Here is a 72089-nt window from a genome sequence, read left to right as displayed (position 1 = left end):
GTTCCCTTGGTATCTCTAATTTTCTTGAAGAGATATCTAGAGATCTTTCCCATTCTGTTTTTTCCTCTATTTCTTTGCATTGATCACTGCAGAAAGCTTTCTTATATCTCCTTGCTATTCTTTGGAACTCTGCATTCAAATGGGTAAAGCTTTCCTTTTCTCCTTTGCCTTTTGTGTCTTTTCTTTTCTCAGCTATTTGTAAGGCTGACTCGGTCAATCATTTTGTCTTTTTGCTTTTCTTTTTCTTGGGGATGGTCTTGATCACTGCTTCATGTACAATGTCATGGCCTCCATCCATAGTTCATCAGGCACTCTTTCTGTCAGATCTAATCCCTTGAATCTATTTGTCTTTCCACTGTATAATCATAAGGTATTGATTAGGTCATACCTGAATGGTCTAATGGTTTTCTCCACTTTCTTCAATTTCAGTCTGAATTTGGCAGTAAGGAGTTCATGTTCTGAGCCACAGTCAGCTCCCAGTCTTGTTTTTGATGACTGTATAGAGCTTCTCCATTTTTGGCTGTAAAGAATATAATCAATCTGATTTTGGTATTGACCATCTGGTGATGTCCATGTGTAGAGTCTTCTCTTGCGTTATTGGAAGAGGGTGTCTGCTATGACCAGTTCATTCTCTTGGCACAATTCTGTTAGCTTTTGACCTGCCTCATTTTGTACTCCAAGGCCAAATTTGCCTGTTACTCCAGGTATCTCTTGACTTCCTACTTTTGCCTTCCAATCACCTATAATGAAAAGGACATTTTTTTTTTGGATGTTAGTTCTAGAAGGTCTTGTAGGTCTTCATAGAAATGTTCAACTTCAGCTTCTTCAGCATTATTCATTGGGGCATAGATTTAATTACTGTGATACTGAGTGGTTTAACTTGGAAATAAATACAGATCATTCTGTCGTTTTTGAGACTGCATCCAAGTACTGCATTTCAGACTCTTTTGTTGACTATGATGGCTACTCCATTTCTTCTAAGGGATTCTTAGATATTATGATCATCTGATTTAAATTCACCCATTCCAGTTCATTTTAGTTCACTGATTCCTAAAATGACAACGTTCAGTCTTGCCATCTCCTGTTTGACCACTTCGAATTTGCCATGATTCATGGACCTAACACACCAGGTTCCAATTCAATATTGCTCTTTACAGCATTGGAGCTTGCTTCCGTCACCAATCACATCCACAACTGGGTGTTGTTTTTGCTTTGGCTCTGTCTCTTCATTCTTTCTGGAGTTGTTTCCCCACTGATCTCCAGTAGCTTATTGGGCACTTACTGACCTGGGGAGTTCATCTTTCAGTGTCCTATCTTTTTCCCTTTTCATCCTGTTCATGGGGTTCTCAAGGCAAGAATCCTGAACTTGTTTGCCATTCCCTTCTCCAGTGGACCACGTTTTGTCTGAAATCTCCACTATGAACCCGTCCATCTTGGGTTGCCCTACACAGCATGGGTCATAGTTTAATTGAGTTAGACAAGGCTGTGTTCCATGTGATCAGATTGGTTAGATTCCTGTGACTGTGATTTTCATATCTCTGCTCGCTGATGAGGATAAGAGGCTTATGGAAGTTTCCTGATGGGCGAGACTGACTGATGGGGAAACTGGGTCTTGTTCTGATGGGCAGAGCCATGCTCAGTAAAACTTTAATCCTATACATAGATAGATAGGTAGGTACGTAGGTAGGTAGATATACATGCACATACATATAAATACATTTTAAAATATTCTTTAAGTTTTATCATAGGATACTAAATATAGTTCTATACTCTGCAGCAGGATCTTATTGTTTATCCATTTCATGATAATAGCTTACATCTGCTAACCTCAACCTCCCACTCTATCCCTCCCTCAAGGCCCTTTCTCCTTGGCAAATATAAGTGTGTTTCTTTGTCTATGAGTCTATTTATTCTTCATAGATAGGTTCATTTATGCCATTATTTAGGTTCCACAAATGATATCATATAATATTTGTCTTTCTCTTTCTAACTTACTTCACTTAGTATGATAATCTCCAGTTGTATCTATTTTGCCACAAATGGAATTATTTTATTCTTTTTTTTTTTTTTTAGCTAAGTAATATTGTATCAAATACATGTAACATCTTCTTTATTCATCCAACTGTCGATGGACATTTAGGTTTTTTCCATAATTCATGTTTCATATTGTGAATAGTGCTGCTATCAAACTGGGAGCACGTGCATTTTTAGAGTAGAGTTTTGTCTGGATATGTTTAGTAGTGGGATTAATGAATCATATAGTAATTCTTTGGACTGCAAGGAGATCCAACCAGTCCATCCTAAAGGAGATCAGTCCTGGGTGTTCACTGGAAAAACTTATATTGAAGCTGAAATTCCAATACTTTGGCCACCTGATGTGAAGAGCTGACTTATTTGAAAAGACCCTGATGCTGGGAAAGATTGAGGGCAGGAGGAGAAGGGGACGACAGAGGATGAAATGGTTGGATGGCATCACTGACTCAATGGACATGGGTTTGGGTGGACTCCAGGAGTTGGCAATGGACAGGGTAGCCTGGCGTGCTGTGGTTCATGGGGTTGCAAAGAGTCTGACAAGACTGAGAGATTGAACTGAACTGATAGTAATAAGGAACCTCCATACTGTTTTTCATAGTGGCTTTAGCTTACATTTCTATCAACAGTGGAAGAAGTATTCCCATTTCTCAGCATCCTCTCCAACATTTACTTGTTTTTAAGGATTACCATTATGACTGGTGTGAGGTGCTACCTCAGTGTAGTTTTGATTTGCATTTCTCTAAAAATTAGCAATGCTGAACATCTTTTCAAGTGCCTAATGTCCATCTTAGGTATTCTTTGGAGAAATGGCTCTTTAAGTCTTTTGCTCACTTTTTGATTGGGTTGTTTGCTTTCTTAATTGTTGAGTTGTATAAGCTGTTTGTGTATTTTGCAAATTAATTCTTTGTTGGTCACATCATTTGCCAATATTCTCACCATTAACCAAAATAAAAACTAAAAACTGTTTTAAGTTCAATAAAGTGGCACAACCCAAGCAAATTTTACTCTGTTTCCACGTTTATTTTCCAGACTGTGAGATTAGAGTAGTTATATCACATTTCCATGATGATCTTAGCATGGGTGCTTTATAAATCTTTCATGGCAGTCTTATGGACAAACAGACTATGCATATTTATATACATAGTACTTAATTTATAATTAAGTAAATATATAACATTATTAACATATTTTCTTAGAGAACATTTAGTTACTGATTAGTGTCAATTTGAAGGATATTTCAGGCATGCTTTCAATTGATATGTTTGTGTGCTCAGTTGCTTCGGTCATGTCCGACTCTTTGCAATCCTGTGGACTATAGACTGCCAGACTCCCCTGCCCATGGGATTTCCTGGGCAAGAATACTGGAAAGGGCCCTTTCCTCCTCTGGGGTATCTTCCCAATCTAGGGATCAAACTCACATCTCCTGCATTGCAAGTGAATTCTTCTCTGACTGAGCCACCTGTCACCCTTTCAATTGGTAATAATCAGCATTTATACCAATCACACTAATAAATATTTATTGAATTATTGGTTTTTCCAGAGCTGGCAGAAGTATAGAATTCATTGAATTAAAAAGCTATGATTGGCCTTTATTTTACTAGGCTAGGGAAATGATTTAATTACAACTAAATAATTTAATAGATATTGTTAGATCCTCAGAAAATTCTTCAATGATCATTAGACTAGATTAGATGGCTTTCTTATATGTTTCATTGTATGCCTTATAATGCTTAAGTATTGGGTTTTTTTAAATATCTTTTCTCTTAAGGATATCTTAAGGATAAAAGATAAAAGACAAGATAACTCTTAAGGATATCTTAAAATAAGAATATTTAAGAACAAGAAGTATTTTATTTTTGTTAAAATCTGAATCTGTCTCCCTAACCCACCAATCCTCACATAGTATGTATTTAATGTGTGTTTACTGATTAATTAACTTGATATAATTCTAGACATAAAGCCTTTATATCTTATTATGCCTACTCTAATATTAATCACCTTTCTTTATTAGAACTGATGACTAGGTTTGTCATATTAAAAATACATGAATTTATGTTTGTTTTTAAGGCTTTACTTACTTGCACTGATCATACAGAGATCTTCCTGAAAACCATGTCTCAATCCAAAAATATACAAAATATTCACATTTCAGTGATTCTTCTTGATTCCATTCTTAGTGACAGAAATACTAGGTACACATAGTCTCATAGATTATACAAATGAAAATAAAATGTATTAACTAGCAATATTTTATAGCCATTGATTACATATTTGAGACCAAGTAAATTAGAGGCATTATTTTCTCTCAAAATTAGGGCAAACAATCTACTGTAAAATTGGCCTGATATTTTAATCTTTTTCTTGTTATGAGAACTTTTAAAATCTACTCTATTTCAGCTTTCAAATATACACTGCACTATTATTAATGTGGTCGCCATGCTGTATACTACATTCTTATGGCATGTTCATGGATCAGAAGAATCAATATAATGAAAATGAGCATACTAACCAAAGCAATCTATAGATTCAATGTAATCCCTATCAAGCTAACAATGGTATTTTTCACAGAGCTAGAACAAATAATTTCACAATTTGTATGGAAATACAAAAAGCCTTGAATGACCAAAGCAACCTTGAAAAAGAAAAATGGAACTGGAGGAATCACCTACCTGACTTCAGGTTCTACTACAAAGTCGCAGCCATCAGGACAGTATGGTACTGGCACAAACACAGAAATACAGATCAATGGACCAAAATAGAAATCCCAGAGATAAATCCACACACCTATGGACACCTTATTTTTGGATGTTAGTTCTAAAAGATCTTGTGGGTCTTCATAAAACCATTCAACTTCAGTATCTTCAGCATTACTCGTTGGGGCATTGGGGCATAGACTTGGATAACTGTGATATTGAATGGTTTGCCTTGGAGATGAACAGAGGTAATTCTGTCGTTTTTGAGATTGCATCCAAGTACTGCATTTCAGACTCTTTTGTTGACCATGATGGCTACTCCATTTCTTCTGAAGGATTCCTGCCCGCAGTAGTAGATGTAATGGTCATCTGAGTTAAATTCACCCATTGCTGTCCATTTTAGTTCGCTGATTCCTAGAATGTCGATGTTCACCTTTGCCATTTCTTGTTTGACCACTTCCAATTTGCCTTGATTCATGGACCTGACATTCCAGGTTCTTATGCAATATTACTCTTTACAGCATCGGATCTTGCTTCTATCACCAGTCACATCCACAACTGGGCATTGTTTTTGCTTTGGCTCCATCCCTTCATTATTTCTGGAGTTATTTCTCCACTGATCTCCAGTAGCATATTGGGCACCTAATGACCTGTTGAGTTCCTCCTTTGTCATCCTATCATTTTGCCTTTTCCTACTGTTCATGGGGTTCTCAAGGCAAGAATACTGAAGTGGCTTGCCATTCCCTTCTCCAGTGGACCACATTCTGTCAAGCCTCTCCACCACGACCCGCCCATCTTGGGTTGCCCCGCAGGCATGGCTTGGTTTCATTGAGTTAGACAAGGCTGTGGTCCTAGTGTGATTAGACTGACTAGTTTCCTGTGACTATGGTTTCAGTGTGTCTGCCCTCTGATGCCCTCTTGCAACACTTACCATCTTGGGTTTCTCTTACCTTGGCATGGGGTATCTCTTCACGGCTGCTCCAGCAAAGCACAGCCACTGTTCTTTACCTTGGACGATGTGTATCTCCTTACCACCACCGTTCCTGACCCTAAACGTGGGATAGCTCCTCTAGGCCCTCCTGGGCCTGCACAGCCACCACTCCTTGGGTTGCTCCTCCCAGCCGCCAGCCCTGGCCTTGGGTGTGGGTGGCTCCTCCCAGCTGCCACCCTGGCCTCGGGCTCCGGGTGGCTCCTCAAGGTCACCTCCCCTGGCCTCAGGCACAATGTGGCTTCTACTGGCCGCCCCTGACCTCAGACGCGGGGTGTCTCCTGACAGCCGCTGCCCCTGACCTCGGACGCAGGGTAGCTCCTCTCAGCGGTTCCTGCGCCATCGCAGCCTGGCACTATAGGCCACTGCCCCTGACCTCGGATGTGGGGTATCTCCTCTTTGCCATGCTCAGTGAGCCGGCTCGCAGCCACCCGCGCTTAGTGTTCTTTTCATTATAGGGGACTGAAATGCAAAAGTAGGAAGTCAAGAAACACCTGTAGTAACAGGCAAACTTGGCCTTGGAATGTGGAATGAAGCAGGGCAAAGACTAATAGAGTTTTGCCAAGAAAATGCACTGGTCATAGCAAACATCCTTTTCCAACAACACAAGAGAAGTCTCTACACATGGACATCACCAGATAGTCAAAACTGAAATCAGATTCATTATATTCTTTGCAACCAAATATGGAAAAGCTCTATACAGTCAACAAAAACAAGACAAGGAGCTGACTGTGGCTCAGATCATGAACTCCTTAATACCAAATTCAGACTCAAATTGAAGAAAGTAGGGAAAACCGCTAGACCATTCAGGTATGACCTAAATCAAATCCTTTATGATTATACAGTGGAAGTAAGAACTATATTTAAGGGTCTATATCTGATAGATAGAGTGCCTGATGAAATATGGAATGAGGTTCGTGACATTGTATAGGAGACAGGGATCAAGACCATCCCCATGGAAAAGAAATGCAAAAAAGCAAATGGCTGTCTGGGGAAGCTTTAGAAATAGTTGTGAAAAGGAGAGAGGTGAAAAGCAAAGGGGAAAAGGAAAGATATAAACATCTGAATGCAAAGTTCCAAAGAATAGCAAGAAGAGATAAGAAAGACTTCTTCAGTGATCAGTGCAAAGAAAGAGAGGAAAACAACAGAATGGGAAAGCCTACAGATCTTTACAAGAAAATGAGAGATACCAAGGGAACATTTCATGCAAAGATGGGCTCGATAAAGGACAGAAATGGTCTGGACCTAAAAGAAGCAGAAGATATTAAGAAAAGGTGGCAAGAATACACGGAAGAACTGTATGAAAAAGATCTTCACAACCCAGATAATCATGATGATGTGATCACTCATCTATAGCCAGACATCTTGGAATGTGAAGTCAAGTGGGCCTGAGAAAGCATCAGTACGAACAAAGCTAGTGGAAATGATGGAATTCCAGTTGAGCTGTTTCAAATCCTGAGAGATGATGATGTGAAAGTGCTGCACTCAACATGCCAGCAAGTTTGGAAAACTCAGCAGTGGCCACAGGACTGGGAAAGGTCAGTTTTCATTCCAATCCCAAAGAAAGGCAATGCCAAAGAATGCTCAAACTACCACACAATTGCACTCATCTCACATGCTAGTAAAGTAATGCTCAAAATTCTCCAAGCCAGGCTTCAGCAATACGTGAACCGTGAACTCCCTGATGTTCAAGCTGATTTTAGAAAAGACAGATGAACCAGAGATCAAATTGCCAACATCCACTGGATCATGGAAAAAGCAAGAGAGTTCCAGAGAAACATCCTTTTCTGCTTCATTGACTATGCCAAAGCCTTTGACTGTGTGGATCACAATAAACTGTGGACAATTCTGAAAAAGATGGGAATACCAGACCACCTAACTTGCCTCCTGAGAAATCTGTATGCAGGTCAGGAAGCAACAGTTCGAAATGGACATGGAACAATGGACTGGTTCCAAATAGGAAAAGGAGTATGTCAAGGCTGTATATTGTCACCCTGCTTTTTTAACTTCTACGCAGAGTACATCATGAGAAATGCTGGACTGGAAAAAACACAAGCTGGAATCAAGATTGCTGGGAGAAATCTCAATAACCTCAGATATGCAGATGACATCACCCTTATGGCAGAAAGTGAAGAGGAACGAAAAAGTCTCTTGATGAAAGTGAAAGTGGAGAGTGAAAAAGTTGGCTTAAAGCTCAACATTCAGAAAACGAAGATCATGGCATCTGGTCCCATCACTTCATGGGAAATAGATGGGGAAACATTAGAAACAGTGACAGACTTTATTTTTTTGGGCTCCAAAATCACTGCAGATGGTGACTGCAGCCATGAAATTAAAAGACACTTACTGCTTGGACGAAAAGTTATGAGCAACCTAGATAGCATATTCAAAACCAGAGATATTAGTGTGCTGATTAAGGTCCATCTAGTCAAGCCTATGGTTTTTCCTGTGGTCATGTATGGATGTGAGAGTTGGACTGTGAAGAAGGCTGAGTGCTGAACAATTGATGTTTTGGAAATGTGGTGTTGGAGAAGACTCTTGAGGGTCCATTGGACTGCAAGGAGATCCAACCAGTTCATTCTGAAGGAGATCAACCCTGGGATTTCTTTGGAAGGAATGATGCTAAAGCTGAAGCTCCAGTACTTTGGACACCTCATGTGAAAAGTTGACTCATTGGCAAAGACTCTGATGCTGGGAGAGATTGGGGGCAGGAGGACAAGGGGATGACCGAGGATGAGATGGCTTGATTGCATCATGGACTCGATGGATGTGAGTCTGAGTGAACTCCGTGAGATGGTGATGAACAGGGAGGCCTGGCGTGCTGCGATTCATGGGGTCGCAAAGAGTTGGACACGACTGAGCGACTGAAATGAACTGAACTGAACTGATGTACACCTTATCTTTGACAAAGGAGGCAAGAATATACAATGGATTATAGACAATCTCTTTAACAAGTGGTACTTGGAATACTGGTCAACCACTTGTAAAAGAATGAAACTAGAACAATTTCTAACACCATTTATAAAAATAAACTCAAAATGGATTAAAGATCTAAATGTAAGGCCAGAAACTATAAAACCCCTAGAGGAGAACATAGACAAAACACTCACTGACATACATCACAGCAGATCCTCTATTTCCCACCTCCCAGAATACTGGAAATAAAAGCAAAAATAAACAAATGGGACCTAATTAAAATTAAAAGCTTCTGTACAACAAATGAAACTATAAGCAAGTTGAAAAGACAACCTTCACGATGGAGAAAGTAATAGCAAAGGAAGCAACGGACAAACAACTAATCGAAAAAATATACAAGCAACTTATGCAACTCAATTCCAGAAAAATAAATGACCCAATCATAAAATGGGCCAATGAACTAAATAGACATTTCCCCAGAGAAGGCATATGGATGTCTAACAAACACATGAAAAGGTACTCAACATCACTCATTGTCAGAGAAATGCAAATCAAAACCAAAATGAGATACCATTTCACACTATTCAGAATGGCTGCAATCCAAAAGCCTACAAGCAATAATTGCTGGAGAGGGTGTGGAGAAAAGGAAACACTCTTACACTGTAGGAGGGAATGGAAACTAGTACAGCCACTATGGAGAACAGTGTGGAGATTCCTTAGAAAACTGGAAATACATTTGAATCAGTTCTAATGAGATGGATGGAACTGGAGCCGACTATACAGAGTGAAGTAACCGGAAAGAAAAACACCAATACAATATACTAACATGTATATATGGAATTTAGAAAGATGGTAATGATAAACCTGTATGCAACACAGCAAAAGAGATGTATAGAACACAGATGTATAGAACAGTCTTTTGGACTCTGTGGGAGAGGGAGAGGATGAGGTGATTTGGGAGAATGACATTGAAACATGTATAATATCATATATGAAACAAATCGCCAGTCCAGGTTTGATGCATGACACTGGATGCTTGGGGCTGGTGCACTGGAAAGACCCAGAGGAATGGTATGGGGAGGGACGAGGGAGAGGGGTTCTGATGAGGAACATGTGTATACCTGTGGTGGATTCATGGTGATGTATGGCAATACCAATACAAAATTGTAAAGTAATTAGCTTCCAATTAAAACAAATAAATTTATATTAAAAAATAAATAAATAAAACTGAAAATTTGAACTTTTTATCACCTTCATCCATTTGTCCTGCCTCTTCCCCCAACCCCCACTTCTGGCACTACCAATCTATTCTCTGTATCCATGAACTCAATTTTTTTTTTTTTTAAGTTTCCAAATATAAGTGAAATTTTACAGTGCTTGTCTATCTGACTTATTTCATGTAGCATAATGTATCCAAGGTCTGTCCATATTATTACAAATGGAGACTTTCTTCCTTTCTCTTCATTGAATAATATTCCACTGTGTAAATATACACAGGGTGTATATTTGGTTGCTTAGATGGTAAAGAATCTGCCTGCAATGCAGGAAACCTGGGTTTAATCCCTGAATTGGGAAGATCCCTTGGAGAAGGAAATGGCAACAAATTCTAGTAATCTTGCCCAGAAAATTCCATGGACAGAGGAGTCTAAGGGCTACAGTCCATGGGGTCACAAAGAGTTGGACACAACTGAGCAAATAACAATTTAGTGTATATATACAATATTTTCTTTATCCATTCTTCTATCAAAGTATTCTTATTTCCATGTCTCATGTGTTGCAAATAATGCTACAATGAACATATGGACACGTATCTTTTCAAATTAGTGTTTTTTTTCTTCAGATAAATACTCAGAAATGAAATTGCTGAATCATACAGTAGTTCTATACTTAATATTCTGAGGATCCTCCACTATGTTTTCCATGATGGACACACCAATATATATTCCCACTATCAGTGGACAAGTATTATCATTTCTCCATATCATTGCTGACTCCTTTTATATCTTGTCTTTTTGATAACAACTATTCTAACAGGTGCAAGGCAATATACTATTATGGTTGTGATTTGCAGTTCCCTGATTAATAATTCTGAGTATATTTTTCTCTTGGCTGTGTATCTTTATAAAAAATATCTGTTTAGGTCCTCTGTTATTTTTTAATCAAATAACTAGTTTTTTTACCTAGCTTTATTCTTTTGATGTTTTGCAGTTTTCCCCAGTATAATTTATTGAAAAAAAAAAAAAAGTGCAATTTACTCCTTGAATAGTCTCAGCTCCTAATTTATGTTAATTGACATGCATTTATTCATGCGCTTTTTGTACCATTTATCTGTGTATTTTTTTTTTTTTAACCAATACCATACAGTTTGGATCATTATAGTGTTGTCATATGGTTTGAAATCAGGAAAGCCTCCAGTTGTGTACTTTTTTCTCAAGGTTGCTTTGATTAGTCAGGTTCTTTTGTGATTTCATAAAAAAATTTAGCTTGTTCTATTACTATGAAAAATACTCTTGGAATGTTGATAAAGATTGCTTTGAATATTACAGAAATTTAAAAAATATTGATTCTTCCAATCCATGAACCAGAATACCTTTGCATCAATGTTTGCCTTTTACAGTCTCAACTGTGTTCTGTACTTATATCCTGTTGGTTATTTTTTTCCTAGGTGCTTTATTTTACTTTTTTGATGAAATTGTAACTGGAATTATTTTCTCAATTTCTCTTTGTTAATTTTTTATTAGTGTATGAAAATATAACATACTTTTGTCTGCTGAGCTAGTACTGTGCAAATGTACTTAATTCATTATTTAGGGTTTTCTGTATGTAATACTAGAGAAGGGAATGGAAAGCCACTTCAGTATTCTTGCCTTGAGGACCCCATGAAAGGTATGAAAAGGCAAAATGATAGGATACCGAAAGAGGAACTCCACAGGTCATTAGGTGCCCAATATGCTACTGGAGATCAGTGGAGAGATAACTCCAGAAAGAATGAAGGGATGGAGTCAAAGCAAAAACAATACCCAGTTGTGGATGTGACTGGTGATAGAAGCAAGATCCCATGCTGTAAAGAGCAATATTGCATAGGAACCTGAAATGTCAAGTCCATGAATCAAGGCAAATTGGAAGTAGTCAAACAAGAGATGGCAAGAGTGAACGTCAACATTCTAGGAATCAGCAAAATAAAATGGACTGGAATGAGTGAATTTAACTCAGATGACCATTACATCTACTACTCCAGGCAGGAATCCCTCAGAAGAAATGGAGTAGCCATCATGGTCAACAAAAGAGTCTGAAATGCAGTACTTGGATTCAAACTCAAAAACGACAGAATGATCTCTGTTCATCTCCAAGGCAAACCATTCAATATCACAGTTATACAAGTCTATGCCCCAATGCCCCAATGAGTAATGCTTAAGAAACTGAATTTGAATGGTTTTATGAAGACCTACAAGACCTTTTAGAACTAACACACAAAAAAGATGTCCTTTTCATTACAGGGAACTGGAATGCAAAAGTAGGAAGTCAAGAAACACCTGGAGTAACAGGCAAATTTGGCCTTGGAATGCGGAACGAAGCAGGGCAAAGAATAATAGAGTTTTGCCAAGAAAATGCACTGGTCATAGCAAACACCCTCTTCCAACAACACAAGAGAAGACTCTACACATGGACATCACCAGATGGTCAACACCAAAATCAGATTCATTATATTCTTTGCAACCAATATGGAAAAGCTCTATACAGTCAACAAAAACAAGACAAGGAGCTGACTGTGGCTCAGATCATGAACTCCTTATTACCAAATTCAGACTCAAATTGAAGAAAGTAGGGAAAACCGCTAGACCATTCAGGTATGACCTAAATCAAATCCTTTATGATTATACAGTGGAAGTAAGAACTATATTTAAGGGCTTAGATCTGATAGATAGAGTGCCTGATGAAATATGGAATGAGGTTCGTGACATTGTATAGGAGACAGGGATCAAGACCATCCCCATGGAAAAGAAATGCAAAAAAGCAAATGGCTATCTGGGGAGGCCTTACAAATAGCTGTGAAAAGAAGAGAGGTAAAAAGCAAGGTAGAAAAGGAAAGATATAAACATCTGAATGCAAAGTTCCAAAGAATAGCAAGAAGAGACAAGAAAGCCTTCTTCAGTGATCAATGAAAAGAAATAGAGGAAAACAACAGAATGGGAAAGACTAGAGATCTCTTCAAGAAAATGAGAGATACCAAGGGAACATTTCATGCAAAGATGGGCTCGATAAAGGACAGAAATGGTATGGACCTAACAGAAGCAGAAGATATTAAGAAGAGGTGGCAAGAATATATGGAAGAACTATACAAAAAGGATCTTCATGACCCAGATAAATCATGATGATGTGATCACTCATCTATAGCCAGACATCTTGGAATGTGAAGTCAAGTGGGCCTGAGAAAGCATCAGTACGAACAAAGCTAGTGGAAATGATGGAATTCCAGTTGAGCTGTTTCAAATCCTGAGAGATGATGATGTGAAAGTGCTGCACTCAACATGCCAGCAAGTTTGGAAAACTCAGCAGTGGCCACAGGACTGGGAAAGGTCAGTTTTCATTCCAATCCCAAAGAAAGGCAATGCCAAAGAATGCTCAAACTACTGCACAGTTGCACTCATCTCACATGCTAGCAAAGTAATGCTCAAAATTCTCCAAGCCAGGCTTCAGCAATATGTGAACCGTGAACTCCCTGATGTTCAAGCTGGTTTTAGAAAAGGCAGAGGAACCAGAGATCAAATTGCCAGCATCTGCTGGATCATGGAAAAAGCAAGAGAGTTCCAGAAAAACATCTATTTCTGATCCATTGACTATGCCAAAGCCTTTGACTGTGTGGATCACAATAAACTGTGGAAAAGTCTGAAAGAGATGGGAATACCAGACCACCTGACCTGCCTCTTGAAAACTGTGTATGCAGGTCAGGAAGCAACAGTTCGAAATGGACATTTAACAATGGACTGGTTCCAAATAGGAAAAGGAGTATGTCAAGGCTGTATATTGTCAACCTGCTTATTTAACTTCTATGCAGAGTACATCATGAGTAACGTTGAACTGGAAGAAGCACAAGCTGGAATCAAGATTGCTGGGAGAAATATCAATCACCTCAGATATGCAAATGACACCACCCTTATAGCAGAAAGTGAAGAGGAGCTAATAAGCCTCTTGATGAAAGTGAAAGAGGAGAGTGAAAAAGTTGGCTTAAAGCTCAACATTCAGAAAAAGAAGATCATGGCATCAGTCCCATCACTTCATGGGATATAGATGGGAAAACAAGAGAAATAGTGTCAGACTTTATTTTTTTGGGCTCCAAAATCACTGCAGATGGTGACTGCAGCCATGAAATTAAAAGATGCTTACTCCTTGGAAGAAAAGTTATGACCGTCCTAGATAGTATATTCAAAAGCAGTGACATTACTTTGCCGACTAAGGTCCATCTAGTCAAGGCTATGATTTTTCCTGTGGTCATGTATGGATGTGAGAGTTGGACTGTGAATAAGGCTGAGTGCCGAAAAACTGATTCTTTTGAATAGTGGTGTTGGAGAAGACTCTTGTGAGTCCCTGGGACTGCAAGGAGATCCAACCAGTTCATTCTGAAGATCAACCCTGGGATTTCTTTGGAAGGAATGATGCTAAAGCTGAAGCTCCAGTACTTTGGCCACCTCATGCAAAGAATTGACTCATTGAAAAAGACTGATGCTGGGAGAGATTGGGGGCAGGAGGAGAAGGGGACGACAGAGGATGAGATGGCTGGATGTGATCACAGACTCGATGGACTTAGTCTGAGTGAACTCTGGGAGATGGTGATGGACAGGGAGGCCTGGCGTGCTGCAATTCATGGGGTCGCAAAGAGTTGGACATGACTGAGTGACTAAACTGAACTGAACTGCAAAAATGACAGTTTTAATTCTTCAATTTATATATTTGTTTTTGCATTTCTTGCCAAATTTCTCTGGCAAAGACTTCCAATACTATATTGAATAAGCATGACAAGAGTGGGCATCCTTATCTTATTCCTGACCTTAGAGAGACAGCTTTTTGCTTTCCACTATTGAGTGTGATGTTAGCTGTGAGCTTGTCATACATTTTATCACACCCAACTTCTTTCAAGCTTTTGAATGGATGTTGAATTTTTTTAGTGGTTTCTCTATCTGCTGATGATTTCAAATAATATTTAAAATTTTTATTTTATATTGGAATATAGCTGATTAACAACATTGTATTAATTTCGGGGGTCCAGAAAAGTCATTCAGATATATGCGAATTTGTTCTTTTTAAAATTGTTTTTCCATTTAGGCTACTATAAACAATTGCAGAAGCAACAAGTAGAACTGGACATGGAACAACAGACTGGTTCCAAATAGGAAAAGGAGTACGTCAAGGCTGTATATTGTCACCCTGCTTATTTAACTTCTATGCAGAGTACATCATGAGAAATGCTGGACTGGAAGAAACACAAGCTGGAATCAAGATTGCAGGGAGAAATCTCAATAACCTCAGATATGCAGATGACACCACCCTTATGGCAGAAAGTGAAGAGGAGCTAAAAACCTCTTGATGAAAGTGAAAGAGGAGAGCGAAAAAGTTGGCTTAAAGCTCAACATTCAGAAAACGAAGATCATGGCATCAGGTCCCATCACTTCATGGGAAATAGATGGGGAAACAGTAGAAACAGTGTCAGACTTAATTTTTGGGGGGGCTCCAAAATCACTGCAGATGATGACTGCAGCCATGAAATTAAAAGACGCTTACTGCTTGGAAGAAAAGTTACTATACTTTTTAGTATATTCAAAACCAGAGACAATACTTTGCCAACTAAGTTCCATCTAGTCAAGTCTATGGTTTTTCCAGTAATCATGAATGGATGTGAGAGTTGGACTATGAAGAAGGCTGAGTGCCGAGGAATCGATGCCTTTGAACTGTGGTGTTGGAGAGGACTCTTGAGAGTCCCTTGGACTGCAAGGAGATCCAAACAGTTCATTCTGAAGGAGATCAACCCTGGGATTTCTTTGGAAGGAATGATGCTAAAACTGAAGCTCCAGTGCTTTGGACACCTCATGCGAAGAGTTAACTCATTGGAAAAGACTCTGATGCTGGGAGGAATTGGGGGCAGGAGGAGAAGGGGACGACTGAGGATCAGATGGCTGGATGGCATCACGAACTCGATGGACATGAGTCTGAGTGAACTCCGGGATTTGGTGATGGACAGGGAGGCCTGGCGTGCTGCGATTCATGGGGTCGCAAAGAGTCGGACACGACTGAGCGACTGAACTGAACTGAAACGATTGTTCAGAATTATCTATGCTATACAATAGGTCATTGTTGGTTACCTATTTTCAATATAGCAGTGTATACATGTCCATCCCAAATTCCCAATCTATCCCTCCCCCACTGTTAACCATGAATTCTATCTCCAAGTCTGTTTTTCTTTTGTAAATAAGTTCATTTGTATCCTTTCTTTTAGATTCTGCATATAAGGGATATCATGTAACTCTGACTTCATTCAGTATGACAATTTCTAGGTCCATTCATGTCTCTGAAATTGGCAATATTTCACTCTTTTTATGGTTAATATTTCATTATATAAAATTAAATATTTCATTATATATATGTAAAACACTTTCTTTATCAATTCGTCTGTTAGTGGATACTTAGGTTGTTTGCATGTCCTAGCTGTTGTAAATATTCCTTCAGTGAGCATAGAGATGCATGTATTGTGGAGTTACGGTTTTTTCTGGGCATAAGCCCAGGAGTGGGATTGCTGTGTCATATGGTAATTCTATTTTTAGTTTTTAAAGGAACCCCCATATTTTTCTCCATAGTGGCTGTTCCAATTTACATTTCTGACAAAAAATGTAAGAGGATTTCCTTTTCCCCATACCCTCTCCAGCATTTATTGCTTGTAGATTTTTTAATAATGACCATTCTGAACAGTGTGAGGTGATGATACTTTGTTGTAGCTTTGATTTGCATTACTCTAATAAGTCTCTCTGGTGAATCAGGGGTGAAAAATCTGCCTGGATTGCAGTAGACATGGGTCATCCCTGAATCATGAAGATCCCCTGGAGAAGGAAATGGGAGTCCTTCAGTATTTTTGCCTGGAAAATATGGAGAGGAGCCTGGCGGGCAACAGTCTATGGTGTTACAAAGAATCAGACACGACTTAATAACAGCAATACTTAGTGATGATGAGCATCTATTCATGTGCCTCTTGGCCACCTGTATGTCTTCTCTGGAGAAAAATCTACTTAGGTCTTCTACCAATTTTTGCTTGGATTGTTTGCTTTGATATTAAGCCTCATGAGCGGTTTGTATATTATGGAGATCAGCCGGTTGTCAGTTGCTCTATTTACAAATATTTTCTTCCATTTTTGGGTCACTTTTCATTTTGTTGATGATTTCCTTTGGTGTGAAAAAGGTTTTAAGTTTAATTAAGTCTCATTCTTTTAGTTTTTTTTTTTTTTTAATGTAGATCAGAAAATCTCTTGTTATTTATGTTGTAGAGGGTTTGCCTATTTTTCCTCTAAGAGTTTTACAGTGTCTACCCTTACGCTTAAGTCTTTAATCTATTTTGAGTTTTGTTTGTGTATGGTGTTAGGGAGTGTTCTAATTTCATGCTTTTAAATGTAGCTGTATTATTTTGCATGTACCACTTATTGAATAGATAATCTTTTCTCATTGTAAATTCTTACCTCCTTTGTCATAGGTTAAATATATAATCAAGATATAACCCATAGTTAAATATATAACCAAATAGAGAAAGGAGTATGTCAAGGATGTATATTGTCACACTGCTTATTTAACTTATATGAAGACTGTATCATGAGGAATACTGGACTGGATGAAGCACAAGCTGGAATCAAGATTGCCATGAGAAATATAAATAACCTCAAATATGAAGATAACACCACTCTTATGGCAGAAAGTGAAGAACTTAAGAGCCCCTTGATGAAAGTGAAAGAGGAGGGTGAAAAAATTGGCTTAAAAATCAACATTCAGAAAACTAAGATCATGGCATCCGGTCCCATCACTTCATGGCAAATGAAAGGGAAAACAATGGAAACAATGACAACAATGACAGACTTTATTTTTTGGGCTCCAAAAACACTGCTGATGATAACTGCAGCCATGGAATTAAAAGATACTTGCTCTTGGAAGAAAAGTTTTGACCAACCTAGACAGCATATTAAAAAGCAGAGACATTACTTTGGTAATAAATGTCTATCTAGTCAAACTATGGTTTTACCAGTAGTCATGTATGGGTGTGAGAGTTGGACCATATAGAAATCTGAGCACCAAAGAATTGATGCTTTTGAACTGTGATGTTGGAGAAGACTCCTGAGAGTCCCTTGGACAGCAAGGAGATCCAACCAGTCCATCCTAAAGGAAATCAATCCTGAATATTCATTGGAAGGACTGATGCTGAGGCTGAAACTCCAATACTTCGGCCACCTGATGCAAAGAACTGACTCATTGGAAAATACCTTGAAGCTGGGAAAGATTGAAAGTGGGAGGAGAAGGGGACGACAGAGGATGCGATGGTTGGATAGCATTACCAACTCAATGGACATGAGTTAACTCCTGGAGTTGGCAATGGGCAGGAGGCCTGGTGTGCTGTGGTTCATATGGTCACAAAGAATTGGACACAACTGAGCGATGGAACTGAACTGAAATATATAACCTATCAGATCATGAACTCCTTATTGCCAAATTCAGACTGAAATTGAAGAAAGTGGAGAAAACCACTACAACATTCAGGTATAACCTAAATCAAATCCTTTATGGCTATACAGTGTAAGTAAGCAATAGATTTAAAGGGCTAGATCTGATAGAGTGCCTGATGAACTATGGACAGACGTTTGTGACATTGTTTAGGAGATAGTAATCAAGACCATCCCTCAAAAAAAGAAATACAAAAAAGCAAAATGGCTGTCTGAGGAGGGCTTACAAATAGCTGTGAAAATAAGAGAAGTGAAAATCAAAAGAGAAAAGGAAGGATATACTCATTTGAATGCAGAGTTCCAAAGAATAGCACGGAGAGATAAGAAAGCCTTCCTCAGGGATCAATGTAAAGAAATAGAGGAAATCAATAGAATGGAAAGACTAGAGATCTCTTCAAGAAAATGAGAGATACCAAGGGAATATTTCATGCAAAGATGGGCTCAATAAAGGACAGAAATGGTAGGGACCTAATAGAAGATATTAAGACGATGTGACAAGAATACACAGAAGAACTGTACAAAAAAGATCTTCATGACCCAGATAATCACGATGGTGTGATCAATCACCTAGAACCAGACATCCTAGAATGTGAAGTCAAGTGGGCCTTAGAAAGCATCAGTACAAAGCTGGTGGAGGTGATGGAATTCCAGTTGAGCTATTTCAAATCCTGAAAGATGATGCTGTGAAAGTGCTGTACTCAACATGCCAGCAAATTTGGAAAACTCAGCAGTGGCCACAGGACTGGAAAAGGTCAGTTTTCATTCCAATCCCAAAGAAAGGCAATGCCAAAGAATGCTCAAACTACTGAACAAATGCACTCATTTCACACCCTAGTAAAGTAATGCTTAAATTCCTCAAGCCAGGCTTCAGCAATACGTGAACCATGAACTCCCTGATGTTCAAGCTGGTTTTAGAAAAGGCAGAGGAACCAGAGATTAAATTGCCAACATCTGCTGGATCAGAGGAAAAGCAAGAGAGTTCCAGAAAAACATCTATTTCTGATCCATTGACTATGCCAAAGCCTTTGACTGTGTGGATCACAATAAACTGTGGACAATTCTGAAAGAGATGGGAATACCAGACCACCTGACCTGCCTCTTGATTAACCTGTATGCAGGTCAGGAAGCAACAGTTAGAACTGGACATGGAACAACGACTGGTTCCAAATGAAAAAAGGAGTATGTCAAGGCTGTGTATTGTCACTCTGCTTATTTGACTTCTATGCAGAGTACATGATGAGAAACGCTGGGCTGGAAGAAATACAAGCTGGAAACAAGATTTCCAGGAGAAATATCAATAACCTCAGATATGCAGATGACACCACCCGTATGGTAGAAATTGAAGAAGAACTAAAGAGCCTCTTGAAGAAAGTGAAAGAGGAGAGTGAAAAAGTTGGCTTAAAGCTCAACATTCAGAAAACTAATATCATGGCATCCAGTCCCATCACTTCATGGCAATAGATGGGGAAAGAGTGGAAACAGTGCCTGACTTTATTTTGGGGGGCTCCAAAATCACTGCAGATGGTGATTGCAGCAATTAAATGAAAAAAAATAAAAAAGAAAAACACTTGCTCCTTTGAAGGAAAGTTATGACCAACCTAGACAGCATATTAAAAAGCAGAGACATTAACTTTGCCAGCAAAGGTCGGTCTAGTCAAGACTACAGTTTTTCCAGTGGTCATGTATGGACTGTGAAGAAAGCTGAGTGCAGAAGAATTGATGCTTTTGAACTGTGGTGTTGAAGAAGGCTCTTGAGGTCCCTTGGACTTCAAGGAGATCCAACAAGTCCATCCTAAAGGAGATCAGTCCTGGGTGTTCATTGGAAGGACTGATGTTGAAGCTGAAACTCCAATACTTGGCCACCTGATGCGAATAGCTGACTCTTTGGAAAAGACCCTGATGCTGGGAAAGATTGACGGCAGGAAGTGAAGGGAACGACAGAGGATGAGATGATTGGATGGCATCACCGACTCAATGGACATCAGTTTGAGTGGACTCCGGGTATTGATTGTAGACAGGTAGGCCTGGCATGCTTCAGTTCATGGGGTCACAAAAGATCAGACACGACTGAGTGACTGAACTAAGCTGATTTCTTACCTGTTTATATATATTTGCTAAGTTTTCCCCTCAATCACATGGAATGGTAAAGATGGAATGCCCGTTTATGTTATCATAATCCTTCATGCATGCTGAGTTGCTGCAATTTTGTCTGACTCTTTGTGACCCTATGGACTGCATCCAACTTGTTACTTTCCTCTGTCCATGGGATTCTCCTGGCAAGGTTACCAGACTGGGTTGCCATGCCCTCCTCCAGGGGATCTTCCTGACCAGGGATCAAACCTGTTTCTCTTATGTCTCCTGCATTGGCAGGCTGGTTCTTTATGAGTAGCACCACCTGGGAAATGCATAATCCTATTTAACTCCAGCTGATTCATTGGCTATCAAAATCTAGAAATTTATGAAATAAAAAGTTGTTTGGTAAAATGATAATATTAATATAAATGTTTAAAAAGATATATTTGGGTTTTTTTTATATCCTAAATTGCCACAAAAATCTTAATTTACAATTGCTTTGACTAAACGTTAAATCCCCTAGTAGTTATTTTATTGTTCAGTCACTTCAGTTGTGTCTCTTTGCGAACCCAAGAACTGCAGCCTGGCAGACTTCTCTGTCTATGGGATCTTTCTGACCCAGGGGTCAAACTGACGTCTCCAGAACTTCAGTCAGATTCTTTTACACCTGAGCCACCAGGGAAGCCCCCTAGTAAATATTTTTAAATAAATTCACTAAAAGCTCTTAGGGTTCTTTCTTTTTTCCCCCTATTTATCAGCAACAAATATAAAAAGAAAAAACATTTAAATCCATTTACTTCAGTTCAGTTCAGTTCAGTCTCTCAGTCATGGCTGACTCTTTGCGACCCCATGAATCACAGCACGCCAGGCCTCCTTGTGCATCACCATCTCCCGGAGTTCACTCAGACTCACCTCCATCGAGTCAGTGATGCCATCCAGCCATATCATCATCGCTCGTCCCCTTCTCCTGCCTCCAATCCCTCCCAGCATCAAAGTCTTTTCCAATGAGTCAACTCTTCACATGAGGTGGCTTCAGCTTTAGCATCATTCCTTCCAAAGATATCCCAGGGTTGATCTCCTTCACAATGGACTGGTTGGATCTCCTCGCAGTCCAATGGACTCTCAAGAGTCTTCTCCAACACCACAGTTCAAAAGCATCAATTCTTCGGCACTCAGCCTTCTTCACAGTCCAATTCTCACATCTATACATGACTACTGGAAAAACCATAGCCTTGACTACACCGACCTTAGTCAGCAAAGTAATGTCTCTGCTTTTGAATATGCTATCTAGGTTGGTCAAAACTTTTCTTCCAAGAAGTAAGCGGCTTTTAATTTCATGGCTGCAGTCATCATCTGCAGTGATTTTGGAGCCCAAAAAAAATAAAGTCTGACACTGTTTCCACTGTTTCCCCATCTATTTCCCATGGAATGATGGGACTGGATGCCATGATTTTCATTTTTTGAATATTGAGCTTTAAGCCAACTTTTTCACTCCTCTCTTTTACTTTCATCAAGAGGCTTTTTAGTTCCTCTTCACTTTCTGTCAGAAGGGTGGTGTCATTTGCATATCTGAGGTTATTGATATTTCTCCTGGCAATCTTGATTCCAGCTTGTGTTTCTTCCAGTCTTACACAGTCTCATTTTCCAGAAGTATGGTATATGGCTAAAGTCCACATTCTAGGACTAGTCTATTTGTGTATAAATCCTTCTTTCATTAATTTCCAGCTGGGCATATGCCATTGGCACATGCCATTGAAGCATGTTACTTAGTTTTATATACTGGTTTTCTCTTAGGAAAAAGATAATAATAGTTCCTCACTTACTGGTTCTTTTGAAAATTTATTTAATATATTTAAAAGTATAAGTTCAGTGATTAACACATCACTATATGATTATCTATTGTTCATTTGCCTTCTTAGAAACTTATTTCTATAATAAATTGTTAGTTCCTGAAATGACAGTAGGATAAATTTCCATAATTATCAAATTTCACATTTAATTATGATGACTATAATGAATCTGATCCCACTTTTTTACTTCTCATTCTTCCTTCTTCCCCACATCTAGGAATCAAAGAAAATGTGTGTATGCTACCGTCCTTAGTGGGGGCAGGAGATTAAAACCATGCAGTTCCCTGGTTGTGTACAAAATCTCTAATTCTAAAAACATGCCCTGTTTTAGTCAGTCATGTCCAATTCTTTGTGACCCCATGAACTGTAGCCCAAGCCCACCAGGCTTCTCTGTCCATAGTATTCTCCAGGCAAGAATACTGAAGTGGTGTGCCATTCCCTTCTCAGGGAATCTTCTCAACCCAAGGATTGAGCCCAGGTCTCCTGCATTGCAGGTAGATATTTTACCATCTGAACCACCAGAAACATGCCCTAAGCACAATAAAAACCCAAAGACACATGGCATATTCACTCCAACTTTAGCCCCCTGCTCTACCACTGCCCCAGAAAAGCTTCATTATGTATTAATAAGTATACATTTTGATATCTTCTTGCTGCATATGTATGTGCATGGCACTCTGAGTCTCAAGATTTGGTCCAAAGTTTTGGAGGGCCTCCATCCTGCCCCTTCAGGTGGCTAAAGCACATATGTGTAAGCTAGAGAATATTATCTTTATTCTGTAAATTTACAGAACTACCCAGGAACTTTCAACATATACACACAATAATAAATCTGTTATAAACCAAATGTATTTATCAGCAGAACTTTTTCCAGAATATTAATTTTTCTACATCCTTTTGGCTCAGAGTTATCTTGCTGACATTCTTTTTTGAAAAAGAAAATCTAAATTTTCTGATCAACATCTATTTTTTTTTTTCCCTTGAGTGATTCTTATATACCTCTTCAAGAGACCTCTTTCTCTCTCAACATAAGAGATTTATGCCTCCTTGCAAGCAGTTATAGTACTCCACAGAGTTGAGCATTAAAGAAACATGTTTTCTTGCTTTCTATGACACACTTACACTATTTTTAATTTATGTAATTTTTAATTGAGGGATAATTGATTTACAGAATTTTGTTGCTTTCTGTCAAACCTCAACATGAATCAGCCATAGGTATACATATATCCCCTACCTTTTGAACCTCATCTCCCTACCCATCCAACCTCTCCATGTTGATACAGAGCCCTTATTTAAGTTTCCTGAGCCATATAGGAAATTCCCGTTGGCTAACTATTTTGCATATGGTAATGTAAGTTTCCACGTTGCTATCTCCTTACATCTCACCCTCTCCTTTCCTCTCCCCATGTCCATAAGTCTATTCTCTACATCTGTTTCTCCATTGCTGCCCTGTAAATAAATTATTCAGTACCATTTTTCTAGATTCCATATATATGTGTTAGAAAATGATATTTATCTTTCTCTTTCTGACTTACTTCACTCTGTATAATAGGCTCTAGGTTTATCCACCTCACTAGAACTGACTCAAATATGTTCCTTTTTTATGATGGAGTAATATTCCATTGTGTATATGTAGCACAAATTCTTTATCCATTTATCTGTCAGTGGACATCTAGGTTGCTTCCATGTTCTAGGTATTTTAAATAGTGATGCAGTGAACAATGGGATACGTGTATCTTTTTCAATTTTGGTTTCCTTAGGGTGTATGCCTAGGACTAGGATTGCTGGGTCATATGGTGGTTTTCTTCCTAGTTTTTTAAGGAATCTCCATACAGTCTTCCATAGTGGCTGTATCAAATTACATTCCCAGCAATAGTGCAAGAGTATTCCCTGTTCTCCACACCCTCTCCAGCATTTATTGTTTGTAGAAATTTTGATGATGGCCATTCTGACTGGTGTGAGGTGATATCTCATTGTAGTTTTTATTTGTATTTCTCTAATAATGAGAGATGTTAAGCATCTTTTCATATGTTTTTTAGCCATCTGTATGTTTTCTTTGGAGAAATGTCTGTTTAGTCTATTCCCCACTTTTTGATTGGGTTGTTTTTTTCTCTGGCATTGAGTTGTATGAGCTGGTTGTATATTTTATAAATTAATCCTTTGTCCGTTGTTTCATTTGCTATTATTTTCTCCCACTCTGAGGGTTGTCTTTTCACCTTGCTTGTGCTTTCCTTTGCTGTGCAAAAGCTTTTAAGCTTAATCAGGTCCCACCTGCTTACTTTTGTTTTTATTTCCATTACTCTAGGAGGTGGGTCATAGAGGATCTTGCTTTGATTTATGTCATCAGGTGTTCTGTCTGTTTTCCTCTAAGGGTTTTATAGTTTCTGGTCTTACATTTAGGTCTTTAATCCAGTTTGAGTTTATCTTTGTGTATGGTATTAGAAACTGTTCTAATTTCATTCTTTTACCTGTAGCTGTCCAGTTTTCCCAGCACCATTTATTGAAGAGTCTGTCTTTGTCCCATTGTACATTCTTGCTTCCTTTGTAAAATATAATGTACTCGTAGGTGCATGGGTTTATTTTTTGGTTTCCTGTCTTGTTCCATTGGTGTATATATATATATATATATAGTGTGTGTGCGTGTGTGTGTGTGTGTGTGTGTGTGTGTGTGTGTGCTAGTAACATACTGTCTTGATGAATGTAGCTTTGTAGTATAATCTAAAGTCAGGAAGGTTGATTCCTCCAGCTCCATTCTTTCTCAAGACTTCTTTGGCTATTCAGGGTCTTTTGTGTTTCCATATATATTGTGAAATTTTTTGTTCTGGTTCTCTGAAAAATGCCATTGGTAATTCGACAGGGATCACATTGAATCTGTAGATTACATTTGTTAGTAAAGTCATTTTCACAACGTTGGTTCTTCCTATCCAGGAACATGCAATGTCTATCCATCTGTTTTTGTCATCTTTGACTGCTTTCACCAGTGTTTTATAATTTTCTGTGTACTTTTCTTTTGTCTCCTTAGGTAAGTTTATCTCTAGATAGTTTATTCTTTTTGTTGTAGTGGTGAATGGGATTGATTCCTTAATTTTCGTTTCTGATTTTTCATTGCTAATATATAGAAATACAAGTTATTTTGTTTCTGTGTATTGATTGTGTATTCTGAAACCTTGATAAATTTGCTGATTAACTCTAGTAATTGTTTGACACTATCTTTAGGGTTTTCTATGTACAATATCATGTCATGTGCAAACACCGAGAGCCTTACTTCTTCTTTTCTGATCTGGATTCCTTTTATTTCTTTTATTCTCTGATTGCTCTAGCTAGGACTTCCAAAACTATGTTGAATAATAGTGGTGAAAGTGGATACCCTTGTCTTGTTCCTGATCTTAGGGGGAATGCTTTCAGTTTTTCACCATTAAGAATAACATTTGCTGTAGGCTTATCATATATGGCCTTTACTATGTTGAAGTAGGTTCCTTCTTTGCCCATTTTTTGAAGTTTTCATCATAAATGGGTGCTAAATTTTGTCAAACACTTTGTCTGCATCTATTGAGTCTAGCATATGGCTTTTATCTATCAATTTGTTAATATGATGTATCACATTGATTGCTTTGTGTATATTGAAGAATCCTTGTATCCTTGAAATAAATCCACCTTGATCATGGGTGTATGAGCTTTATGATGTGTTGCTGAATTCTCCTTGATAAAATTTTGTTGAGGATTTTACATCTATGTTCTTCAGTGATATTTGCCTGTAGTTTTCTTTTTTGTATGTTGTCATTATCTGGTTTTGGTATCAGGAAGATGGTGGCCTCATAAAATGAGTTTGAATTCCTCTGCAATTATTTGAAAGAGTTTTAGAAGGATAGGCATTAGTCTTCTCTAAATGTTTGATAGAATTGTCCTGTGAAGCCATCTGGTCCTGAGCTTGTGTTTTTTGGGAAATTTTTGATCACAGCTTAAATTTCAGTGCTTGTAATTAGGTTGTTCATAATTTCTATTTCTTCCTGGTTCAGTCTTGGAAGATTGAACTTTTCTAAAAACCTGTCCATTTCTTCCAGGTTATCCAGTTTATAAAAGCTGGTTCTTTGAGAAGATAAACAAAACTGATAAACCTTTAGCCAGACTCATAAAGAAAAAAAGAGAGAGGATTCAAATCTACTAAATTAGAAATGAAAAAGGAAAGATTACAAGAGACAATCCAGCCAGAAATACAAAGAATTATAAAAGATTATTATGAACAACTATACGGCAATAAAATGGATAACACACTTGCACTATTAAGTTTCTACAACAAATTAGAATTTTACTTAATAAATTCTATACTTCTCAATCATGTTCAATTTATGTCTTAATTATTTCTTATGAAATTAGCTCCAGTTAGGTATTCATGTATTATCAGCCATGTTAATACATTTTTTCTCATCACCTATTTATGTTGCTTTGCATCATTAAATTTCACTTAGCAATTTGACTCTGACATGCAATGAATGAGAAAACTGAATGTTTACATAATTGTCAATAAGATAGATGTTAACATGAATTTGTATATAGTTTTAGAAGATGTGTTTTAGCTGTAGCTACGTCTACATAATTATGCCAGTCAGAATTTCATATGACAAAAGTATTCACATATTCTAATTTTCTAGGCAGGAAATGCAAAAACTGATATTGCTATGGCCCACTGCATAATATTTCCCCTGAAATTTATTCTGTAGCATTTTCCTTGGACATATATACATGCATTGAAAGCTATTTAAACAATCTCTACTACACCTTGCCTTCAAATTCCCAAGAAAGCTATGGTCATAATAAAAATTTAACAGAAAACCTCGAGCTTATATATTTGTTTTATCTTCAATCCTTAATATATAAATATAACATGAAATGATCTACTAACTATGGTAAAAGAATGTTTAGAGAGTTAACTTGGGTGTAAGAAACTAAATTTATACACACTTAGTCTAAACATGGCAGATTATGTGTACCATATAGAATATATTCAAAAATTTTGTTATATATGCATTACAATAAACCAAAATTTTATTAATTTACTAACCTCAATCCATGTGTATTGACACAGACCCACCAGCAGTGGTCTATTACTTTAAACAAGGAATATGCAAATCACTTGTTTTTGATACATGGCAATTTTTCTCTGTTCTACGAGAGCAAAGGCCTTGTATGTTTTACTCATTGCTGTTTCCATTGTTTGCAATATTATATCCACAATAAGCTGTGTCTTAGAGAATAAAATGAAGTAGGTAGAATTGTAAAAAAGGAAACAAATAATCTCAAGAATTGACCAGACCCTACCAATGATGCCAGAGCAAGAATTTTTATGTTTAGATCTACCAATACAAGGTGTTAGACTTAGCAAGATGGTTGTCGGTTACAGTGTGATTCCTGGCTAGAGACAGTAGAGATCAAGGCAGTCTGAAACATATGGCTCCTTTGTTCATAAGACATTAAAAGTCTACCTCATGTTTTTTCCAAAGAGTTTTTGTTTGTTTAAAGAATCATTAATATGAAAAAAACATTATTTCCAGTCCATTATGTAAAATTACAGTCATATCAAGTCAAAATTGGGAAAACAAATGTCTTAATCAAAAAATTAAAACACACTGAAATATTTTTTCTCATCATTTAAGACATGCATTAAAAATAATGGAGCTTCCACCCATTTCTAGAAGAGTGAGAGAAAACATGCCTCAGAAACTCTTTACCTTCATGATTGTGATTGATCTAAGAGTGAATTATGGTTTAAATGTCTTCTTTTCTAAGATATATGACAGCCAGTATCTAAAAAAAAGAAATGTTTACTCTCTGAAAGTACTTTAAATCTCACAAAATATAAAGAAAAAAAGTGTAATAGAAGTTCCAAAAAGTTTTTTGTTTAGCAGCTCTCCATGTTATGCAGTTTAGCTTTGCATGATTTCCCCACAGTCTTTGCAGAAAAGTTATTAACTTCAGAAAATTGTTTCTCCTCCTGCATGTTGAAAGAAAAAGCAATTTGAAATGTTTATGTTTGAAGTTTCTATTCATAAAGAAAAGGTGAAAATATTATTGTTGACTTCAATTTATGACTCAAACCACCAAAAGTGTGCATTCATGCAATGATTTACTACAGTTTGGGTCTGATAAATAAAAGTAATCTCACTTTTTTTTTTTCATTTATAAACACAAATTGATGTAAAAGGTACTTTGCATTTTCATGAAAAGAAAGGAAGCCACTGTTATTTTCATTTTCCTCGTGGTGGATAAAATACTTATTCCTAAGTAGGTAGAAGTCAAGAGAGCTATTATATCCTAATAGAATGTAGTAGAGTTGAGACCTTGCTCAATCATATTAAATGAACTGAGACCCACTGTTAATTACTAGATTTTGTATGCTGATACATAAACAAAGAAACTCTGCATTAAAGAAATGGTTACACTATCCTGCAAATGTCCTTTTATGCACAGTTCAATGGATACCATGCTTGAATGGGTAACTGAATATGGCAAAATGGCTTATTATGCACTTTAGTATGGTTTATTGGCTAATCAAGTTACACACAACTTATAAAAAACATTGGATATTTACACTTTGGTAAACTGCAAGCCCAAACACTCTTGGTAAAGTAATAAGTATACACTTCTATGTAAGATTCCTATTGCCTCAGGAACTGTGCTTCCTGTGTAATGGCTCACACTTCACTGACCTGATTAAATTTTTAATTATACTGTATTGAACGTTTCTCTATATGCTCACATACAAAAAAAAAAAAAAAATCCTATCCTTCATAATCGGAGCTATTAGAATTGGGGGAAAAAAAAAACAAAAATCCTTGAGAAACTCATTTTTTCAGAATTCATATTAACACAGCTATAAGATTTCACTATAAAAACAAGAAAAATAAAATTCAACTTGAGATATATGTATCTCAAGTCAAAGGAAAGTTTTCTTTGACTATTAACAAGTAATCATCATAAATTTAAGGACTTTGCTTTATACCATGTTGTAACCATGGCAATGAGTCAGTGTCTCCTAGCACATAACTATTAACAAAATTAATAATGAATGATTAAAGTGTATTTCAATTTTAGTCAGATTTTATTCTTTGGCTCTGCTTTGTATTGCTTGCCATCCTAATTATTTTGTTAGTACCTATTATGTGTAATAACAAAAGCTAAACCTTTGACTGAAATAAATTTTAAATTTCATCTAATAATCTGATGTTTAAAATTATCTAAATAATTGTCATAATACTTTTAAAGAATTTATATTGTTACCTCTATAGTCAATAGTGTATAGCCACTTATTATTTTGTTGACCCATTTCTGGGACACATGATGCCAGATTTTGTTCAAACACAAAATAGTACTAAAAATTTTAATGAAGGATAAAAAAATAAAAAATTAGTTTGGTGCAAATATAATTGCAGTTTGGGACCATGAACTTTAAATCATAAGTAGACTCAAACATATCTTTATTAATCAAAATAGGAATCATTGCAGTCAACACAATTTTGCCAAAGAGAAACAAGTTTGCTTATTCCTGTAGCAATAAACATCCATGCTTCAGAATCTGATGAACTCTTGGAAATAATTTTCTGCGTCCTGCTGATTGTGGAAGTTTTTCTCCCTGCAAAAAGCTTTTGAGACGCTTGAAGAAGTGGTAGTCATTTGGTAAGAGGTCAGGTGAATATGGCAGATAAGGCAAAACTTTAGCTCAATTCATTCAACCTTTGAAGTATTGGTTGTGCTACATGTAATCTGGCATTGTCATGGAGAAGAATGGGCCCTTTCTGTTGACCAATATTGGCTTCTGGCATTGCAGTTTTTGGTGCATCTCATTGATTTGCTAAGCATATATCTCAGATATAATGGTTTTTCTGTAATTCAGAAAGCCGTAATAGATCAGAGCAGCAGGAGACAACCAAACAGTGACCATGATCTTTTTTTGTGCAAGTTTTGCTGTGGAAAGTGCTTTTGAGTTTCTTCTCAGCCCAACCATTCAGCTGCTGGTCACCTGATGTCATATAAACTCTGCTTTTCCTTGCATGTCATAATCTGATGGAGAAATGGTTTGTTGGCATTGCATAAAATGAGAGACAACACTTCACAATGATGATTTTGCTTTTGATTTTTCAGTCAGTTCATGAGGCACTCCTTATTGAACTTTTTCACATTTCCAATTTATTTCAAATACCAAACAACTGTAGAATGGTTGAAGTTGAGTTCTTTGGCAACTTCTCATGCAGTTGTAACAGGATCAGCTTTGATCATGCTTTCAACTGGTTGTTGTCAACTTCCGATGGTCAGCTACTACACTCACCATCTTCAAGGCTCTTGTCTCCTTTGCAAAACTTCTTGAATAACCATTGCCCTGCATGTTAGCAGTTTCTGGGCCAAATGCATTGGTGATGTTATGAGTTGTTTCTAGTGTTATAACCCATTTTGAACTCAAATAAGAAAATTGCTCAAATTTGCTTTTTGTCTAAAATCATTTCCATTGTCAGAAATAAATATAAGCACTAAGTAATGTCATTAGCAAAAAATGTATAAAAGGAAAAGTGTGCATTAAAATTATGTATAACATAACCATGTTTAAGAATGTATTCCAATATCAAATGGCACAGTTCAACAATGTAAAACCACAATTACTTTTGCCCAAACCTACTGTAAACTTAATAGATACAGACAGAGCATATGACAAAAGTCAACACCCATTTATAATAAAAATTCAAAGTGGGTATAGAGGGAAAGTACCTCAATATAATAAAGGACATATTAAATTATTTTTAAAGCTGTAGTAAGCAAAACAGTATGGTGTTAGCATAGTAACAGATATAGACCCATGGTACAAATAGAGAGCCCAGAAATAAATCCATATGTATATGGAAAATTAATTTACAAAAGGAGTCAAGAATATACAGTGATAAAACATGGTCTCTTAAATGGTACTGGGAAAACTAGACAATGGCCTGCAAAAGAATGAAACTAAACCAAAATTTTAAACCATATGCAAAAATTAACTCAAAATGTATTGAGTATTTGAATATAAGATCTGAAATCAGAAAACCAGAAGAAAACATATATGTGAACACCTTGACTTTGGCCTTGGCAATTGATTTTTTGGATTTGACACTAAAATAAAAAGCAATAGAAGCAAAAAAAAAAAAAAAAGTAGGACTACAGTAAGCTGGAAAGATTCTGTACAGCAAAGGAAACCATCAATGAACTAAGAGACCACCAAATGGGAGTGAATATTTGCAAGTCATTTATCTGTAAAGATTGTTAACATCCAAAACATATAAAGAACTCAAACTCTGCAGAGTTTTCATCACAAGAAAAAAATCTATATGAATAACAATGAATGTGAACTATACTTACTGTAGTGATCATTTCACAGTATATAAAATATCAAATCACTGTTTACATATGAAACAAAACTAATATGTTGTATTTCAAATAAGCCTTAATTAAAAAAAAAATCTTGCCATTTCAGCAACATGGATGGGCCTTGAAGGTATTATAATAAGTAAAGTAAATCAGAGAAAGATAAATATCTTATGATATCATTTATATGTAGACTCTAAAAAAATATCTCATAGATAAAGATAATAGATGGGTAATTGCTTTGGGGAGTAGAGGGGAGAAATATGTTCAGAAAATCAAAAAGTACAAACTTCATTATAAAATAAGTCACTGGGATGTATAGTATAGTATGACAGCTATAGTTAATATATGTATTACAGACTTGAAATTTGCTAAGAGATTAACTGTAAAAAGTCCTCATCATAAGAAAACAAAATACTTTTGTAACTATTCATGATGATGGATAGTTAACTAGATTTACTGTGGTGATTATTTGACAATACACACAGATATCAAGTCACTATGTTGTACATATGAAACTAATATGTTACTTATACTTCAATAAAAAATAACTTAATACTAAAATTCCTGCTATCATAGAGTCAATTATGTGACTAAAAGAGAAACATCTGCTAGAATCCATGTGAAAATAAATAAAAATATTAGAAAATGAATTGACTTTGTTATGTTCATTATGAGTTCAAATAGCTGTGTTTTTATAAATAACTAAAGATGGCTATATAGCAATATATAAATATATGAATATAAAGATAAATTTTCATAAGGTAGGATATATCTATATATATATAAATATATATACTTAAGCACTTATTAGCATTTTTAGCTGATCAAATTTTATAACTAGATTTAATTATTATTCCCTATTGAGTACATGATACATGGTCCATTTCTAATGCATGTCATTGTGAATGAGAACAAATTTAATAATATAGTAATAAATGTTAACCACCTGTGTTTGGATCTCAGCTATTCCACATATATCATCTGATATATTCATCTTGAAATGTATAATAATTGCATTTTAATAAGCTAGTATTAAATATTTTCTAAAATAACAAAATGATAGTGGTTTGATCTAATATTTTCTCATTTTACTTTGAGGAATTTATTTTGCTTTAATTTTCTTTTAAATTTGATTTCCATAGTTATTTTATATAATTTTCTGGTAGGGAAAATATATTCCTGTGAACATATCTATTTTTATTTTGCTTATTTACCACAATAAAAATAAATACAGGAATGATTGCCTGTTTAAAAACATATTTTATAAAATATACTGTAATTAAGTTAATCTTACATCACCTTTGTGAAATACAACAATTCTAATTGTTTTCATTTTGAAATTTAAAAGTAACAAATATATTAAAAGATATACCCAACTCAATGATATCAGGCTAAATTAATTTTCTAACTTGTTAGGCCTTTGTATTACATTTATCTGATTATCTAAGCCACTTAAGTTAAGGATATAATATTTATATACTATTACATAATGTGCCAAAGCAAGAAAGTTATTACCCTTTTCAGTAATAACCATAGATACTATTTTGGATTTTTATTGCCATCTTGCTTTCAAGTATTTTTCTCCAAAATAATTTTTCTCCAAATAATCTTAAAGTATTTGTTTCTATACTGGAATTACATTCACAAAATCAAAAGCTATATTAAAAACATAGCAATATTAAATGCTGAACATAGGATCTCTTAAATCAGAGAAGTGTATATAAAGCAAAAGCAAACATAAAATGGTATAATATTAATATGAGAACATCTGTAAACATTTTAACATTAACTGTTCTGAGGAACTCTTTATTCACTTTGTAACACTTGTAAATTCATACAAACATAACGAATCACTCTGATCCACCATTCAGCTAAATTCTGAACTCCTTGATGAATGAACAGTGCTTGACAAGAACATGTTTCAAGCAACCATTTATTCATAAATGGTTAATCCATGTGAGAGTAAGTGGCAATTTAGTTTTTTGTACTGAGCATCCCTAGGGAGTAGTCCTAGTTCTCAGTCCTCAGAAATATCCTTCCTTATCCTGATTTTCTACTGGAGAAGCTCTATACAGTCAGCAAAAACAAGACAGGGAGCTGACTGTGACTCAGATCATGAAAACCTTCATCGCAAAATTCAGACTTAAATGGAATGTAGGGAAAATCACTAGGCAATTCAGGTATAACCTAGAATTTATTAAGAACTATGGATGGAGGTTCGTGACATTGTACAGGAGGTGGTGATCAAAACCATCCCCAAGAAGAAGTAATGAAAAAAGGCAAAATGGCTGAGGAGGCCTGACAAAGAGCTGAGAAAAGAAGAGACGCAAAAGACAAAGGAGAAAAGGAAAGATATATCCATCTGAATGCAGAATTCCAAGGAATAGCAAGGAGAGACAAGAAAGTCTTCCTTAGCGATCAGTGTAAAGAAATAGAGGAAAACAATAGAATGAGAAAGACTAGAGATCTCTTCAAGAAAATTAGAGATCTCTTCAAGAAAATTAGAGATACCAAGGGAACATTTCATGTAAAAATGGGTGCAATAAAGGGCAGAAATGGTACGGAGCTAACACAAGAAGTGGCAAGAATACACAAAAAAAGATCTTAATGACCCAGATAACTATGATGATGGGATCACTTACCTAGAGCCAGACATGAGAAATCAAGTGGGCCTTAGGAAGCATCACTATGAACAAAGGTAGTGAAGGTGATGGAATTCCAGCTAAGCTATTTCAAATCCTGAAAAATAATGTTGTTAAAGTGCTGCAACTAAATATGACAGCAAATTTGGAAAATTCAGCAATGTTCACAGGACAGGAAAAGGTTATTTTTTTTTCCAGTCCCAAGAAAGGAATTGCCAAAAATGTTCAAACTACCACACAATTGCACTCATTTCATATGGTCACAAATTAATGCTCAAAATTCTCCAAGCCAGGCTTCAAAAGTACATGAACTGAGAACTTCCAGATGTTCAAGCTGGATTTAGAAAAAGCAGAGGAACCAGATATTAAATTTCCAGCATGCACTGGATCAAAGAAAAAGCAAGAGAATTCCAGAAGAACATCTACTTCTGCTTCATTAACTACACTAAAGCTTTCGACTGTGCGGATCACAACAAACTGGAAAACTCTTAAAGAGATATGAATACCAGATCATATTACCTGCCTTCTAAGATACCTGTATACAGGTCAAAAAGCTACAGTTAGAACCAGATATGGAACAATGTACTAGAACCAAATTGGGAAAGGAGTACATCAAAGTTGCATATTGTCACCATGCTTATTTAACTTATATGCAGAGTACATCATGCAAAATCCTAGGCTGGATGAAGCTGGAATCAAGCTTGCTGGGAGAAATACCAATAACCTCAGATATGCAATGGCATATGGCAGAAACTGAAGAGGTATAAAAAGCTTCTTGATGAAGGAAAAAGAGAGAGTGAAAAATCTGTCTGAAAACCCAATGTTCCAAAAACGAAGATCATGGCATCCAGGCCCACCACTTCTTGCAAATAGATGGGGAAACAATGGAGACAATGACAGAATTTATTTCATTGGACTCCAAAATACCTGCAGATGGTGACTGCAGCTACAAAATTAAAAGACACTTGCTGCTTGGAAGAAAAGCTGTGACCAACCTAGACAGCATATTAAAAAGCAGAGAGATCGATTTGCCCACAAGTGTCCCTATAGTCAAAGCTATGGTAGTCATGTATGGATATGAAATTTGAACCATGAAGAAGGCTGAACACTGAAGAATTGATCCCTTTGAACTGTGGTGTTGGGGAAGACTCTTGAGAGTCCCTTGGACTACAATAATATCAAATCAGTAAATCCTAAATGAAATAAATACTGAATATTCATTAAAAGAACTGATACTGAAGCTGAAGCTTCAATACTTTTGCCACCTGATATGAAAAGCCGACTTATTAGGAAAGACCCTGATGCTGGGAAATATTCAAGGCAGGAGGAGAAGGGTCAACAGAGGACTAGACGGTTGGATAGCATCACTGATTTGGTGGACTTGAGTTTGAGCATCTCTGAGAAATAGTGAAGGACAGGGAAGCCTGGCATACTGCAGTCCATCGGGTTGCAAAGAGTCAGACATGACTAAATGATTGAACAGCAACAATTCTTGTCTTGAAATTATTCACATGCCTGCTGTCACTCTTAAAGAAGAGTTTATCTATTGTTTCCATTCTTAAAAATCATTCCCAAATAATTCACAAGAAAAGAACTGTAGGAATGTGATCTGCTGCTGCTGCTAAGTCACTTCAGTTGTGTCCGACTCTGTGCAACCCCATAGATGGCAGCCCACCAGGCTCTCCCATCCCTGGGATTCTCCAGGCAAGACCACTGGAGTGGGTTGCCATTTCCTTCTCCAATGCATGAAAATAAAAAGTGTAAGTGAAGTCACTCAGCCGTGTCCGATTCTTAGTGACCCCGTGGACTGCAGCATACCAGGCTCCTCCATCCATGGATTTTCCAGACAAGAGTACTGGAGTGGGGTGCCATCGCCTTCTCCAAGGAATGTGATCTAGATTACTGCAATTATTAAAAACAATTCTCAGACTTTAGAGGTGAATTGTTTACCATCTGAGCCACCAAGGAAGTCCATACATAGAGTAACAATGTATAAATAATGGCCAGATGCAAAAGACAGCAAGCAGATCTACTTTTCTAAGCATAATTTAAGCCAATTTTTTTTGAGATTAGAATAGTTAACCCAGGCCCAGAACCAAACATTTGGATAATCCTACTTTGGTTACAAGTTTATAAGGCAGTTATTATCAGTTTCTACTGTTTAGTCTGGCTAGATTTTCATTTATATTAATCCCTCCAATTTTCTGTGAGATTATATTAGTGTTTTTTGAATGGTGTTTTCATTTGGCAAATATTTCTATACAGTTGTGAACTTGGCTCTGTGATGATAATGTCCACTTCCACTGATTAGTTTTCCCAAAATGCATACACTGAAATCTCTGGCAAAAAGCAAAGAGATAAAAGGCTTTTAATGAAACAGATGTCAGGAGTAAGATGATCAGTGAGATAGAAACCCTCCTCCCTGCATTTCTGACTAGCCCATTTTTTGGGTACTGAAGATCACTTGTGTTCTGCTCACACCTTCCAGATACTGTGAAATCTGAAGTTGATTTTTTTTTTTTTTTGAGATCTCTGTGTCTGTGTGTATGTGAAATTTATCTTCAGATTCATTAGGATTTTTTCAAGCAATTACTGTCAAGTATCTGAAAGAGCTATCTTACTACCATCTTGCTATTTATCCAGATAGTGATAAATAAAATCATAGTTTTCTCTAGACAATATCCTCTATGCCAATTGTCCTGGTCTAATTAAAATCATCTCATTTTACTTTTAAAGTGAAATAAACTTTGTAAGAAAAACTATAAGGTATCTAGAGTTCTAAGCTATTTCTGATTGGCCAAGCTTCTCTAGAAGTCTCTCATTTCTTAAGACTCAAAGTTATCTTGAAATATCAGGTTAGAAGAGCACATCTAATTGTATGTCTATATTTAAATGTCTTCTTCATCTTGATAAAATGCAGTTTTATTAAGAAAAAAATCACAGTACTTGAAGGCAAAACTTACAGAATACAAATATTAAATAGACGTTTTGAAGACCAGATAAAACTCAAAAATAAAATCTTTTCATTTTTTATATATTTTTGTTATTGCTTGAATGTATAAGAAGTTTGGAGAATTTGGAAATTTTTGCAGTATGAGCACTATGTAGCTTACTTGTCTACCAATACTTGTATAATATATTTACAAGTGAAATCATAATAATATACCTACTAAAAATTACTGACCTCAGTGTTTATCTCAGGTATTAATATGGATATTGGAGATAGAAGACTGAAGAAAACAGACATGATTTTGGCACTCATGGTGTTTGAATTCCGTGGAAGGAGGAAGCATAAAATAAGCAAGTTAGCAAATGAGAGGTGAGGATTTTTTTTAATCTAGAAGTAAGCTAAAAGTGTTCAAGACTTTAATTTAGTAGTATATACAATATTTTTGAAGGAATAATAAAGTAATTAGAAGATAAATGAAATGGAGAAAGGGAGAGAATAATGACTTTGTTAACATACCAAGATATAGGAAAGTAAATAGAATTATCAAAGTAAATGAACAAAAGAAGCTTCTCTGTCTTACAAGTTAAACATCTTGGGAGATACTGGAACCAGAAAAGCCTTTAGACTGAAACCCACAAGCCCATTTGTTACTACTGTATCTTTAAGATTTCTTCTTGTTAAAAATCTTTAAAAATTGAAAAACAAATATGAGACTGATAGATATGATTTTCTCTTTCTTTAACCTTTATCCCCCCTATTTTCTAATTTATACTGAATTATTCCTTTTTAGAAAAATATGTTCTAGGCCAGCTGTTGCCAGGCATAAATGTCTCTACCTACACAACTGGACTTGCCCTAGGGGCTTCACCCTCAACTGCATATTGGGGTCAATTTATTTCACAGTTTCTACTGTCATATACGTTTGAGAGAAAGTGAAAATGTTTACTGAATTGCTTAATGGTTATGTTTAGCAAATTTGTCTGCCAGTATGTGCTGTTATTCTAAACCCCAATTGGGGAACCCCTTTACAGTCTGAGGTGGCCTGTCTTCATCTTTATCCTCAAAATACACCTGGGCTAATTTCCAGGTTTTACCTATAACCAGAGGGGATGCTTTGTCCTTATAATTATTTCACTATTCTAGATCAGGAGACAATTATTGTTGTGAGTAAATGAGTATCTATAACTAATTCAATATTCTTAGGGATATTTGATATGGATTTGCTGTGCTGCTCCTGCAGGCTACAGGATAATTAGTTGAATATAATATTTTAATAAGTGTGGGCTCTTCTGCTCTGTATAGTTAATAACTAACTGGTGGTTAACTAGCAGGATTTCCAAATCCTGGTGGTGAATTTCTTAGTAACGAAACATGACATTTTTGTTGTTGTAGGTGACCTGTGAGATGCTTTCCCTTGGCTATTAAAATTTAAATAGATACACTTAACTCTTGAAAAAAAAAAAAAAGAGGAATAGAAAGCTTACCACATTCAGTTTGATAGCTTCTTTGAGAAAGGTTTATAAAAAGAAATATTTTATTAACACGTAACTATATTAAGAGCTTACAGTAACATTGCTGATCTTTTGTCCCTTCAAGAGAAGCGATTCCTGAAAATGGAGATTGCTTCATACTCATCAGCAAAGCATACACTCTGTTATGGATAAAGTATGAGCCACTTATTTTTGCATAATTTATAACTCTACAATTCCAAACTGCATGAGCACCACTGGAAACAAACAACCCCAAACAACAAACAAAAAAGGCATGGTCCACATTTTGTGAACACAAATAAAAATGAAAGAATTAGTTCTAATCTCAATAATCATTTTGCCCTCTAATTTTTCTTATGAATGCAAAATAGCCCTCAGAATAAAAGAAATGAAAAAGGGAGGCATAGAAACACTAGTTATGTTATGTAGTTACAATTGAAATGTATTGTAAATTCATGAAGAAAATTTACCTTTTACTCAGGTAAAAACTTTTCATCAGCAATGTAGATTTTTTTTTTCAGATACGTTATTCTGCCTGTTCAAAATATATCAATATTCCTATTTAGAAACTATTTGGGGAGCTGTTATTTTTAGCAAAATAATACTATTATTTTTTACAAGTGTGTATATCTTTTAGTTTGCACATACGCTGGAAGAATGGAATTAACATATTTAAATATTCATTAACTTCACTAGAGTAATTAATGCCCAGTTTACACTAACATTTCCATTAATAGCATAGATTCAAGACTTTCTCTTATAGCACAGAAAGTTCAGTTCAGTTCAGTTCAGTTGCTCAGTCGTGTCCTACTCTTTGCAATCCCATGAATCACAGCATGCCAGGCCTCCTTGTCCATCACCAACTCCCGGAGTTCACTCAGACTCATGTCCATTGAGTCAGTGATGCCATCCAGCCATCTCATCCTCTGTCGTCCCCTTCTCCTCCTGCCTCCAATTCCTCCCAGCATCAGAGTCTTTTCCAATGAGTCAACTCTTCGCATGAGGTGGCCAAAGTACTGGAGTTTCAGCTTTAGCATCATTTCTTCCAAAGAACACCCAGGACTGATCTCCTTTAGAATGAACTGGTTGGATCTCCTTGCAATCCAAGGAACTCTCAAAAGTCTTCTCCAACACGACAGTTCAAAAGCCTAGGGAGATTGCTGCTGCTGTTGCTAAGTCGCTTCAGTCGTGTCCGACTCTGTGCAACTCCATAGGCCTAATAGGATCCCCTGTCCCTGGTATTCTCCAGGCAAACACACTGGAGTGGGTTGCCATTTCCTTCTGCAATGCATGAAAGTGAAAAGTGAAAGTGAATTCACTCAGTCGTGTCCAACTTTTAGCTACCCCATGGACTGCAGCCCATCAGGCTCCTCCTTCCATTGGATTTTCCAGGCAAGAGTACTGGAGTGGGGTGCCATTGCCTTCTCTGCTAAGGAGATTAGGGCACACTAAAACAGAATCTGGTCAAAATAGTTAAAAGCATTCTATTGGGTATAAATAATTTGCACATAAGAAAAATATTTTTTAAAAAAGTAAATGCTTGTCTAATTTCTACCTATTTTTAACAATAAGAGTAGGAGGAAGAGTGGGGAAGGAGGAGGGAAGCAGCAAAACAAGGAAGGAGTAATTGTTAGGTCCATTATTTATTAAGTGCCGAGAACTGTGGCAGATTCTAGATGTACATCAACTCCAGTTCTAAAAACAGAAAGAAATGGTATTATAGACATTACCTGAATTTTAGAGAATAGAGAACTAAAACATTGTTTAATGTAGCGATAGTTCAAGTGAGTATTACACAAAAGTGAATTCACTGGAAATAGATGTACATGATTTATCATAGTCATATTCTACTAAAATACATATGCTATTTCAAAACTATATTTCCAAATGCATTAAACAGTCAAGATGATACCTATTAACACTCGTTACTTTACACACTCATGTCATTAATTATCCACTAGTAGGTAAAAAATCAGCAGGTTAGTGGCACAAGCAAGATTCAGCACCCATGTACCTGTTTTCTGACTTGAAGAAAGTAGGAAAAACCGCTAGACCATTCAGGTATGACCTAAATCAAATCCCTTATGATTATACAGTGGAAGTGAGAAATAGATTTAAGGGTCTAGATCTGATAGATAGAGTGCCTGATGAACTATGGAATGAGGTTCATGGCATTGTACAGGAGACAGGGATCAAGACCATTCCCATGGAAAAGAAATGCAAAAAAGCAAAATGGCTGTCTGGGGAGGCCTTACAAATAGCTGTGAAAAGAGGAGAGGCAAAAAGCAAAGGAGAAAAGGAAAGATATAAGAATCTGAATGCAAAGTTCCAAAGAATAGCAAGAAGAGATAAGAAAATCTTCTTCAGCGATCAATGCAAAGAAATAGAGGAAAAGAACAGAATGAGAAAGACTAGAGATCTCTTCAAGAAAATGAGAGATACCAAGGGAACATTTCATGCAAAGATGGGCTCGATGAAGGACAGAAATGGTATGGACCTAACAAAAGCAGAAGATATTAAGAAGAGGTGGGAAGAATACATGGAAGAACTGTACAAAAAAGATCTTCACAACCCAGATAATCATGATGATGTGATAACTCATCTAGAGCCAGACATCTTGGAATGTGAAGTCAAGTGGGCCTTAGAAAGCATCAGTACGAACAAAGCTAGTGGAGGTGATGGAATTCCAGTGGAGCTCTTTCAAATCCTGAAAGATGATGCTGTGAATGTGCTGCACTCAATATGCCAGAAAATTTGGAAAACTCAGCAGTGGCCACAGGATTGGAAAAGGTCAATTTTCATTCCAATCCCAAAGAAAGGCAATGCCAAAGAATGCTCAAACTACTGCACAGTTGCACTCATCTCACATGCTAGTAAAGTAATGCTCAAAATTCTCCAAGCCAGACTACAGCAATACGTGAACTGTGAACTCCCTGATGTTCAAGCTGGTTTTCGAAAAGGCAGATGAACCAGAGATCAAGTTGCCAGCATCCACTGGATCATGGAAAAAGCAATAGAGTTCCAAAAAAAAAATCTATTTCTGGTTTATTGACTATGTAAAGCCTTTGACTGTGTGGATCACAATAAACTGTGGACAATTCTGAAAGAGATGGGAATACCAGACCACCTGACCTGCCTCTTGAGTAATCTGTTTGTAGGTCAGGAAGCAACAGTTAGAACTGGACATGGAACAACAGACTGGTTCCAAATAGGAAAAGGAGTACATCAAGGCTGTATATTGTCACCCCCTGCTTATTTAACTTCTATGCAGAGTACATCATTGAAAACGCTGGACTGGAAGTAATACAAGCTGGAATCAAGATTGCAGGGAGAAATATCAATAACCTCAAATATGCAGATGGCACCACCCTTATGGCAGAAAGTGAAGAGGAGCTAAAAAGCCTCTTGATGAAAGTGAAAGAGGAGAGCGAAAAAGTTGGCTTAAAGCTCAACACTCAGAAAACGAAGATCATGGCATCCGGTCCCATCACTTCATGGGAAATAGATGGAGAAACAGTAGAAACAGTGTCAGACTTTATTTTTTGGGCTCCAAAATCACTGCAGATGGTGACTGTAGCCATGAAATTAAAAGACGCTTACTCCTTGGAAGAAAACTTATGACCAACCTAGATAGTATATTCAAAAGCAGAGACATTACTTTGCCAACAAAGGTCCATCTAGTTAAGGCTATGGTTTTTCCTGTGGTCATGTATGGATGTGAGAGTTGGACTGTGAAGAAGGCTGAACACCGAAAAATTGATGCTTTTGAACTGTGGTGTTGGAGAAGACTCTTGAGAGTCCCTTGGACTGCAAGGAGATCCAACCAGTCCATTCTGAAGGAGATCAGCCCTGGGCTTTCTTTGGACGGAATGATGCTAAAGCTGAAGCTCCAGTACTTTGGCCACCTCATGCAAATAGTTGACTCATTGGAAAAGACTCTGATGCTGGGAGAGATTGGGGGCAGGAGGAGAAGGGGACGACAGAGGATGAGATGGCTGGATGGCATCACCAACTCGATGGATGTGAGTCTGAGTGAACTCCAGGAGTTGGTGATGGACAGGGAGGCCTGGCGTGCTGCAATTCATGGGGTGGCACGTAGTTGGACACGACTGAGTGACTGAACTGAGCTGAACTTAATAGTTTATATTATTCTTGATACTTTGCCAAAAACCTTTGAAAAGTTATTTATCTAAATATTTTCAATTAAATTTTACATCATGGAGACAGTGAATTTCAAGAATTTTTAGCAGTAACTTTCATGAAGGATTTTCTGTGTGGGCATGCACACACACAAATTCATGGGTGGAGGGGTTTCCATTCTAATAATGTTTATAAACGATTAGTCTGTATTTTGAAAATTTTCTTATCTGGAGTCAATAAATAAAATAGCACATAAAAAAAATCAATGGATGTTGGTTGGTTGTTGCTTAGTTGCTAAGTAATGTCTGACTCTTTGCCATCCCTTGGACTATAGCCTGCCAGGCTCCTCTGTCCATGGGATATCCCAGGCAAGAATTCTGGAGTGGTTTGCCATTTCATTTAATCCATAGATGTGAATAACTGTTTCCTTTATGGTCTTCAGTAAATCACACCTTCCATGTCAACACGTGGGTAGTCCTCTCCCATACAGTCCGTGAACTTACTTACCTATGCTATTTGATTTGGTCAATGTGACATCAGCAAGGTGAGTCAACTAGAAGTGTGCTAAAAAGTCTTTGTAGACTAGTAGCTTGCATCTTGAAACCCTGATGGAAACCTGGACAAACATTGGGAACAAAAGTTCTCCCATCTGAGCTGTTCTAGCTGAGCCTAGTGTTCAGCTGACCCATCAGGGATACACAGTTGCAAAGCGAGCCCAAGTCAAACAAGAAAAGAACCACCTGGTCACCTAGGAGTATCGTGAGAAATAATACACTGTTCATGGTTTAAGCCTCTAAATGTTAGTGTGCCTTTTTATACAGTAACAGATAACTAAGGTACTCATTGTCTTTCACTGTTTCACTCTGAAAGTGAAAGTGTCTTTCACTCATTTTCATTTTGTCACTCACTAGATGGGTAATGTTGGGCAGGGAAATTAAACTCAGTTTTCCTCATCTATAAAATCAGGATAATAATTACAGCCAACAATTGCATGGAGGTTACTATTTAATCCTCATCACATTTAAACGTCATGGCAATCCTTGAGGTGGAACAGTTATGGTCTCCATGTCTTGAAACAGGAAATAGAAGAGAGGTGACCAAATGTGTCTAAAGTTACATATCTACTGAAAAGTAGCTTTAAAGTCTGTGCTTTCAATTTTTATTCAACACAGCCAGGTTTATGCTCATATTTAAAAAAGAAGTATCTCTCTGTCTCTCTCCCCACCCCGAGTGTATTTCTGGTCAGAATTAATGTTTATCAATTAAATTTTAAGGGCTTCTTAGGTGGCACTACTGGTAAAACATCCACCTGCCAATTCTGGAGAAGCAGAAGAGACATGAGTTGGATACCTGGGTTGAGAAGATCCCCTGGAATAAGAATTGGCAACTCACTGCAGTATTCTTGCCTGGAAAATCCCACGAACAGAGGAGCCTGGAGAGCTATGGTCCATTGGGTCTCCGACAGTTGGACACGTCTGAACACAGCACAGTTAGATTTTAAGTGTGACAAGTAGTTATTACAGGTTAGTTGTGAGATTTTTCTCTGTAGCTGTCTGAATTTCTGTGGTTTTGCTAGAGGAAACTTTCTCCTCTATAAAATTCTACATTGTTCTATTGTCTATTGTACTCTAGAGAGTAGTCCATCTGCTTCATCTGGTTTATACATAACAAGCTCTGCTTAGGAACCTAAAAGGACATAAATCTAGAACTACAGATCCATGCTTGTCAGTGCCATATAATACAGCTCTTGCTCAGTAATTATGTATGATAAACATCGTGATTTTAATACAGCTCATCCACTAAGGTGGTCTGCTAACACACACACACATAATACTGGTTTACTGACATAACTAGGATATACAAAGCTTTTTAATGTGCTATTTCCTGTATAGAGGGACATCTTTTTATCTTTTTAAAGATTGTGCAAATGATGATGCCTTGCATTCTGAATGCACCATTTACATTCAATTAAAATTTGAGGCCTCAATCTCTCTAAACTAATTTGCTTAGTTAGTGGTCCATTAAGAGCTAATATTTTAAGGCTATTCAGAATTATTATTGATAAAATTTGAAAATTGTACTTCTAAGTAATTCCTAGCTTTTCTGTATTCAGTATTTTCCCACATGTTCTGGTAAAGAGTATTTGTTCATTAGAGTGTGCAAAATCAGACTTCATAAAAGTGAACAAAAGGAATTCACATCCAAAGAAACTGAATTAATACTATTTGAACAAAATAAGAACAAAAGTTGGGTTAGTAAAGAATAAAAGTTAGGTTAGTGAAGAACCTATCCTCTCTCGGTATTTGACAAATGAGAAAAATAATTTTTTTAATTAAAAAAAATCAAAGAAAATTGATGTCATATTCTACATGATTGTATGAAATTTATAAAACGGGAATAAATCTCCTTTTCTTGTACTGATGTTTAAAATATGTTAAATCCAAGAAAGTGATCAACATACATAATTTTAAGGGTATTTGGAATTCCTAGTATATATAGCCTTTAAGATGGGGCAGTATCTGGTTATTATAGCTAGACACCTGAATTTTTAATAAAAATTGCCAGAAAATCTTATCATTTTGAACAATATATTTGAGCTTGAAATGACTAATAGATTCTTCTGGAAAACTGAAAATGCAGCCTATGAAATGAGATTTTAGCAAATACTGCATGTAAGATCTTATCTTTCTTCTTCCCATTTTCTTTTACTCTCTAAAACGTACTTCCATATGCATTCAGAAGAAGCCTAACTTATTCCCTTAGAGGATTTCTGGAAAGTTTGCATTATAATTTACTCTTTTTTGCCAAGAAATATTCACTACTTCCACTTGTGGTCTATATAAGATCCCTAACACTAAAGGAAAAGAAGAAAGATAAACATTAGGAAAATACCGTGTCATTCCTTGAAATAATGTGTATGTGTCCTCTTTTCCTGTTGTATTCTTCAAAATGTTTCCTTAAAAGTATGCCTTTTTAAAAGTATGTCTATATATTTAACTACCTTTCTGCTTTTCAATATCTCCAGATTAATATTGTACCAATACCTTCACTTTTCTTTTCCCAAGGCTTAAACAAAATCTTAGAGTAATTCTGAAGGCTAGATGCATTTTTTATCAACACATTATTAAAAATATACTTTTAACTATAGTTTCAAATTTTTAGAAGTTTTCTAATAAAGTATCTTACCTACAATTTTTGTTGAACAAAATTTATCCATTGTTAATGCTAAAAGCAATTAAATGAATAAATGTATAAATATATATAAATAGATGAATACATGTGTGTATGTATACACACATATGTAATGTATTATGTGCTTTTGTTTCAGAGTCTCATAAAATCTGAGGAGAAAAAACTTTATCAGTGGCTAATGTTTCATTGAAGGAAATAATCTCCAGATATCTTTTATAATTAGTAAACTATTTCACATTTACCACAAAGACTTGGTAGTAGAAAAGCATATACATTCATATAAATGCTTTTTCATTGATCATTATCCTTTTTTAAAGCATTTTAATGGATTTAACTATCTTATACCAGTTTGTCCTCTGTAGCTTCTGCTTTAAGACAAATTCTTACCACACTTTACTTCCTATCCATTTGTATATTCACTCATCTTTTAAACAGACCATGAGCATATATCATAGACACCTCTGTCCAGTTATTCCATAGAGAGATTTTTTTGTAGTTAATCATTGTCAAGCCCTGCTCTTTTCTTCTCCCAGGAGACTGGAGATTGTGTGGACTGAGTGAAAGTCATTGTTGACCAAGATGAAGAGAATGACAGTATGATTATTATCAGAAATCTCCAGGTACCTTGAAGTGAAGGATGGAAGTTAAACAACTTCTGTATCCCTGCCATCTTATATCTGGCTTTTTGCCACAAGTCTATAAATATGCTCCTCCCTATATGCACAGAACATTTGTATCTATCAGACAAACAGGAAAACAATATTTGACTATTTGACTAGTTAATTAATCACAAATTATGTTTTAAGTATTCTACTTTATGTGTACAGTTAATGTTAAGATATTACTGAAAGATTAATGATTTAAAATAATTACTAGTAACATTATACACTAATTATATATATACCCCATCCACTCCAGTACTATTGCCTGGAAAATCCCATGGACAGAGGAGCCTGGAGGCTACAGTCCATGGGGTCGCAGAGAGTTGGACACGACTGAGCGACTTGACTTCACTTCACTTCACTTCATAGAATAGTGCAGAAGATGCTAACCTGGCCTTAGAGATTCTCTGGGTTCTTCCCATAACAAGCAAAGTGGAGACTCCTTTTCATGAGAAAAGAGATAGTTAAAAGAGAAATAACATTCAGTGTTTCTGTGACAATAACCTTTGTCTTTTGTCTAATGAGAATTTTCATTATGGTAATTGTCACCCACATTTACTGTGACTAGAAAATATATCACCTAAACCAATTTTGAGACGAAAAAGGAATGCTATTAAAAAAAAAAACACAGGGTTTCCCTGGTGGTCCAGTGGTTAAGAATCCACCTTGCCATGTAAGAGATGCTGGTTTGAACACTAAGCCAGGAAGATCCCACATGCTGTGGAGCAACTGAGCCCAGGCACCTCAATTATTGAGCCCATGTGTTGCAACTACTAAATCCCATGCACCTAGAGCCTGTATTCTGCAAAGAGAAGCCATCTCAAGGAAAAGCTCACACACTGCAATGAACAGTAGTCCACACATGCTCCTGCATGCAGCAATGAACCCTCACCACAGACAAAATAAATAAATCTTTTAAAAATATCAGGCACAAACCACGACTCTTGCAGGAAACTTGAAGGCAAAGTTCCCCTACCCATTGAGTTTATCATAGGTATCTATCCAAAATAGTGTCCTGAATGAGAAAAAGGATATAGATGAATGTCTAAAAGATGGAACAATGAGATGTATAACTTTTGGAGTCTATCCCAACTAGATTGAATAAATCCCAAATAAATTCAAATTAAATTGTCCTTTCACGAAAACAGTGTTGTACAGCCCCTTGCTTCCTGGACTACCCTATTGAGGAGGACCACTCTAAAATATGATTAATATGGAATAACCCATCAGCTACAGAAGTAAAGTAGACATCAAATATACCAAAAGTAAATGACTGATAATTGGATTTTAAAAGAAAGTGATATTTAACTGTATTAGTCCATTTAAGAAAGAATCTCAAGGAACTAAAACACTTTATTTCTACCCATAATAATTCTATCAAAATATATCAGAATGTCAGAATGTTTTGAACTGACTCTCATTTCTCCTTTACTTTTCATGTTTTTTGTTTCTGGTTTTTAAAATTCTCCCAGACTGTCATTGCAAGTATATTCATATATCTTTTTTTTTTTTCCTCTATACAGTCTCAGTTTTCTGCAATTAAAAACTAAGAGCCAAAACACTATATTCTCTTATGCCCAGTCTTAGTGTGTTGGTCAGTGTTCTACAAAGAAATGGAACCAGTAGAGATTATATAAAGACTTATTACAGATTAAAATATAAGGTATTGACTAACATGATTATGGAAGCTGAAATGCGCCATGGTTTGTCTCCTGCAAGCTGGGATCCCAGAAAATCCCGTGGTATAGTTTGAAGATCTGAGAGTCAGGGAGCTGATGACACAGATTCCAGTTGAGGTTTAAAGCCTGAGGACAAGGAAAACCAAAGCCAGTAGATTAATATCATAGTTCAAATAGATAGAGAGTGAATTTGACTTTCCTTGGCCCTTTTTCTCTGTTTAGGCTCTCAACACACACAGCACCTAGGGAAATGAATGTTGCAGTCCCAAAGCAAGGGTGGAGAGGATAGGAGCTGTGATACAGCCCAATCTACCTTTATACCACTGGATCTAAATTGTTCTGTAACATTAGTGCTGGATGGAGCTAATCCAAGGTTCTAATGAGTCCCTTCATTAGAAGAACTTAGAAAACATGTGAGTGAACTGTACACCATTGTAGCTGGTCTTAAGGTCACAATTGATCCATGATATTTTCCTTCTCTAATACTCATTATAGATTTCTTTCATTCTCAGCTAACTCCTCTACTGGTCCGGGTACCCTTTCTGTTGGCGTTACACAGATTCTCATTTCTAAGAAGTTTGAATCCTTAAGTCACCATACCATTTCCTTTTTTCAGGCAAACTGGGGAAGACAATACCAAAAGATGCTCAAGCAAGTCATTTAGGTATCAAAGATCTTACCTGTGCTAAAATCTAAAAACAACTCTATTTCAACTTGATAATCTGTTACCCTGTCAGAATGGGTAACAGATTATCCCCTCTTTGCCCACTCTTCTCTTATCACAGTAAGCCCATTGTATCTGAGGAATATCTAAACATGAAATTTAACAGCATTCTTACTGTATGCTCTTAAGGAAAAATTTCCTACTCTGGGCACCAGAGGAGCAAGCACAGAAAGCATAATTTCTCAGAGTGAGTCACTAAGAGTAATAGTAAGTAGGACCTTTCCCATTTCTATACCTTTGCTCCCAGACCCAATATGCATAATGGTAATTAATTTGAGGGTCTGTACTATATCTTTAAGGGCAGCATATATTCATGTAGGTGAATATCTCCAGGCAGTTTCCTCAACAATTCTCCAATTTTTTTTTTAATCAGGTTGGTAATTTTCTGGGTAATTTTCAGTATAGTGTGTAAATAGAATTGGGTGATCCAAAATGGCTAATTACCACATATTTTCTTATTGAATGAAACTTTGAGATTGATGCGCTTCCCTGGTGGCGCAGACAGTAAAGAATCTCCCTGTAATATGGGAGACCTAGGCTGATCCCTGAGTTGCGAAGATCCCCTGGAAGAGGGTGTGGCAACCAACTCCAGTATTCTGGCCTGGAGAATCCCCATGGACAGAGGGGCCTGGCAGGCTACAGTCCATGGGGTCGCAAAGAGTTGGACATGACTTAGTGACTTTCACTTCAATTTGATATAATGTTCCTTGAGATCAAAACATACATTAATCCCTTAGATAGTAATATTCATAGAAGCCCTGTGGGCAGGATAAGCAAATCCATGCTTGGAATATGTATTGAGTTTTAGTTAAGATTAATTGTTACACCATTCAGGATAAGAGAGGTCTAATTTAACATTAGTCCAATTTAACATTAATTAAATATCTACCAACCATGGTAAATGCAAGCCTATGCACCTTCTGCCAGACCTGACCTACAAAAGATGCTTAAAATGGTTTCTTAGTGATACTGGTGCCCCTCTCATTAAGAGATTCTTAATGACTTTGCTAAATGGAGTGTTCGTGAAGTCCTCTTGAAGATTATATTCATCGATTTTTCCAACATTACATAATATAACCACCACTTGATTATTTCTACAAGTATTGATCAGGTTTTTACAACATCTGCCAAAGTAGCACTGACATTTATACCTTAATTATATTTTAATTATCATGGACCATCTCTTTCTTCAAGTTTCCAAGATCCATATTAGAGCCATCATCCAGATGCCTTAATAACAAGATATTCCCATGTTGATACATTCTCCCATTTCTTCATGTGTACATCGATAGTGTGACATAGATGAAATACCATTCCCACTAAAAATAATCAAATTTAAACCTAGTGAATATTAACTAAATCTTACAGTTTCAGGGAAGCTAATCTTACAATTTCTTTCTAGTAAATACAAGATATTTCTGGCTCAAATATATTGTGACTTTAACCTTAATTACTGCTCTGGTGGTCAAGAGGGGTAAAGAGGGAGACCTTAAAGATTGAGGTGTCTTGTTTTGCAAGGCAGAGTCATCACAATGTTTTCAATTAAGTGAGAAGAATTAGGTTTTTTTATAGGAATGTGGGGAAATTTTCTGCAGACTCAAAATTGGAAACATGGAGATTCAAAATTATTGTGTAACTTGGTTCGGATACTTCCCTACTATATTTTAAGAGCTCACTTATTTCCAGTCTAAACCTTGACTTTGCTGGGAAGACCTGCCAGGAACTAGAATTGAAACTTCTCCAAAGCATCCAAGAACACTAAGAAATGACTAATATGGAAGGTCACACGTGAGAAACTTCTCAAGCAGTGTTCTGCTCTCAAGATCATCTCAGTGCCTATGATGGAATAAGGAATGTGGGGACTGGGCAGTAAAAAAATGGTCGTGGCAAATCCCACAGGGAGTTCTGGATCTGAGATGACTCTGTAAAGTTGCTTGCATTAAATCAGAAGGGGCAGGCATGAATACTCTAGTTAATCAGCCATTTCATATAAAGTCCTTCTGGCAAGGGAGATCTGAGGGAGATGACTCTTCCATTCAATGGCAGTTCCTCCAGAAGGTCTCGTCTGAGAATATACCGCTGCCAATACCACCAGCAACTCAGAGAATCAGTGTTTCCATCCTAAGGGATGTGGGATCAAAGATCTAGGCAGCATACTACATTATTTACAATGGTTTTTTATTAGTCTTGATAATGTTTTGTGGTATAAGTTCTATGAGTAAGTTTTATCATAAAATGCAATAAGAAATACAATGCTAGAAAAGTTATACATCTTCAAGAAAACCACTATTTATTACAAAACTCACACTATTGCAAAATTGTTTTTTGCTTTCCCGACAAACAGGTACATGAAGTTAAAAATTAAATAGAACAAAGTTAATATAAGCCGCCTCATGGAAAAGAAGGAAATGGCAACCTACTCCAGTATTCTTGCCTGGAGAATCCCATGGTCAGAGTAGCTTGGTGAGCTACAGTCCCTGGGGTCGCAAATAGTCAGACATGACTGAGTGACTAACACACACACAAACATCTCACGGGTAAAGAGAAGAAAAGTAACTTGAAGGAAGCCAAGATTTCTTTTAAACAATATTATGTATTACAGTTTAATCTTGAACAACATGGGTTTCTACTGTGCAGGTCCACTTATATGCAGGTAGTTTTCAATAGTAAATAATATAGTACTACATGATCTGTGATTGGTTGAATTCATGATACAGAGGAAACTTGGATATGGTGGGCAATTGTATAAATTATAGTTGGATTAATCCCTGTTCTATGATCAACTGCATGTACTTAACATCTATATTATGGAACATTGCATTATTATTCAATATTGTATTATTATTGAATATTTCTTCTATTATTATTGTATGTATCATTGAATATTGCTTATTTTATATATAATACTGTATGATATGTATTCTTTTAACAAACTTTACAGTAAACAATATTCATCCTGTGATTTTTGTTTCATGATGTGTTTTTTAAGGCATGGATGAAATGTCACCTGACATAGAATAGTACCAGTTATTCTCAAGACACATACATTTATTTTCATTTGAAACATTTTCTCTTGATCTTGTTAGCATACTCTAGCTACATCATTTTGATTGTTGGCAGAAAAACAAACTTGTAGATAAAACCATCTGCTGACTATTTTCCTCAGGACGTTCTCATTCCTGATATAAAACAAAATTTAGAAAATCAAACCACATGGACTAATTTTATTTCAGTTGATATATACACCATAACTTTTGTTTAACTGTCATAGAACTAATTCTAGATACAATCAAATACAGACACTTAGAAGTAAGAGTCCAAACTTCTCAGATTTTGAAGGTGTATGGTAAAGTACAATTTCAGCCAGAAACTTTCCTTATAGTAATATCATTATAATCACTCTTTCTTGTCAAGAAATAGTTTATTCTAGATCCTGAATAGTTGCCTTACTTGACCATTGGCAAACATATCCCATTTTTTCTGTGCTCAGTTCATTTCTCAGTTGTGTACGACTCCTTGTGATCCTATGGACTGCAGCACATCAAGCTTCCCTGTCTGTCACTGACTCCCGGAGCTTGCTCAAACTCATGTCCATCAAGTTGGTGATGCCATACAACCATATCATCCTCTCGATCATCACCTTCTCCTCCTGCCTTCAATATTTCCCAGCATCAGGGCCTTTTTCAACAAGTCAGTTCTTCTTATGGGGTGGCCAAAGTATTGGAGTTTCAGCTTCAGCATCAGTCCTTCCAATGTGTATTCAGGACTGATTTCCTTGAGAATTGACTGGTGTGATCTCTTTGCAGTCCAAGAGACTCAAGAATAGTCTCCTACACCACAGTTCAAAAGCATCAATTCTGTGCTCAGCTTTGTTTATAGTCCAACTCTCACATCTGTACATGACTACTGGAAAAACCATAGCTTTGACTAGATGGACCTTTGTCAGCAAAGTAATGTCTCTGCTTTTTAATATAAATCTAGGTTGAAGAAAAGTTATGACCAACCTAGACAGCATATTGAGAAGCAGAGACATTACTTTGCCAACAAAGGTCTGTCTAGTCAAGGCTATGGTTTTTCCAGTAGTCATATATGGATGTGAGAGTTGGACTGTAAAGAAAGCTGAGTGCCCAAAATTGATGCTTTTGAACTGTGGTGTTGAAGAAGACTCTTGAGAGTCCCTTGGACTGCAAGGAGATCCAACCAGTCCATCCTAAAGGAGATCAGTCCTGAGTGTTCACTGGAAGGACTGATGTCGAAGCTGAAATTCCAATACTTTGGCCACCTAATGCGAAGAGCTGACTCATTTGAAAAGACCCTGATGCTGGGAAAGATTGAGGGCAGGAGGAGAAGGGAACAACAGAGGATGAGATGGTTGAATGGCATCACCGACTCAATGAACATGAGTTTGGGTAAACTCTGGGAGTTTGTGATGGACAGGGTGGCCTGGGGTGCTGCAGTCCATGGGGTCACAAAGAGCCAGACAAGACTGAGCAATTGAACTGAACTGAACTGATGAGGTTCTTCATTGACTTCTGGGCATTGCTCTTTCTATGAAATATGTATTAAAAAAAAAATTTGCACCTTTCTTCTGTGCATTTTTGTCCTCCTTTATTTTTGGTTGTAAATTGCTGTTTATTGAGCTAAAATTTGTTCTGTAACAATTTATTATGAATAAAACAAAAACAAAGCACCAAAGTAAATAACATTAGGCTACTGATTCATTCTTTTATTTAAAAATCTGAACAAATTTTAAGATCAAGACAGACATAATTATCTTTATAATCTAGGAATAATGCTTACTACTCAATCTGCTCACCATTTTGCTCTATGTGACCTCACAAAAGCATTGCAGCAGAAATTCTGCTAATGTTAATTCACTTCTTCATGCCCCCTGTTAGTCATATGCCCATGCCAGAATCTAATGCATACATATTCCTTACTGTAATAGCTGTGTGTAGATTAGTGAGGTTTTAACTGCAAAATAGTTGAGCTTTCTTAGAAACATTACAGTAAAGCAATCAAATGATATAAACACTTCAGGTTAATGGTAAAGCAGGGGAACTTACTGAACAGGGAAATGTCTAAGAATATGATTTACATACACCACAATATTCTACAAGTGTTTCAATTTCTCCTGTTTCCTCTTTGTCAGTTTGTCTCTAAAATTAGTCACATCCTTCTTAACTGAAAGATTTCTAAGAGCTTTGGTATTAGGAAAAGGTTACTACTATAGTCCATAAAGTTTGGCTTAATTTCTAAGTGGCTTTAAAATTGTTGGCTTTATGTTGCCATTTGAATGGTATTCAGAAGGCCTTCCTTTAAGTATATTTGAAATTCAAAGGGCTTCATCATTTGAAATTTTACTGTTCAAGGCTTATGGCTTTCATATTATTAAAAATAAAACCCACTGAATGTAGGTAAAAGCAATATGAGCATGAAGATCACACAAAGAATTCAATAGAAAGATCATCTAACATAAGATTTAGGATCATAAATTTACACTTAAGGCCTTAGTGAAATGTCCTTTTTAAAATCAACTGCTTCTTTCTTATTTAGATGTCATCATCCTTGCCTCTGCATATAAAATTCCATATTACCATTTCTAATATGATTTCCAAATGTTTGGGAATTTCTGGGAACTTCAGAAACTTTATCCTTATAAATTTCAAATTAATTTACACATTATCAAATCAACTTATTATTTTAATGTTTTATACCACCACTTGTAAGTAAAGGGCAAAATATATCTCAGCATGAAAGAATCATAAGACATAGTATAATACTACCTAGAAGTACAACACTGGAACTCAACAGGAGCCAATCTCAGTTCATCTGCCTTGCCGTGAGTGCAATGCTTCACTTTGTTTTATGAGCACCAAGAGCCAGAGGCTATAAAGGTGCTGTGAGGGATTACCTAATAGGGATCCATGTAGACTATGCCAGGAATAACACAGAGGTCTTTTCATACTATTATCCTTATAATAAGAATTCTGCAGAGCAGAGTTTGGAAATGGAGAAAGTACTTTTTATAATATGTCCTAAGGAAACATTTGTCCCAAATGCTAATATTCATTCTACCACACCATTCCCTATAAGTCTCATTCAGCATTGCCACACATGTTTGTAATAAGAGCAGTTTTGCTGGTCAGTGTTCCCAGAACCAATAGCACAAGAATCTATGTTGGTGTAGTAGGTAGCGACTGTCTGTATGTGGGCGTGATTGATTTGCTGGCAGTTTACCTCACTGGTGGATAGGACCAATGGCCAAGAATCCTAGCTTGCAAGTTCTTTCACTTCATCTGGAAACATTTATTTCATTTTAAATGTCCCTCTGATATTCAGGGAAAAAAAAAAATAAAACACACAACATAGTGAGTTTTTAAATAAAAACATAGTGCACTCTGTCACTTCCTTTGAGCAACTAATTCTATATTTTGCAACCTTTTTTCTTCATTTTGTTCAGAGTTGAAGCTGAGCTGCCCATCTGATAGGAGTTTGCCATTACACATAAACAAACACTGAACTTCATCTCTGGAAACCAAATAAGAAATATATACCCATATATCTGGTTTAGAACAAAGGTGTCACTTAAACATCTTGTGGTGAACACTTAGATTATTTTGTGCCCTTGCTACTGTTACAAAATGAAACAAAAAACAACCTCCCTTTCATTTTTTGATTTTATACTTTGTATTTGGCTCTATTAGGCTATAATTTTGTGTTGATTTGAACTAATTTTACATTTAAAAATACTTAACTGTGATCAAGTAGTTTCCACTAAAATATACCTTTTAAATTGTTAGTTTCCTTTGATTCCCACTATCCTAAACAATTTACCATAACAACACAAGCTGACGTCAAAATTTACTTCTGAATTCATTTTTAAAAAATGAACAATAATAGGTCCTAAACAATAGAATTGTAAGAATTTAAAAGTTTTACTAAAAGAGTTATTTAGATGAGAAAATTATAGCTTCATATTAGCACATCTGCACCTTGAAAATCAAATGCATGACTGCATTATAATGTCAATGAATTATGCAATATACTAATTAAAAAGTCAAATTTACTAATCATCTTTCAGGGTCATAACTGGGATTGAATTTGAGTAAGGATAAACAATTCCATGAAGCACATTTTCATCATGTGGTTTTTCAACTGTTTTAAGCTGTTTAGAAATGAATACAAGAAAAACAATCCTTGTTTTTAGATAGATGCTAATTGATTTTGCTGTGTTCAACCTATCAGAAATTATTGATTACTCTTATAAGTGATGACTACATACTGTAGCTGTGAATTTCAGAAAATGGTGTATCATAAATTACATGATTATAATAAATGTAGGCTTTGTGTTTTAAATTAAAAGCTGATTAAGCAGTGGAAATTTCTCATACAATTTTCTACATCTAAAATTTACCTTTCAAGCATAAAGCATGTGAATGAAATGTGTTTATATATTTTCCATGATATTCTTAGACTTTGTAAAAATATTTCAAAAAAAATATTCGTTATTATTTACCTCTAAATACTGCTTGGACCATCTGCTTATTTTACAACATGATGCTATAGTTTCCAAGATAAATAATTATATTCATGGCAGATAGATATTGGCAAGATAGGTGGATCAGCTAGACAAAAAAAAAAAATTGTTTTTCATAATTGCATTTTGAAAATGATGTATGCTTCTTTAATGTTTCTTCCAAACTTTAATTCAATATTTACTGCTAATTATTTTGCCTCTGCATATTCCTGAGACATACCATTTTGTTTGTCAAACAAATGCTATAAATATATAGGAAAAATAGAGTGTTCCTACGCTTCTGTTTCTGTCTACTCAAACATACATACTTTCCAAGGTCCAGATGAGGTCCTACATCCTATGGAATGAATAGAGATGAAGAAGTTGGCCAAAAAACAATCTCACTGAGTAAAAGATATGTGTCGTCCATTGGACAAAGTGAATAAAATAAAAATAAAATAAAGAGAGTCTGAAAATAATTTCTTTAAAATGCTGAGCCAATGAACTTATAAGAAAATTTGAGTATGTATGTTGAATTAAGTTTAGGTCACCAGATTTATTAATTACAAATTGGTTGTAGAACCTTGATGATCCTCATTAACTATCTGAAATTTACTATTATTTTTTATTTATTTATTTTTACTTTATTTTACTTTACAATACTGTATTTTGAGATGCCTTTGGCGGTTAGTGTAAGTGTCTAGTGAAGTCTTACTTTCAGAATTCATTTGGCAATGCCCCTTTTGATTATTAAATTTACATGCTTATTACCTGCCATTCTACAATGTTTAATGTTCCAAGACAGGTTTTTGTGGAGTTTCAAAACCTCTGTGTTGCAAGGACAAAGTAGATTTCTGTCAGACATTTTAATGCCACCGCTGGTCAGTCAGGCTATAATTGGCCCTAATTAGCTCTCTCATCCAGCTGTAACATTCTTTACCTGCAGCTTAGAGGTACTCAGGAGAATGAAAAAACTTCCCCTATAGAGGATTTGAAAACATCAGCTAAATCCATGCCAATATGATCATTATAAATGAGCAGCAAACCCATTAGCTCTGATAGGAAATGGGTTGTAAGAAGTGAAATTTGATACAAACTAGCCCCACAATAACAGTAATCAATGTCCAATGAAAATACTTCCACTGTGTGAACTAAAGGCTGTATTTAAAACAGTAGAACTGGACCGGCTGGGCGGAAAGTTCGGCTTTCTATTTATTCAGCTTACTTTTCACTTTACATATAGGCTTAGAGTTTTTGAGTTTCATGAATAAAATACTCTTTCATAAATTCAGAACTTTCAGGTTTATTCTAAAACCTAGGATGATAATGGAACGATCTCACTACTGTATAATTTGTCCCCATGGACAAAGAAATGATATATACATATTCATTCAAAACTCTCTATAAAACCCTGAGAATATTTCCTCTCTAAAATCTCCAATTTGAAAATACTTTCCTGATTTCTCAAATAGCCTCAACTAGTAAGAGAGGATGATTTATATTCTGGAGAAAAGCAAAGAAGAACAAGACTATGGTTTAATTCAAAGCAAAACAAAAATGGAACAACATTTGTTATTTTTATCACATGATTATTATATTGTTTTTAACCACTGCAATTATAGGAACTTATACAGCAGTTTAGTCACTTAGTCGTGTCCAACACTTTGTGACGCCACTAACCGCAGAATGCCAAGCCTCTCTGTCCATCACCAACTCCCAGAGTCCACCCAAACCATCTCCATCAAGTCGGTGATGCCATCCAGCCATCTCATCCTCTGTCGTCCCCTTCCCCTCCTGCCCACAATCTTTCCCAACATCATTGTCTTTTCAAATGAGTCAGCTCTTCGCATCAGGTGGCCAAGGTACTTGAGTTTCAGCTTCAACATCAGGCCTTCCAATGAACACCCAGGACTGATCTCATTTAGGCTGGACTGGTTGGATCTCCTTGCAGTCCAAGAGACTCTCAAGAGTCTTCTCCAATACCACAGTTCAAAAGCATCAATTCTTCGGCACTCAGCTTTCTTTATAATCCAACTCTCACATCCATACATGACCACTGGAAAAACCATAGCCTTGACTAGATAGGCCTTTGTTGGAAAAGTAGTGTCTGCTTTTTAATATTCTATCTAGGTTGCTCATAACTTTCCTTCCAAGGAGTAAGCGTCTTTTAATTTCATGGCTGCAATCACCATCTGCAGTGATTTTGGAGCCCAGAAAAATAAAGTCTGACACTGTTTCCACTGTTTCCCCATCTATTTCCCATGAAGTGATGGGACCAGATGCTGTGATCTTAGTTTTCTGAATGTTGAGCTTTAAGCCAACTTTTTCACTCTCCTCTTTCACTTTCATCAAGAGGCTTTTGAGTTTCTCTTCACTTTCTGCCATAAGGGTGGTGTTATCTGCATATCTGAGGTTATTTATATTTCTCCCAGCAATCTTGATTCCAGCTTGTGTTTCTTCCAGCCCAGCGTTTCTCATGATGTGCTCTGCATATAAGTTAAATAAGTAGGGTGACAATACACAGCCTTGACGTACTGCTTTTCCTATTTATAACCAATCTGTTGTTCCATGTCCAGTTCGAACTGTTGCTTCCTGACCTGCATACAGATTTCTCAAGAGGCAGGTCAGGTGGTCTGGTAGCCCATCACTTTCAGAATTTTCCACAGTTTATTGTGATCCACACAGTCAAAGGCTTTGGCATAGTCAATAAACCAGAAATAGATGTTTTTCTGGAAATTTCTTGCTTTTTCCATGATCCAGCAGATGTTGGCAATTTGATCTCTGGTTCCTCTGCCTTTTCTAAAACCAGCTTGAACATCTGGAAGTTCATGTCACATATTGCTGAAGCCTGGCTCGGAGAATTTTAAGCATTACTTAAATGAAATGAGTGCAATTGTGTGGTAGTTTGAGCATTATTTGGCATAAAGAATAATACAACCTTATCACAATAATGATAATGTGAAACTAATACTGGAATTGGAATGGAGTATGTAAATCAAATTAGTGCCAAATACAGTTTATCTGCATTCAGAGGTGGATAAATTATTCCATTTCCTATTATTTCTCCCATCTAGAAGTTCCTATCTCTTCCATATTAGAAAAGGCATGGTGGGACTAATTTTATATCCCTATAAAATTGTTCTTAAATTATGATTGCTATAATCCAAAATAACATTGTATTAAAACAAGACAACATCGTTCATTTTTGATGAAAATTGAATTCCCAGGAGCAAGTCTTTTTGAGTATATGTTGGAGGGTGTATAATAGCCATATAAAAGTACTAAATCTTAATTTTTTGAAGACTTGTACTTGAGGGGCATAGAAAGATCATTCAAAGAAGAAGGCATCATTAATAAGTAGATATTATGAGAGTTATATGGTTGAGAGGAGTGAGCAGTAGTTACAGGTTGTATATAAGATCACTAGAAATTTAATAAAAGGGATGTATTTATGTTGGTCTCAAAGGAATGTTGAGATTTAGCCCTCAATAAAGAAAGGTAGGAGATATTTCAGTTAAGAATGCTATGATACTTCTTGATTAAGAAGAAATGCAAAATCAATTTTTCTGAAACAAAAATTTTGCCAGTGACAGATATGAAGTGTATGCCACCATCCAGTTATATATATATAATTACCAAATTTTCCACAATTCTGTGAAATTACTTTCTCTGGTAGAAACAGAATTCATAAGAAAGTCCTAAAATATTTTAAAATGTGATATTTTTCATACTAGGTTTATCTTGATTAGTCATTTTTGCTCTTTTATATTCTGTTGAAATATGATCTACTTTTGCTTTATTGACTACGCCAAACAAGGCCTTTGACAGTGTGGATCACTACAAAATGTGGATAATTCTTAAAGAGATGGGAATACCAGACCACCTGACCTTTCTCCTGAAAATCTGTATGCAGGTTAAGAAGCAACAGTTAGAACTGGACATGGAACAACAGACTGGTTCCAAATCAGGAAAAGAGTATTTCAAGGCTGTATATTGTCATCCTGCTTATTTAACTTATATGCAGAGCACATCATGAGAAATGCCGGGCTGAATGAAACACAAGCTGGAATCAAGATTTCTGGGAGAAATATCAATAACCTCAGATATGCAGATGACACCACCCTTATGGTGGAAAGTGAAGAAGAACTAAAGAGCCTTTTGATGATAGTGAAAGTGAAGTCATTTAGTCATGCCCAACTATTTGTGACCCCATGAACTGTAGCCTACCAGGCTCCTCTGTCCATGGGATTCTCCAGGCAAGAGTACTGGAGTGGGTTGCCATTTCCTTCTCCAGGGATCTTCCTAACCCAGGGATCCAACCCGGATCTCCTACATTGCAGGCAGATGCTTTACCGTCTGAGTCACTGAGTGAAAGAGGAGAGTAAAAAAGTTAGCTTAAAACTCAACATTCAGAAAACTAAGATCATGCATCCAGTCCCATCACTTCATGGCAAATAGATGGGGAAACAGCAGAAACAGGGAGAGACATTATTTTTGCGGACTCCAAAATCACTGTAGGTGGTGACTGCAGCCATGAAATTAAAAGATGCTTGCTCCTTGGAAGAAAAGCTATGACAAACTTAGACATAATATTAAAAGGCAGAGACATTACTTTTCTGACAATGGTCCATCCAGTCAAAGCTATGGTTTTTCTAGTATCATGTATGGATACAAGAATGGGACTATAAAGAAACCTGAGTGACTAAGAACTGATGGCTTTTGACTGTGGTGTTGAAGACTCTTGAGAGTACCTTGGATGGCAAGGAGATCCAACCAGTCAATCCTAAAGGAAATTAAAAAAAAAAAAATAAATTAAAAAATAAATAAATAAATAAATAAATAAAAGAAATTATTCCTGAATATTCTTGGAAGGACTGATGGTGAAGTTGAAACTCCAATACTTTGGCCACCTAACACAAAGAACAGACTCATTGGAAAATAACCTGATGCAGGGAAAGACTGAAGACAGGAGAAGAAGGGGACGGCAGACAATGAGATGGTTAGATGGCATCACCGCCACAATGGGCATTAGTTTGAGTAGGCTTCAGGTATTGGTGATGGACAGGGAAGCCTGCCGTGGTGCAGTCCACAAGGTCACAAAGAGTCAGACATGACTGAGCTAATGAGCAACTGAACTGAACTGAACTATGATACATAATATTTACTTATATTTATAGTCATACATTTTTAGTAAATTTAGAGATCAGTTCAGTTCAGTCTCTCAGTCGTGTCTGACTCTATGCGATACCATGAATCGCAGCACGCCAACCTCCTTGTCCATCAACACCTCCCAGAGTTCACTCAGATTCATGTCCATCGAGTCAGTGATGGATCCAGCCATCTCATCCTCGGTCATCCCCTTCTCCTCCTGCCCCTAATTCCTCCCAGCATCAAAGTCTTTTCCAATGAGTCAACTCTGCATGAGGTGGCCAAAGTACTGGAGTTTAAGCTTCTGCATCATTCCTTTCAAAGAAATCCCAGGATTGATCTCCTTCAGAATGGACTGTTTGGATCTCCTTGCAGTCCAAGGGACTCTCAAGAGTCTTCTCCAACATCACAGTTCAAAAGCATCAATTCTTCGACACTCAGCCTTCTTCACAGTCCAACTCTCACATCCATACATGACTACTGGAAAAACCATAGCCTTGACTAGACAGATCTTAGTCGGCACAGTAATGTCTGTGCTTTTGAATATGCTATCCATGTTGGTCATAACTTTTCTTCCAAGGAGTAAACGTCTTTTATTTTCATGGCTGCAGTCACCATCTGCAGTGATTTTGGAGCCCAAAAAAATAAAGCCTGACAGTTTCCACTGTTTCCCCATCTATTTCCCATGAAGTGATGGGACCAGATGCTGTGATCTTAGTTTTCTGAATGTTGAGCTTTAGGCCAACTTTTTCACTCTCCTCTTTCACTTTCACCAAGAGGCTTTTTAGTTCCTCTTCACTTTCAGCCATAAGGGTGGTGTCATCTGCATATCTGAGGTTATTGATATTTTTCCTTGCAAACTTGATTCCAGCTTGTGTTTCTTCCAGCCCAGCGTTTCTCATGATGTGCTCTGCATATATGTTAAATAAGCAGGGTGAAAATATATAGCCTTGACATACTCCTTTTCCTATTTGGAACCAGTTTGTTGTTCAATGTCCAGTTCTAACTGTTGCTTCCTGACCTGCATACAGATTTCTCAAGAGGAAGGTCAGGTGGTCTGGTATTGCCATATCTCCAAGAATCTTCCACAGTTTATTGTGATCCACACAGTCAAAGGCTTTACATAGTCTATAAACCAGAAATATATGTTTTTCTAGAACCCTCTTGCTTTTTCCATGATCCAGCTGATGTTGCCAATTTGACCTCTGGTTCCTCTGCCTTTTCTAAAACCAGCTTGAACATCTGGAAGTTTATGGTTCACGTATTGCTGAAGCCTGGCTTGGAGAATTTTGAGCATTACTTTACTAGCATGTGAGATGAGTGCAATTGTGCGGTAGTTTGAGTATTCTTTGGCATTGTCTTTCTTTGGGATTGGAGTGAAAAGTGAGCTTTTCCAGTCTTTTGGCCACTGCTGACTTTTCCAAATTTTCTGGCAATTTGAGTGCAGCATTTCACAGCATCATCTTTCAGGATTTAAAACAGCTCCACTGGAATTCCATCACCTCCACTAGCTTTGTTCGTACTGATGCTTTCTAAGGCCCACTTGACTTCACATTCCAAGATGTCTGGCTCTAGATCATCATGATTGTGAAGATCATGGGTTGTGAAGATCGTTTTTTACAGTTCTTCCATGTATTCTTGCCACCTCTTCTTAATATCTTCTGCTTCTATTAGGTCCATACCATTTCTGTCCTTCATCGAGCCCATCTTTGCATGAAATGTTCCCTTGGTATCTCTAATTTTCTTGAAGAGATCTCTAATCTTTCCCATTCTGTTCTTTTCCTCTATTTCTTTGCATGATCGCTGAAGAAGGCTTTCTTATCTCTTCTTGCTATTCTTTGGAACTCTGCATTCAGATGCCTATATCTTTCCTTTTCTCCTTTCCTTTTTGCTTCTCTTCTTTTCTCAGCTATTAGTAAGGTCTCCCCAGACAGCCATTTTGCTTTTTTGCATTTCTTTTCCATGGGGATGGTCTTGATCCCTGTCTCTTGAACAATGTCATAAACCCCCATAGTTCATCAGCACTCTATCTATCAGATCTAGACCCTTAAATCTATTTCTCACTTCCACTGTATAATTATAAGGGATTTTATTTACGTCTTACTTGAATGGTCTAGTTGTTTTCCCTAACTTTCTTCAATTTAAGTCTGAATTTGGTAATAAGGAGTTCATGATCTGAGCCACAGTCAGCTCCTTGTCTTGTTTTTGTTGACTGTATAGAGCTTCTCCATCGTTAGCTGCAAAGAATATAATCAATCTGATTTCAGTGTTGACCATCTGATGATGTCCATGTGTAGAGTCTTCTCTTGTGTTGTTGGAAGAGGGTGTTTGCTATGACCAGTGCATTTTCTTGGAAAAACTCTATTAGTCTTTGCCCTGCTTCATTCTGCATTTCAAGGCCACATATGCCTGTTACTCCAGGTGTTTCTTGACTTCCTACTTTTGCATTCCAGTCCCCTATAACGAAAAGGATATCTTTTTTGGGTGTTAGTTATAAAGGGTCTTGTAGGTCTTCATAGAACCGTTCAACTTCAGCTTCTTCAGCATTACTGGTTGGGGCATAGACTTGGATTACCATGATATTGAATGGTTTGCCTTGGAGATGAACAGAGATCATTCCGTGGTTTTTGAGATTGTATCCAAGTACTGCATTTTGGACTCTTTTGTTGACCATGATGGCTACTCCATTTCTTCTGAGGGGTTCCTGCATGCAGTAGTAGATATAATGGTCATCTGAGTTAAATTCACCCATTCCAGTCCATTTTAGTTCGCTGACTCCTAGAATATTGACATTCACTCTTGCCATCTCTTGTTTGACCACTTCCAATTTGCCCTGATTCATGGACCTGACATTCCAGGTTCCTATGCAATATTGCTCTTTACAGCATCGGACCTTGCTTTTATAACCAGTCACATCCACAGCTGGGTATTGTTTTTGCTTTGACTCCATCCCTGCATTCTTTCTGGAGTTATTTCTCCACTGATCTCCAGTAGCATATTGGGCACCTAATGACCTGGGGAGTTCCTCTTTCAGTATCCTATCATATTTTTATTATTTTTCCATCATTCACAATTGTTTCCATTATTTTAAAAGAGCAAATACATTTTTGAAAGTATGATCAAAGTCCATCCTTCCAGAAGTTGCATTAAAAACGACTGGCCCCAATAATACTACTTTTAATTGAATATTAATGACTAGTTAGGTGAGAGCAATTTAAACCAGAAGTCTGGCAAAGAATTAGATAATCAGAATGTGAATGTACTATGGTCCCCAAAATCTTGAATTTTTAATCAGTTTAATTGTGTAATATATAGAACTAAGATGAATAGACCATATAGGCAAATATTTAAGTGTAAGTTTATTAGTATTCCTGAATTATCTCATTTTGATATTTAACCTAATATCTCATATAAAGAGAAACTTAGAAACTTCTAGAAGTTTGTAATTAAAAAAATATAAATTAATGCTTCGAATAAATGACTTACTGTTATCTGTAGCATTATGCATTGTCTTATACAATGAGAAAAATCATCCATTCTTACCTTTTTCCAAATGGTGTATTTTTTTGTGGTGGTGGTTTAGTTACTAAGTTGTATCTGGCTCTTGTGATCACATGAAATGTGTAGTCTGCCAGACTCCTCTGTCCATGGGATTCTCCAGGGAAGAATACTGGAGTGGGTTGCCATTTCCTTCTCCAGGGGATCTCCCCACCCAGGAATCGAACCCAGGTCACCTGCATTGCTGGCAGATTATTTATTGACTGAACTACTGAGAGTATATTTTGTGGTCAATGAACATCTAAATAAAAAGCTTGAGAGACAGAAAGGCCTGCATTTCTGTATTTTTTAACTCTAAAAATTGTTGAGTATTAACCTGAATTTTTAACTTCTACTTCCTCTTATTGAGTTTCTCAGTACTACCTTCTAAACTGATAATCTGAGAGAGCTCTTTATTCCGATTTTTAAGCCTCCCATGACATTGATATATCAAAGACGAGTAGGCTCAATGCCTAGATCATTCCTGCCACTGTTCTATTCATTGATTTCCCCTCATTCCCAGACAAAACGTGGTCCACTGGAGAAGGAAAAAGAAATTCACTCCAGCATTATTGCCTGGAGAATCCCATGGACACACTGAAAAGGCAAAAAGATGACACTGGAAGATGAACCCCTCAAGTCAGAAAGTGTCCTACATGCTACTGAGGAAGAGTGGAAGGCAATTACTGATAGCTCCAGAAAGAATGAAGTAGCTGGGCCAAACCAGAAAAGACACTCAGATGTGAATGTGTCTGGCAGTGAAAGTAAAGAACAGTAAATTATTTACATCTAAAGAATGCTGTAAAGAACCAAACTGCATAGGAAACTGGATAGTTAGGTCCATGAATGAAGGTAAAGTGGGCATTGTCAAGCAGGAGATGACAATATTGAACACTGGCATCTTAGAAATCAGTGAACTAAGATGGACGGGAATGGAAAAATTTAATTCAGTTGCCCATTACATATACTATGGGCAAGAATCCCTTAGAAGAAATGGATTAGCTCTCATAGTCAACAAAAGAATCTGAAATGCAGTACTTGAGTGCAATCTTAAAAATGACAGTATGATCTCAGTTTGTTTCCAAGGCAAACCATTCAACATCAGAGTAATCCAAGTCTATGCCCCAATCACCTATGCCAAAGAATCTGAAGCTGACTAGTTCTTCGAAGACCTACAACATCTTCTATAACTAAAATTAAAAAAAAAAATGTTATTTTCATCATAGGGGATTGGAATAAAAAAATAGAAAATCAAGAGATACCAGGAGTAACAGGAAAATTTGGCTTTGGAATACAAACTGAAGCAGTGCAAAGGCTAATGCAGTTTGTCAAGAGAACACATTGGTCATAGCAAATACCCTTTTCCAACAACACAAGAGATGACTCTACTCATGGATATCACCAAATTCTCTGCAGCCAAAGATGGAGAAGCTCTATACAGTCAGAAGAGAACAACAAAAACAGCAAACAATCCTTGGAGGTGACTGTTGTTCAGATCACGAGTCCTTTTTGCAAATTCAGGCTTAAAATAAAGAAAGTAGGGAAAATGACTAGGCGATTCTGGTATGACCTATGTCAAATCTCTTATAATTCTACAGAGAAAGTGGCAAATAGATTCAAGGGAGTAGATCTGACAGAGTACCTGAAGAACTATGGATACTACTAAGTCTCTTCAGTCGTGTCTGACTCTGTGCGACCCCATAGACAGCCGCCCATCAGTCTCCCCCGTTCCTGGGATTCTCCAGGCAAGAACACTGGAGTGGGTTGCCATTTCCTTCTCCAATAGATAGAGGTTTATAACATTGTACAGGAGGCAGTAACCAAAACCAATCAAAAGAAAAAGAAATGCAAAAAGGAAAGTATTTCCCTGAAAAGGCTTGACAATAGCTGAGGAAAGAGAAGTGAAAAGTAAGGAAGAAAGGGAGAGATATATCCAACTGAATCCAGAATTTCAGAGAATAGCAAGGAGAGATAAGAAGACCTCCTTAAATCAAAAAAAAAAGAAAAAAGAAAAGAAAAGAAATAAAGGAAAATTATAGTATGGAAAAGGCTAGAGATCTGCTCAAGAAAATTGGACTAATCAAGGGAACATTTCATGTAAGAATCGGCAACAGAAACAATAAGGACCTAACATAAGCAGAAGAGATTAAGAAGAGATGGCAAAAATACACAGAACTATACAAGAAAGGTCTTAATGACCCAGATAATCATGATGCTGTGGTCATCTCCCTAGAACTAGACATCTTTGAGTGTGAAGTCATGTTAGCCTTAGGAAGAATTACTACGAACAAAGATAATGGAGGTGACAGAATTCCAGTTGAGCTATTTAAAACCCTAAAAGATGATGTTGTTCAAGTGTTGCATTCAAAATGTCAGCAAATTTGGAAAACCCAGCCGTGGCCATAAGACTGGAAAAGGTCAGTTTCTGCCGGGGTCCAGCCCCAGTGGATCCAGGGAATTCGAAGGGTGGATGGCATTGGCGTGGAAAGACTCGTTTATTTATTAAGAAACTATAGTGTAGTAGGAAGATTAAGTGGAGGAAGAGGGCTGAATAGCTTGGTTTACGCGGAAGACCAATAAAATTCCAGACAAGGAATTTGCACCATCTACGTTGGGCCACCGGCACCCGCTTGAATATCTAAGGGTGCCTCGCCTTAAGCTCCCTTTCGTGCGGGTCTTTACAGCCAGGGCAAATAAGTAGACCTGGCGAGCCTCTGCGCCCCAGATGGAAATTCAGCCTGAAATTAAAGTAAAGAGCAGAGAGAGGGAAAGGGAGAGAAAATGAGAGAGAGAGAGAGACACGGGGGGAGCCAGATTCCCCAGAAACCAGGCCGAGAGACTAGTTTGAGAAACTGGTCCGAGAAGCTGGTCTGAGAAGCTGGTCCGAGAAACCGGTCCGAGAAGCTGGTCCGAGAAAATGGTCCCATCCTTTATTGTTTAGAAGGCCTTTTATACTTTTGATAAAACATGGAGATCAGTGGGTAACACAAAATTATGTAGCGTTCGCAACCCAGACTCTGTATATCATTTTGTATACAAAAGGTCTCAGGTGATTTACATTATCTTCTGGCCAAGAGGCTTGTTAACACTTTTTGGCTCTCTTCCTTAATGAATGTTAATTTTGTTTCCCCTGAAGTGTTTTTCTTTAATCTACATCTCCTTAAAGCGCTAAAGTTACATCTCTATAGAACAAAGGCGCAGTGGGTTATAACAAAGAAGGTACTTAACTTAAAGATCTAATGTTGCTAATACCAGGTCTACTACTTGTTTTTCTATATACCAACTATATCTAAAAATAAAGGATATGAAAATTTGGCAGCAAGCATTGACTCAACAAATGAAACTTTTAATCAGTCCTATTCTAAAGATTTTGACTCCTCGGAAGCTCCTACATTCCTATGATGTTTTAAGCTTCCTGTGCCTCCTGCAGTCAGGAGGCCTCAAACAATCACATGTGCAGCTGTACGAGTCCTGCAGGCAGGCTAGAAAGCCATCAGAGGGGTATTTGGATTGAAACACTCTTTCAAATGCAGAAGACTAAAGCCCTGAATTGACTTTTTCCAGAGAATGTCAGAAGAGTGGAAAAGCAGAGCACAAAAACCGGCAGATTTTTGTTGGGGTACATGCTTAGGAATTTCCAGAGGGGTCCCTGAAGTCTGAGCACGCCTTGCGTATGTCAGCTTCCTTCCTCATGACCTTGTCACGGGCGGGATTCCTCACACTGGCTCCCAGCAAGTTTCCATTACATTCACAAAAAAGAGAAATGCCAAAGAATGTCCAAACTACCATACAGTTGCACTCATTTCACATGCTAGCAATGTTGTGAACAAAAGCTGTCAAGATAGGCTTCAGCAATATGTGAACTGCACTTCTAGATATATAAGCTGGGTTTTGAAGAGGCAGAGAAATCAGAAATCAAATTGCCAATATTTATTGGACAGTGGGGAAAGCAAGTGATTTCCAGAAAAAATCTACTTCTGCTTCATTGACTACTCTAAAGCCTTTGACTATGTGGATCACAACAAATTGTGGAAAAATTTTCAAGAGATGGGAGTACTAGACTACCTTACCTGTCTCTTGAGAAACCTATATGTCAAGAAGCAACCATCAGAACCAGGAATAAAATAACTGATTGGTTCCAAATTTGGAAAGGAATGTGTATATTGTATATTGTCACCCTGCTTATTTAAGTCCTATTCAGAGTACATCATGCAAAATGCTGGGCTGGGTGAATCACATGCTGGAATTAAGATTGCTGGAAGAAATAACAACAACTTCAGATATATAGATGATACCACTCAAGTGGCAGAAAATGAAAGTGTGAAAGTTAGCCACTCAGGCATGTCTGACTCTTTGTGATGCCATGGACTGTAGCCCACCAGGCTCCTCTGTCCATGGGAATTCCCAGGCAAGAATACTGGAGTTTGTGACCACTTTCTTTTCTATGGGATCTTCCCAACACAGGGATCAAAATTGGGTCTCCTGCGTCGCAGGCAGATTCTTTACTGTCAGAGCCACCAGGGAAGCCCAGAAGGTGAAGAAGAACTAAAGAGCCTCTTATTGAGGGTGAAAAAGGAGAGTGAAAAGGCTTGCTTGCTGGAAACTCAGCATTCAAAAAATTAAGATCATGGCATCCAGTCCCACCACTTCATGGCAAATAGAAGGGGAAAAAGTAGAAGGAGAGACAGATTTTATTTCCTGGGTCTCCAAAATCACTGAAGATGGTGAGTGCAACAATGAAATTAAAAGATGTTTGTTTCTTTGAAGGAAGGCAATGACAAATTTAGACAGCATATTAAAAAGCAGAGGCATCTCTTTGCAGACAAAGATCTATGTAGTCAAAGCTATGTTTTTTCCAGTAGTCATGTATGTATGTAAGAGTAAGACCATAAAGAAGGCTGAGCACTGAAGAATTGATGTTTTTGAATTGTGGTGCTGGGGAAGACTCCTGAAGGTCCCTTGAATAGCAAAGAGATCAAACCAGTCAATCTGAAAGGAAATCAGCCCTTAATATTCACTGGAAGGACTGATGCTGAAGCTGAAGTTCCAATAGTTTGGCCACCTGATAAGAACCAACTCATTTGAAAAGACCCTGAGGCTGGGAAAGATTGAAGGCTAAAGGAGAAGTGGGCAGCAGAGGATGAGATGGTTAACATCATCAAATCAGTGGACATGAATTTGACCAAACTGGGAGATAGTGGAGGACAGAGGAGACTGGTGTGTTACCATCCATGAAGTCACAAAGAAAAAGCAACTGAACAACAACATAATACAAACTTACTCAAAGTGTAGGATAAAATCTAGCCTATGTGGCAATGGAAAATTTTGTTATCAATGGATAAAAAAGAATTGCGCATAAATGCTTTCACTCTATTTCAGGAATTTGCAAACCAACTTGGGAACAAAATCTGCTGCTGCTGCTGCTAAGTCGCTCCAGTCGTGTCTGACTCTGTGCGACCCCATAGACAGCAGCCCACCAGGCTCCCCCGTCCCTGGGATTCTCCAGGCAAGAACAGTGGAGTGGGTTGCCAGTTCCTTCTCCAATGCATGAAAGTGAAAAGTGAAAGTGAAGTTGCTCAGTTGTGTCCGTCTCTTAGCGACCCCATGGACTACAGCCCACCAGGCTCCTCCGTCCTGGCTCGCAAACTAAGAGTGATTTTGCAGTTTCAAGCATAAAATGTAAATCTAGTTCTTTACAGACAAAGTTTACCAATGCCAATCCTAGTTTATAATGTTTTTCCACATAAGTATATGAATCACCAACTCTAAAATTATTTTGTATATATTCAAATTTAAACAAATAAGTATAACATATATAAAATTATATATAAACAGAGACAGGTTTTTCACTGTCAGAGAAGGAAGTCACAAATAATGAAGAGGAGGAGGGGAGGCTAGAATGAACCTCATGGTGCTGGATTAGAATACAGCATCTATAAGAACTCATGTTTATGTTAGTATATATAGATGATAGATCATGGCAGATTTGTACAGTGATAGATGACAGATGGATAAAGGCAGATATAGATGCACATAAATATAGATGTGTGGGGGTGTGTACATTACTGTATGCACTCATATTTGCCTGATCTGCCAGCTGAGAGGGTCTAGAAGTGGTGATAACTCAGTAAAAATGAACATACCAATTCCCATTTCTTAATTTGCAAATACCATTCTCCATTAAAATGAACTAGGACTTGGGGCAAGGAAAATACAAGGTGAACCTGAGACATCAAGTAAGAATAAACACTTTGACATTGGTCTTGGTATTAATTTTTTGCATATGACCCCAAAAGCACTAACAAAAGAAAAAATCAACATGTGGGAACACATTAAACTTAAAAGCTTCTGTAAAGCATAGGAAACAATCAACAAAATGAAAACACAACTACAGAATAGGAAAAATGGCATTTGCAAAATCACTTATTAGCTATAAGGTTAATGTCCCCAAAATACTTAAAAGTTCATACAACTGAATAACAAAAAAACAAACAACCTGATTGAAAAAGATGGGTGAAACAATTCAATAGACAGTTTTCAAAGAAGACATCCAAATACGCAACAGGTATATGAAAAAAAATCTCAGAATCACTAATCAACAGGAAAATTCAAATCAGCACCACAATGAGATATCACCTCTCATCTATTAGTATAGTTATCATTAAGAAGAGATAATAAGTATTGAGAAAAAGAGGAAACTCTTGGACACTGTTGTTGGA

This window comes from Capricornis sumatraensis, chromosome 7 (genome assembly GCF_032405125.1).
Source record: "Capricornis sumatraensis isolate serow.1 chromosome 7, serow.2, whole genome shotgun sequence".
Classification (NCBI taxonomy): Eukaryota; Metazoa; Chordata; class Mammalia; order Artiodactyla; family Bovidae; genus Capricornis; species Capricornis sumatraensis.
The sequence above is the reverse complement of the archived record's forward strand: the minus strand, read 5'-3'. Positions refer to the sequence as shown.